This window comes from Scyliorhinus torazame, chromosome 1 (genome assembly GCF_047496885.1).
Source record: "Scyliorhinus torazame isolate Kashiwa2021f chromosome 1, sScyTor2.1, whole genome shotgun sequence".
NCBI lineage: Eukaryota > Metazoa > Chordata > Chondrichthyes > Carcharhiniformes > Scyliorhinidae > Scyliorhinus > Scyliorhinus torazame.
This window is the reverse complement of record NC_092707.1, coordinates 114,755,945-114,828,033: the sequence shown is the minus strand read 5'-3', so window position 1 is coordinate 114,828,033 and position 72,089 is coordinate 114,755,945.

Genomic DNA, 72,089 nt, shown 5'->3' with positions numbered 1-72,089 from the left:
CACATTTGCTGTTTTCCAAACTGATGGAACTGCCCCAGAGTCCTGTGAATTTTGGTAAATTTGCTATTTCCTCCACCATCTCTTTTAGTACCCTGGGATGCATTCCATCAGGACCAGGAGATTTGTCTACCTTTAGTCGCATTAGCTTTCCCAATACCTCCTTGGTGATAATGATCATTTCTAGGTCCTGACCTGCCACAGCCTCCTGGCCAACAATTATTGGCATGTTATTTGTATCTTGCACTGTGAAGACAGACACAAGGGCCAGGATTCTCCCCCAACCGGCGGGCAGGCCAAAGAGCGGCGCGAACCACTTCAGCGTCGGGCCGCCCGGATGTTGCGGAATCCTCCACACTTCCAGGGGCTAGGCCGACGCTGGAAGGGTTGACGCTACACCAACCGGCGCCGAAGGGCCTCCGCTGCCCGGCATGAGTTGGTGCATGCACGGGTGCGCCAGTGTATTCTGGCGCATGCGCAGAACCACTGGTGTGATCCCTGCGCATGCGCAGGGGGTTTCTTCTCCATGCCGGCCATGGCGGAGCTTTACAGAGGCCGGCGCGGAGGGAAAGAGTGCCCCCACGACACAGGCCCGCCTGCAGTTTGGTGGGCCCCAATCGCGGGCCAGGCTACCGTGGGCCCACCCCCGGGGCCAGATCCCCCCACACCTCCCCGAGGACTCCGCAGGCCGCCCTCAGAGCCAGGTCCCGCCGGTATGGGCCTTGTGTATTTCACACTGGTGGGACCGGCTGAAAACGGGCGAACACTCATCCCATTGGGACCCAGAGAATCGCCGGGGGGGGGGGGGGGGGGCGTTTCAACGGCCCTCGACCGGCGTGACGGGATCCCCGCCCCCACCAAAAAAACGGCGCCGGAGAATTTGGCAGTCGGCGCTGGAGTGGCGGGGCGGGATTCACGCCCAAGATATCTGTTCAATGCTTCGCCCATTCCTCATTTCCCATTATTAAATCCCCTTCTCATCCCGCAAAGGACCAAAGTTTACCTGAGCCACTCTTTTTCGTTTTATGTATTTGTATAAAATTTTGCTATCTGTTTTTATATTCTGAGCTAGCTTACTCTCATAATCTATCTTACTTTTCTTTATAGCTTTTTTCGTGGCTTTCTGTTGACCTTTAAAGATTCCCCAATCCTCTAGTTTACACTAATCTTTACCACTTCTTATGAATTTTCTTTCAATTTGATACACTCCTTTATTTCCTTCGATATCCATGGTTGATTATCCCTTTTGCTACAGTCCTTCCTTTTCACAAGTATATACTTTTGTTGAGCCCTGTGAAAAATCGCTTTAAAAGTCCTCCACTGTTCTTCAATTGTCCCACCATAAAGTCTTTGTTTCCAATCTATCTTAGCCAACTCCTCCCTTATCCCATTGTAGTCTCCTTTATTTAAGCACAAGGCACTGGCATTGGATTTTACCTTCTTACCATCCATCTGTATTTTAAATTCAGCCATATTGCAATCGCTCCTTCCGAGCGGATTTTTAACTACGAGATCATTAATTATTCCTGTTTCATTACACTTAAAGCGTCTGAAAATGAGGTGGCACAGTGGCACAGTGGTTAGCACTGCTACCTCACAGCATCAGGGACTCGGGTTCAATTTCGGCCTCGGGTGACTGTCTGTATGGAGTTTGCACTTTCTCCCGTGTCTGTCTGTGTTTCCTCAGGGTGATCCAGTTTCCTCCCACAGTCCAAAGATGTGCAGATTATGTGGATTGGCCATGCTAAATTGCCCCTTAGTGTCCCAAAGATTAGGTGGGGTTACTGGGTTACAGGCATAGGGTGGAGGCATGGGCTTAAGTAGGGTGCTCTATCAGTGGGTTGGTGCAGACTCGATGGGCTGAATGGCCTCCTTTTGCACTGTAAATTATAAATTCCAAAAGATTCTACACTGGACCAGATCTAGGACAGCTTGCTCCCTCGTAGGTTCTATTGCATACCGTTCGAGGAAAATGTGGCGGGTACATTCTATGAACCCCTCCTCAATACTGCCTTGACTGACCTGATTGGATCAATCGACATGAAGATTAAAATCCCCCATGACTATTGCCGAACCATTCTTACATGTCCGCCCAACTGTGATGTTATTATTGGCGGCCTATAGACTATGCCTATCAGCGACATTTTCTCCTTACTATTTCTAATTTCCACCCAAATGGATTCAATGTTTTTCTCCATAGAACCCATATCAACTCTCACTACCACTCTAAAGTCATCCTTAAATGTCAGAGCTGCACCACCTCCCTTGCCTTCTTGTCTGTCCTTCCAAATAGTCTGATACCCCTGGATATTTAACTCCCAGTCGTGACCACATTGCAACCATGTCTCTGTAAAGGTCATTGAATCATACTCACTTGTGATGATTTGTGCCGTCAACTCATTTACCTTGTTTCACATGCTACGAGCATTCACGTAATTTATGCTAGTTTTTTACACTTCTATTGATAACATCTCCTGAGTTCTTCTTTCCTTTAATTTTTTCATAATTTTCTCTGTAGTTGATGTCATGTTCTGTAGACTGGCTAAAATGAATGATGAACTACAGAACATCTAGTTTAAATGATTTAGTATGGAACAACTGCGTGATAACTAGGATAAATTAAATAATAAACTACTAACACTAATTAACTATTGTAGAGCTACTGCAAAATACATCTATCCTCCACCACGACCTACTCCCAACTCTCCAGCCACAGGATCATGTGGTGGGTTTACCCTGTCAACTAGTGGTCAGAGGTTGTGCATAACATTATGTACAAACTTGCTTTATGTATATCATCACAGTTGAACCCCCCTCCCCACAAGCTAACCTGCTACTTTGTTTCTCATTAACTATTATTCTTCCCGTAGTTTAACCCATCACTCCCCCTACTTGCTAGTTTAAAGTCCTTGTAACCACCCTATTTATCCTTTCCGCTAGAACTGGTCCCAGATCGGTACAGGTGAAGACCGTCGCAAAGGTATAGATCCCTCCTGTTCCAATACTGATGCCAATGCCACATGAAAAGGAACCCTTTACCCGCACCACTCCTTTAGCCCCATATTTACTTCTCTAATTTTCTCATCCCTATGCCAATTTGCCTTTAGATCAGGTAATAACCCAGAGATTATGATCCTTGAGGACCTGTTCTTTAATTTAGTTCCTAGTTCCTGATAATACCCCAACAGGTACTCTTTCCCAGCCTTATCTATGTTGTTTGTCCCAACATGGACCACAACAACTGGATCCTCCCCTCCCAATCCAATATCCTTTCAAGCCTGTCAGAGATATACCCCACCCTGGCACCGGACAGGCAATACACCATGCGGGACTCTCGGCCCTGCTTACAAAGGATGCTATCTATCCCCCTAATTACAGAATCCCCTACAACTACCACTTGTCCTTTTGCTCCCCTGCTTGAATGGCCTCTTGTACCACGGTGCAGTGGTCAGTTGGCTCATTCTCCCTACAGCCCTTTTCCTCATCCACACAGGGAGCAAGTACCTCATACCTCTTCGACAAGAGCTGAGGCTCCTCCGTTCCTGAATTCAGGATCCTTCTACCTGCCTAATTGCAGTCATCACACCCTACTGTGCCTCTGTCCCAGGGCTACTAAGACTAATGGGAAGGTCAGAGCCAATGCTTCTCATGTGAGACCAGCGGGAATGCATGGAGATGGCTGAAAGACAAAGGATTGACTGAGGTTGGGAGCTGTGGGGGTATGGGGGGGGGGCGGGGGGGGGGGTGTCATAGGGTGGGGGGAGCTAGTCTCATAAATAAACCCTCAGCACCACTGTTTTGCAAACTGATCTAATAATGCAATTATTTCAAAGGAATGAAAAGAACAGCCAGGGTTGGACTCCCAGGGCTTGTGGGCGGAGTTGACTGCACTCAGGTATTGTGGGAGGAGTTGACTGCACTCAGGGCTTGTGGGAGGAGTTGACTGCACTCAGGTATTGTGGGAGGAGTTGACTGTACTTTTGGGCTGATAATTTCTACTTCAGCAAGTGGAGAGGAAGGCGCAGCTGAGACATGTTAGGAACAGACAAGTACCAATTGAGGAATTATGGTGCTTTAACTCATGTTGCCTGTTCTTGTGAGAGTCTATTCCCGATTCAGACCAATTTCTGCATTGGTTTCCAAAGACCCTTTGACCCTCTCTTAGGAAATCGCGAGGGTCAGAAGGAATAAACTTTAAAGGAGCAATGACCAAAATGCAGATGCCAAATAGCCCCAAGACCTCTAGACCTTGCAGCTGGAAGCTTCTGACTTTGTACACCCCCCCCCCCCACCCCCCACCCCGCAATAGAAAAGCTACCACTATCTCAACATTCAGCTGATCTGTAACCACCAGAAGCAGATTATGTAGATCTGTGCGCAATACCCCAGAAGCTCCCATGATTCAAAAGTCTTGAGTCACTTGCAGATCCCACAGACCTTCAATGGCCCTCAGTACATCCAGCGTTGGCTCCACTATTCAGGGTGACAAAGTGTTTCAGAGTAAAGGTATGATGCTGCTCATGCTACAAAATGACCATTGATTGAGCAAGCCATTGGCATTTTGAAGATTCCTGGACAGGTCAGGTGGCGTACTCTCGTACTCTTCCCAGAATATCTCACGCAACATTGTGGCTTGCTGCAGTCCAAAGTAGGGAATGTCTTGGCAGAAGGAGAGATGGAGGAGCTGCACATCTACTCCTCCAATACGGTTGTTGAGAAGGCTGAGCTCAATGACGGCGAAGAAGCTGAGGTTCCAGAGGAAGAGGCCATTGCACGGGCCAGGCGTCCATGTAAAATGCTTACAGCCAGCATGTTCCAGGGGGGTGATGATAACTTGCTCAAATGAGCCTCTTTCACCAGCTCCCTCCATGTTGGGTCCACCTTAATACCGTATTTCAATCCTCATCATTTCAGCACAGCACATCAGTCTCTGAAGCAAATGTGACGTGAACATTTATTTCACACAGAGAGTGATTGGGGTCAGGAATGCACGGCCCGGAAGTGTGGTGGAGGCAGGTTCGAGGCATTCACCAGGGCATTAGACGATTATTTGAATAGAAACAATGTGCAGGGGTACGGGGTAAAGGCAGGAGAATGGCACTAAGTCATGATGCTCATTTGGAGAGCTTGAGCAGACATGATAGGCCAAATGGCCTCCTTCTGCACCGTAACAATTCTGTAATTCTGGGGATACACGGCCAAAACCTGATTTATGCATGCGTCTACATTGTGGTTGGTTTTATGGCCAGTTGGAGAATTGCATTGATCTGAAAGCACATGACACAAAATGGTACAAACAAAACTGGAGCAAGAGAAAATAAAACCAACTAATTTAAGGAGAGGTTAACTTATAAACCAACAATATGAGGCATCGTTAACGCTCATTGTAACTCAGGAAAGATAAAACATGAGTTCTTAAAATGTTGGTTATTGGCTTGTGGTAGTATGTATTGGGGGTCATGTGGGACTGGAAGCCCTAATGTCATTGGCTGACAGATCCTGGGTCCTGGTTGGCCGTTGACCTCAAGCTCCGCCCTGAAGGCGAAGTATAAGAAGCCGGTGCCTTCCCCCGCAGGCCAGTTTACTATCGGGCTGCTGGGGAACAGACACGCTTAATAAAGCCTCATCGACTTCACTCTATTCGTCTCATGGCGGCTTTGTGCGCGACAATTTATTAAGCGTGCCTAAAAAGGACTATGGAGCTCAGGATCATTCCAGAATGCCTGAGGATCAGCCCCCACGCAGTGAATGCGGCAGCAGCCTTCAAACACTGGCAGACTTGCTTCGAGGCCTACATCAGATCGACCACAGGCCGAGTCTCAGACGAACAAAAACTGCAGGTCCTGCACTCGAGGGTGAGCACGGAGATTTTCACCCTCATTGAAGACACCGACGATTTCCAGACGGCGTTCACAGCACTGAGAAATCTCTACGTTCGCCCAGTTAACCAAATCTACGCTCGCTACCAGCTCGCGACAAGACGGCAAGCTCCCGGAGAATCGATGGACGAGTTCTACGCCGCGCTGCTGATTTTGGGACGAGCCTGCAGCTGCCCGTCGGTAAATGCAAACGAACATACGGACATGTTAATGCGCGACGCTTTTGTGGCAGGTATGCAATCCTCCAAAATCTGCCAAGGACTTCTAGAAAAAGAGTCGCTAGGACTCTCAGAGGCACGGGCCCTAGCAGCCTCCCTAGACGTCGCCGCGCGTAATACCCGCGCCTACGGCCCCGACCGCGCGGCAGGCCATTGGGCCCCGTACGTACCCGTCGCGGCAAACCCCCTACACCCCCCCCCGGACACCCCACAGGCTTGCGCAGTCCAAACGCCGAGTCGCACCGGGGGCGCCCGCTGTTATTTCTGCGGCCAGGCGAAGCACCCCCGACAACGCTGTCCGGCCCGCGCAGCCATCTGCAAAAGCTGCGGGAAAAAGGGCCATTATGCGGTGGTGTGCCGATCCCGCGAGGTCGCCGCCGTCCCGGGGCCACAGGGAGCCCTACAAGCAGTCTATGCCTCCCAACCCCCCCAGCACGCCATGTGCGACCCGCAGGCGCAGCCGCTCTGGGTCCCGACCACCGCGGCCCCGGGAGAACTGGGAGCCCTGCACGCCGCCTACGCTCCCCAACCCCCCTCCCCACAGTCCATGTAGATGGAGCGCACCTGATTAAGACTTCCCGCCCCTTTGAACGCCTCAGTCTCGATTTCAAAGGGCCCCTCCCCTCCACCGACCGCAACGCGTATTTCCTTAATGTAGTGGACGAATACTCCCGCTTCCCTTTTGCCATTCCCTGCTCCGACATGACCGCGGCCACAGTTATTAAAGCCCTGAACAGCATCTTCACGCTGTTCGGTTAACCCGCATACGTCCACAGCGACAGGGGGTCCTCTTTCATGAGTGACGAGCTGCGCCAGTTCCTGCTCAGCAAGGGCATAGCCTCAAGCAGGACGACCAGCTACAACCCCCGGGGGAACGGGAAGTAGAAAGGGAGAACGGCACGGTCTGGAAGGCCGTCCTACTGGCCCTACGGTCCAGGGATCTCCCAGTTTCACGGTGGCAGGAGGTCCTCCCGGACGCTCTCCATTCCATCCGGTCGTTATTATGTACAAGCACTAATCAAACGCCTCACGAGCGTCTCCTTGTCTTCCCTAGGAGGTCCTCCTCTGGAACGTCGCTGCCGACCTGGCTGGCGGCCCCAGGACCCATCCTGCTCCGAAAGCACGTGCTGGCACATAAGGCGGACCCGTTGGTCGAAAGGGTTCACCTCCTCCATGCAAACCCCCAGTACGCCTACGTGGAGTACCCCGACGGCCGACAGGACATGGTCTCCCTGCGGGATCTGGCGCCCGCCGGCACCACGCACACCCCCCCGACACCATCAACCCAACCGCCCCCCTTCCTGCCACCGCCGCACCCCGCGACCGCCCCCTTCCCAGGAGGATCAGTCCCCCTCCCCTTTGCACCTACAGCTGAAACCGTGCGGCTCCCGGAGGCGACAACACTGGTACAAGCACCACCACCACCGCCGGGGCCGAGGCGATCGACACGGACGACCAGACCGCCCGACCGACTCGTGGCGTCGATGTAAAACAAAGATGGACTGTCCAATGAACATTTTGTTTTTCCTATACCCTCTGTAAATAGTTGTAACAGGACGATACTGTCCAATACTGTACTACCATGTAACTGTTCTATCCTCCCAGGTCCAGCCCTGTAAACCCTTACCACCATACGAAGCATCACCCCGCCGGGTTCATTTTTGACAAGGGGTGAATGTGGTAGTATGTATTGGGGGTCATGTGGGGCTGGAAGCCCTAATGTCATTGGCTGACAGATCCCGGGTCCTGGTTGGCCGTTGACCTCAAGCTCCGCCCTGAAGGCGAAGTATAAGAAGCCGGTGCCTTCCCCCGCAGGCCAGTTTACTATCGGGCTGCTGGGGAACAGACACGCTTAATAAAGCCTCATCGACTTCACTCTATTCGTCTCACGGAGTCTTTGTGCGCTACATGGCTGAACGAGGCCTAGTTTGCATTGTGTAAAGAAGCAGCAACAATAGTGGCATAGGTTTGCAACCTGTGGTTCTCCTGCAGCTGGTGGAACCCCAGATTAAAACTTGTCAACTTTGCTGACGTTGATGACAGGAGGAGCAGCTGTACTAACTGATCGCAGCTCTTAGCATCAGTGCACCCAGCAAGTTTACTTTGAGGTTGGTGGCTATGAGGGAGGGTCTGCAGTGAACCCAGAGGTCATTAGTGAGTGTTCCTGACACCCTCCATATCTTTTTATTAAAACAGTAAAAAATACAAGGCCAAACGGTACAAACACTAATTTTGTGTTGGAGAAACAGGGTACCCTCCCCTCAATACCAATGTACGGGGAGGGGATGGTAGGATATTCTGATTATTAAAACAGTTCGCAACACAGTTGCACAAAAAACAAACGATACAAGCGCTAAACCTTGCGCTGGAGAGACCAGGGGTAGGATTCTGTGATCCTGAGGCTAAGTTTTGTCGCCGTCTGAAACACATCGCGTTTCACAACGGTGTCAACACGGCCTCAGGATCAGCAATTCTGGCCCCTACAGGGGGCCAGCACGTCACTGGAGCTGTTCACGCCACTCCAGCTGCTGATCCCGGTGTCAACTGGGCGCCACGGGATCCGCGCATGCGCAGTGGCACCGGCGCCAACGCGCGCATGCACAGTGGCTTCCTTCAACGCCCCGGCCCCGACGCAACATGGTGCAGGGCTACAAGGGCCAATGCGGAAGAAAGGAGGCCCCCAGCTAGAGAGTCCAGCCCGCCGATCAGTGGGCCCCGATCGCGGGCCAGGCCACTTCGGAGGCCCCCCCCGGAGTCGGCCCCCCATCCCCCCCCCACAGGCCACTCCCCCGACCCTTCCACGCCGCGTTCCCGCCGGCTGAGAGCAGGGGTGGACGGCACTAGCAGGACTCGCCGTTTTCCGACGGCCTCTCAGCCCATCCCGGGCCGGGAATCAGCGGGCCGGCCACGTAGTACAGCCCCCGACCGGTGCTGCGCCAACCACACCCTCCAATATAAAAGAAGCTTAACAGAGCAATGAGGAAGTAATCTGGGGATGATTATTGAATGCGGAGTTTATTCACCTGCTGTTTATCGAAACACAATCAGATGAATGTGTCATTTAGTAATGAAAACAGAAAATGCTGGCAGTCTCTTTGCAGGTCAGTCAGCACCTGTGGAGAGGGAATGAAGATGTTTAGGGGGGTTTAACTGGCAGGATCAGCTGTAGCTCTGCTTTCACTTCAACTCTTTGTGTGTTCAGGGCAAAGCTGGCAATGTGGTCAATCGCCTGAGCGAGTTAGAGTCAAATTTCCGCCAACTATTCAGGTCGATGACCTTTATCAGTTTATCCTCCACTGCCACTGCCTGACCCGCTGAACCTATTTCAGCATTTTCTTTTTTTATTTCCAATTTTCAGTATCTGAGTTACATTGCTCTTGTGTCATTTAGTGACCTCACTTTCTTGAACGGCGAAGGACTACTCTAAATGTTTTGTTATGATTGAGGGGACTGGAAGGCGATGAAACAGGTCAAAATTGGAGGTGAAATACAGCATCCTATTGGAGACGCATCTCCAGGATCTACCTGATGTCACTTATTTTCTCGTGCTGTTTTTGCCAGATTACCATCTATTATTGCATCAGGCACTGAGCAGCCGGATGGTGTCATTTTGCATGATGTAATACCACAAACAAAAAGCCAGGCTGGGGAGGTTACACAGTTCATTGTTAGTGGCGCAGAATAGCTAGATTCTGCAAATGAGAACCCCATGTTATTCTGCCGTTACACCGATGAACAACTGCTACTGTGTGTGTGCTGGCAAAGTGCCACAGGAGCGAAGTTTGCATAGCAACCCTTGTTGCCTTGGTGAGGCAAGGAAAAGGCCTTTAAATGCGTATTTGCATAAAATTTGCAACACTCATGAGCTGACACTTCCCTTCGCACCATATTAAAGGTGGAACCATCTTGTGTGCTGCTTCCTGGCTTATAGAAAATGCATGTACACCTTAATTAGGTGTAAGCTTCAAAAAAACATTGGAACAGCCATACTTAGACAACGCATAATTCTTTTCAATGTTCATTTTCTCAACACTCAATCAGAATTCCAACCATTTTATACTTGAATCATCTCACATTTGGTAAATTAATATTTGAGAGAACTATAATCCTTGGTATTAAAATGGCAAAAATAAAGAGTAATGTTCTCTGAATACCGACTACCAATAGAAATATCCCAGCCCTATAAGAGCTGCACCGGATCCCTGTCAGCATGGTTCACTGAGTGACAGTTAGGCAACATGAACGTGGCATTTGGTCATTGTGACATTTGAGGACCTGAAGAGCAGGTGCTTGGACACAGCGAAGGTTTGCTGCTCAAGTTCCTATTTAAATATAATATAAAAGAGCTAAGTGCTTGTTTTTACCCGTTCCCAGGTGTTTATTGCACACAAGTTAGGTTCAAAATTAAGGCTTAAAGCTCCTTCAGCTAAATGCAGATCAGTACTGCTTTGCATAGAAAGATGTCCAACTGGAAAAATGGATGCTGTGTGATGGGTGGGCCTGCTGCAAGATCCGAGCAGCCTCTTGTCGGCTGTGTATGCGAACACTTCACATCATGAACTCTGTGCTGCTGTGAACCATTTTGAGAAATGGTTTCCTCGTCCTGTGTTACCCAGCATTGAGACTCTGTTGCTATGGTAACAGCTTGGCTGTGAACGCTCTCGTGCTAATGTTCAAGAATAACAGAGTTCACTTAATACATGATCTGAATGCTAATTGTGGTTCAATCATTTTCTTCTTTCCCACTATTTCCTAATGCCTGTATTCATTTAATCTGGCATTTTGGACGAGGGTTTCCTTGATCTGGCGTGTTCCCACCCTGAGCACCCTGAGCACCCTGAGAGTCTCCTGGGTAGTCGCCAGAAGGCAAAACATGGGCATAATCCAAACAGAAACTGAGGTAAGCAGATGGGCTCAAGGAAATTGTGGAGCATAAACATTCTTCCTTCTGTCGTCCCTCATTTCCTCACTGATGTTATGAATATCAAAGATGAAGCCGTCAAACAATCATTGTGTAACTACACTTCAAAAGTACTTCAGTCGCTGTAAACCACTTGAGACATCCAGTCGTGGTGGAAGGCACTATATAAATGCAAGTTTTATAAAATGCTGTTGTAGACTCATTTTATGCAACGGATTCTGATGTCATTGTGGGCGAGATTCGGCAAAAGAATTTTGAAGTGTCATTTTGGGCCCGTTTGGCGGGGTGTTTCTCGACGGCCAGGTTGGCGAGATCCAGGCCCGTGTTCAACAGCACTTAGTACCAAAAATGAGCCCCCACGAGATTCTCGCCATTATTCGCTCCCTTGCCGTCTGATTCACCGGACCCGTGTGCCTCAGCTTCTCGCTAGGAACAAACCGGAGCTGCTTTCAAACGCTCCCTCAACACTCATTCCCAGTCAACACACAAGCATGGCAGCGTGCAGATCTGCTCCTCGCTTTGGGGATGCCAACCTCACAAGGCTGTTGATGCGAGACAGGGCATGCTGTTCCTCTGAGGGGGTCGAAGGGCCAGCAGCAGAGTCAGCAATGCCACCTGGGAGGCAGTGGCAGCAGCTGTTAGTTTGGGCAACATGGCCAGAAAGACAGCCATCCAATATTGGAAGAAGATCGACGATCTCCACCGAGCTGCAAGGGTAAGTTACCACCTCTCTCCCGGCATCAGTTCCGCCGGTCCGCACCCTCCCTCTTCCCACCTTCCCTGGGAACGCTGAGCCTTTTCCAGTGCGGCGTTTCACACTACCTGCCCGTTAATTGGCCAGTCAGCGTGGAATCTAGTTCCGGGACCGACCGCGGCAGAAGAACGGTTTGCAACCACATCCAGGCCTGCCTTCAGCGTGTGCCTGAGGGACTTAAAATTCAGAACAGTGAGTTTGCGTCCTCTCATGCCATAAATTTACATCCGTTCAGAACTTAGGTTCATGCGGGAAACTCTCATTCTCTCCTTTGCAGGGACATCGGGTCATCAGCGACGTAACTCAGGAACAATGAAATGATCAAGGAAATTCACAACGAGTGAGGTTCTCTCTGTTGTAACTCCAGCACATCACTAACCCTGTGAATTATCTCAGAAAAGCAAAGTAGCTCCTCTGCCATTATTGTACTGAAACACCTGAGGAAATTCCAGCTCCTTATGGTTGTTGATGTTGATCACAAACTCCTTTGAAATAACTGCCAACAAAATGTGGGGTCGAAATGATGACCTGACATGTTATATTCATAATTATACAGAATTCCATGTGCAACAAATAGTGCAAGTGTTTTCTTACAGCTGTTACGTGTATCATTGGTTCCTCCATTGTCAATGTAGCAGTTTCGCAGAACAGAAGCTTTGCTTTTGCTTCTTGCCCATATCTGTACCTCGCTCAATTATTCCAATCGGTGAGTTGCTCAGAATGAAATTCAGGTTGGGTTAAAATGGCCAGTGGTGTGCACACCCTGCTTACTCTGAGAGAGTATTGGCCAATCCGTTTTCCATTTCATTCTTTGGCATGGGTTTAAAAAATGCAACTGAATTAAGGGGCGCAACAGGCGGGGTGGCCCCACGCCAGCGCCAAGAACGCCGTGTACCACTCCAGCGTCCGGCCACCCAGGAGTTGCGGAATCTGCTGCACTTCCGGGGGCTAGGCCGGCGCTGGAGGGCCGCCGTGGTCCCGTGCATGCGCAGAACCGCAAGCATGTTCTGGCAATGCGCAGATCCGCCGGCGTGTTCTTGTGCACATGCAGAGGGTTTCTTCTCCGCGCACGCCATGGCGGAGCCCTACAGAGGCCGGCACGGAAGGAAGGAGTGCCCCCACGGCACAGGCCCGCCTGCAGACCGTTGGGCCCCGATTGCGGGCCAGGCCACCGAGGGGACACCTCCCCGGGGCCGGATCCTCCCGCGCCCCCTCCCGAAGACTCCAGTAGACGGCCTACCAGCCAAGTTCCACCATGTGGGACCATGTCCATTTCACGCCGGCGGGACTGCCTGGAAAGGGCAGGCCGCTCTGCCCATCAGGGCCCGGAGAATTGCCGGGGGGGGGGCCACTGCCAACTGCCCACAAACGGCGCGGCGTGATCCCCGTCCCCGCCCGAAAACCGGCGCCGGAGAATTCGGCAGCCGGCGTCAGAGCGGCGGGGCGGGATTCACGCTGCCCCCCGGCGATTCTCCGACTGAAGCAGAAAGAGGAACTGTGAGTGCCTCCACTCGATCTCTCTCCAGGAATGTAGTGAGCTGCTGTCCTCCTGCACCTACAGAGAACCTGAATGAATTAATCTATAGTGAAACCATTACAGACTGCAAACAGAAACTCGACCTGAAAGCTTGGTTTGAGGGAAGGTGTGTTTAAAGACAACCACCTGAAACAAAGCGCGCGATTCTCCGGAAAGATTTCTCAGTGCTGTAGCGAGCAGAAATTGCAGCGAGCTTACCGGTGCGAGGCCCAGCGAGGCCAGCGCCGCTATTCAATGTTAATTGGTCCACTTAACAAGGCCTCACGGGCCTATCACCACAAATGAAGGCTTGCCAGCCAATTTTTCAGCACCGTCTCGCCAGTCCCCCGCAAACAAGGTCGAGCAGCACTTAGGCTGCACTTGCTCAGCCAACCCCAGCCATCTCGCAATAATGACGCCGAGGAGACCAGCCCCAAAATTTGGGGACCCTGACCCGGGGAGGCTGCTAGACGCAGTGGAGGCCAGGGGGATGTTCTCTTCCCCCGAGGTCCCAGAAGGTCAGCTATAGGGCAGTCAGTACTATCTGAGACAAAGTGGCGGCAGCTGTGAGCTCGGGGAGTGTGACCAGGATACCGGCCTCCAGCATCAAAAAAAGGTCAACGGTCTACACCGGGCAGCACGAGTGAGCAAACACCAACGGCACCCCCCCACCCCCACCCCCCAAGGGAGCATCCACCCCCCAACTCCCTATGTGACCTCCAACTCTCCCTCCACCCCCTCCCCCTTCAATCCCTCTAACCCTCCCTCCTCTGCACCCTCCCCACACTGTGAACCTCACGTGTACGGCTAATGATGCCCCCTCCTCAGGAAAAGCTCTCGAATATTCATCAGGAGAGGGCCCAGACTGGTGGTGGGGTGCCAGACCGAAGAATCCTCACCTCCTTCGAGGACTGGGCCCTGGAGGTGACTGGGGTGGCCGAGGACAGGGCGGTCACCCACCCGGAGGCTGGCGGACGCCGCAGATGTGAAGACCACCGGGCTCCACCCGGAGGATCTGTCCAATGTGAGTTGTTATTTTCTTACTGACTGACCCCTCCCTCCACTGACCACCTGTCCATTTTCCCACACGTCCTCCAGCTGATGGGGCCAGCCCATCCCAGGCGGCACCCAATCAGCCTCCAGGAGGTCACCTCGGAGCCGAGCTCTGAGGATGCCACTGTTATAGTCGCGGCACAGCTGTCATCCCCATCCTCCACCAGCGCAGATACAGACACCTCGGTGGGACATGTTAGTGCTCAGGCTCCGGAGGCACAATCTGGTGAGCACCACACTGCTGATGGTGCACGGCAGGTGGAGGCAGGAACCCCCAGGCGAGACAGCAGTCAGGGGTCTGCTGGATCCCAGGACCCAGATGGGTCCCAACCTGATGCTTAGCCTCTGGAAGTGGGTTACCCGGAGCTGACGGAGACGATAGGGAGCAGCCGGGACATGCCAGCATCACTTCAGCAGATCCACAGCCGATTGGAGGAGTCGCAGAGGCTACGGGCGCAGGAGCTGGCGGCAGCAGTGAGTGGCACCGAAGCCAACACTGCAATGGTGGCGACCGCAATGGAGAGCCTGGTGCACGACATCGACATGAGTAATGAAGGTGTGAAAGGCGCTGTGCACTTGGTGACGGCCATGGCTGAGGGTCTCGGCAGCATGTCTGCCTCGCTGGGGGGATGTGACCCAGTACCAGGCTGACCTTGATAGGTTCTGCAGGACATGTCCCGCTCTCAGATGGGAATGGCTGAGGCGCTACAGAGCATGTCCCAGTCATTGAGGAGCATCGCCGAGGGCATCGACATGATGGTGCAGACATTGGGAAATCACCAGGGCTGGCAGAGTCAGATGATGCAGGGGCAGCTGGGGCTCGAACCAGCTGCCCCTCTGTTCCAAGGCGAACCACAGAACACCGAGCGGGAGGAGGGGGCGCTGAGTGCCAATCCGGACCCTTCCCATGGAGTGGGGATGGTGGCCACCAGCTCCCCCTAGTTCCAACCCTCTGATGAGGCCGCGTCTCAAAGTCAGCCCACGGGACAGGGTGGCCCGGCTGAGTATGTGCCACCGACAAGTGAGCCAGGGTCCTCTGGCCCCAGAGGACGCCCACCAGGGGCATCGAAGGCCACGGGACGAGGTAAGCAGCTGGCTGCCTCCACCTCTGATGTGCATCTAGGGAGACATCTAGGCATAGTGGTAGAGCTAGAAGGGTAAAGCACATCGAGATTCACCGATGGCAATGGAGGAGGGGGTGGGTGGAGGCTAAGTAGGCGGTGACTGGGGGTGGAGGAGGTGGCACCATCGGGAGAGTGGAGGCTTGTATTATGCATTAAACACTCTTGTGCACAACCATTATGATGCCTCTGTCACCTTCTTCCGCAATGCGACCTGACCTCCGATCCCTTGGCCCATCTCTCCAGACATCTCTCGCTCCTCATGGCACCCATTCACCTTCTAGCCGTGGACATGTCCCCAGAGCTGTGTTCCACCCCCTGGGTTTCGGATGTTGGCTGCTGCGTGTGTGGTGTTGCCTCCCGCAGTGTTCAGGCAGCGTGTCCATGCAGCAAGGTCTGATTGGGATGTTAGGCAATGACTCCCACATTCTACATTGCCCACCCACCCACGGGAGTCCACTTGTGGTGGGGGAACGTGTTCACGTAACCACGATTGACAATTTCCTATCAGCAATAGCCTTCTGCCGCATTGCCAAAGGCCTCGGCAGTTGGCGGGGTTTATGGGTGGTCATTGGTGTAGATGGGCAGGGACAAGGGTTGCCCCCGAAACGGGTGCACATGATCTAGGGGTTAGCATGGTGGTGCTGCGAATGGTTTCCCCCTGATTACCCCCCCCCCCCAGTTCCTCCGCCCCACCCTCCTATGGCAGCCCACCCCTGCAGAGGGTCCCCCAGCCGAAGGACCTCACCCTTCACCGAGAACTGGGGTGGCAACCCCAGCACCCCCGGACTCTTTGCTTGTTAGCAAAGATGGCTACTCACTTCTTTGGCTCCCCTCATAAGTCGTTCCATCAGGTTCGCGTTTTTCAAAAGGAATACTAATCGGCATCAGTGTGAGCACTTGCTGTGGAGGCCACTGAATGACAGGAGGCCATTGGGTATGGGTGGCTCCCGCTCATTGTGTGGAAATAGGGTTGAAGTGGTGATAATTGTTTTTTCGCCACGCTACAGCGAGACCCCAATTTTGTCTATGAGATCGGGCCGGTTGCATCGCAAACTGTTTGGCACCTGGCGTGGTTCACTTTTTGGCCTCTCCCCCTATTCACCGGCCTCTTTTCATTTAAGCAAGACCATAATGAAGCCGGAAAATCACGCTCAAAGCCTCCTTTTTCTTTTACTTATTTTTTTTAACCCCTCTCTTCCACTCTGTTTGTTTGTCATGTGTGTGTGTGCGATGTATGTGTGTGTGTGTGTGTAGAGGGTGGGGGGCAAGTTAGAGTGGGGGAATAAGAATTAGATTATCACTCACCAGTTGTATTTGCTGCATATGTCATTATAGTTCTTGTTATAAATAAAAAGTAATTGGGCGGGATTCTCTGATCCTGAGGCTAAGTGTTGATGCTGTCGTAAACGCCGTCGCGTTTTACGATGGCGTCAACAGGCCCCCAGCATCAGCGATCCTGTGTCTCACAGGAGGCCAGCACGGCACTGGAGTGACTCACGCAGCTCCAGCTGCTGATACCGGCGTCAAACGGGCGCCGCGGGTCTGTGCATGCGTGCTGCGGCCGCCACGAATTCACGCATGCGCTCTGCGACCAACGCGAACTTGCGCATGCGCGCTAGTTTCCTTCTCCACGCCAGCCCCGACGTAACATGGCGTAGAGCTACAGGAGCCCAGCGCGGACTAAAAGAGGCCCCCACCAGGAGAAGCCGGACCACCGATCGGTAGGCCCCGATCGCGGGCCAGGCCACGGTGGAGGCCCCCCCCCGGGTCGGACCCCTCCTCCCCCCCACCAGGCCCCCCTCCCCCCCCCGCAGAATGGACGCTGAGGTCCCGCCGGGTAGGGCCACATGTGAACGGCGCCGGTGGGACTCCATCTATCTTGGCGGCCACTCGGCCCATCCCGCGCGGAGAATCGCCGTGCCAACCACGCCGTCGCGAATGGCGCCAATTCTCCGGTGACCGGAGAATCGGCGGACCAGCAGCGGGGCGTCGTCGTGTGAATCACGCCGCCGCCCCCCCCCCCCCCCCCCCCCCCAGCGATTCTCCGACCCGGCCCGGGGTTAGAGAATCCCGCCCATTGTGTTTAAATTTACAAACCTGGTGACTATAATTATTGGGCAGCTAGGGACCAAAAACTTTGAGTACTTTTCTAAGAATTATTTGTTAATTCAATTGTGTTGTGACTCCGACTGGAATTGACCGCGCACTAGCTCAGTGTGCTGTAACAATATGAAGTGATAGAGCATTCGGAAGCTTTCTAAATGTGGAGAGCTTGTAGATGATTAACTCTGATAAGATGATAAGTTAATTTACTCAAGGATCATTACAGAGTGACTCACTATTAGGTTAAACATTAAACCAAGTCGTTCAGCGATTGGTGGGTTATCAAAGTTTATCCACCTTTGTTTCCACAGAAGTTGCCTAATTACTTTTAATCAGAGTCATAAGGAATACTAATTGGCAAAAATACAACCAGTTTATGTAAAATGTTCAATTCTGAGCAAGATGTATGACAAATGAAAAAAATCAAGAATCCAAATTTTTTTGTCAACCTCCTACAGCGTGAGGAGTGAGATGAGCTGTGGGGGGATAATCGACAATTCAGATCTCGTTTCAAAGCCTTTATCAGTGAGGCTATTATGGTGTGTGCCAGTGTGTGCCAGCCTGACGCCTGAATCAAATTCAGCTTCATTCTCATTTAAATGCCACTGCCAAGCTCTGGGTGTCAAACAGGACCCCTATTGCTAGCTTGCCACTTGAAGAGGGTGAGGAATAGGCTAGTTCCTATGTCAAGCTTACTGCCAGGTCTGGTCAGTGGTGGAGTGGGAGATGGGGGTGAAGGAGAGTTCTAACCTGCAAAGGGCTTTGAATGTGATGACAAGAGAGTAAGTGGCCTGAGTCAACACAGACTTTGTGCGTTTTGTTTTGAGGAACCTCAAGTGCTACCTTTAAGGATCTCTAGTTAAAAGCCTTGTACGACTGGCAGGAGAGTGCACGACATTCAACACATTTGTGAACTTAGTCCAAGAACCAAAAAGCAGATTTGCTCAACTGTCTCTGCTTTCTAAAGAGGTCATAATCTTATAATTAGAAGTAGCAAATTTAAACAGGTTTGATGAGAAACTACTTCTTCCAAAGAGTTGTGAATCTGTGAAATTCGCTACCCCGGAGCGCGGTGGATGCTGGGACAGTGAGTAAATTTAAGGAGGAGTTCGACAGGGCTAAATTAGGGATAACCTACTAGCAGAGATCTTCCCAATCCTGTAGGTATAAGATGAGGAAAATGCAGTCCATGATCTCATCATTTTTCACCAGTCTACTTTGGCAAAACAAAACGGGCAACTGGTTACCAAGAAACCACCATCGATATCCAGGGTGGTCTTTCCCCAGGAAACTTCAGAACAGCAACCGGATGGAAAGACATGCATGGAAAATTTTTTAAAATACATCAGATGCTGGAAACCTGAAACAAAAATAAAGAACACTCAACAGGTCAGTCCGCACCTGGACAAATTAATGTTGTGGAACTCGTCTTCTCCTCAAAACTAAAAAATAAGAGGTTGGCAGACATACTAATTGAATCCGAAAAAAAGCGAAGAAAAATGAACGGGAGAGGGATTAAGGTAGGGATGCTATAATAGATCACCTCCTCCGCAGGTTGTTACATGAAGATATGGGTTCAACGACAAGGAAAATTAGGAGAAAGGTTAAGAGGAAGTATAACTTAGGAGAGGTTACTGATCGAGGTGTTAAAATTCAGAACAGAGGTAAAAAAGCCAACATAAGTGTACTTTACCTGAATGCTCGTAGTATTCGGAATAAGGTAAATGAGTAGATGGCGCAAATCATCGTGAATGACTGTGATTTAGTGGCCATTACTGAAACATGGTTAAAGGATGGTCACGACTGGGAGTTAAATATCCGAGGGTATCAAACTATTCGGAAGGACAGAGTGGATGGTAAGGGAGGTGGTGCAGCTCTGTTATTTAAGGATGACATCCGGGCAACAGTAAGGGATGACATCGGTGCTATGGAGGATAAGGTTGAACCCATTTGGAAATCAGGAATAGTAAGGCGAAAAAGTCACTGATAGGAGTAGTCCATAGGCCACCAAATAGTAACATTATGGTGGGGCAGGCAATAAACAAAGAAATAACAGATGCATGTAGAAATGGTATAGCAGTTATCATGGGGGATTTTAGTCTACATGTTGATTGGTTTAACCAGGTCAGTCAAGGCAGCCTTGAGGAGGAGATTATAGAATGTATCCACGATAGTTTCCTCGAACAGTATATAATGGAACCTATGAGGGAACAAGCGGTCCTAGATCTGGTCCTGTGTAATGAGACAGGATTGATTCAGGGTCTCATAGTTAGGGATCTTCTCGGAAGGAGCGCTCACAATATGGTGGAATTTAAAATACAGATGGAGGGTGAGAAGGTAAAATCAAGCACTAGTGTTTTGTGCTTAAACAAAGGAGATTACAATGGGATGAGAGAAGAACTAGCTAAGGTAGACTGGGAGCAAAGACTTTATGGTGAAACAGTTGAGGAACAGTGGAGAACCTTCCAAGCGATTTTTCACAGCGCTCAGCAAAGGTTTATACCAACAAAAAGGAAGGACGGTAGAAAGAGGGAAAATCGACCGTGGATATCTAAGGAAATAAGGGAGAGTATCAAATTGAAGGAAAAAACATACAAAGTAGCAAAGATTAGTGGGAGACTAGAGGACTGGGAAATCTTTAGGGGGCAACAGAAAGCTACTAAAAAAGCTATAAAGAAGAGTAAGATAGATTATGAGAGTAAACTTGCTCAGAATATAAAAACAGCTAGTAAAAGTTTCTACAAATATATAAAACAAAAAAGAGTGGCTAAGGAAAACATTGGTCCTTTAGAGGATGAGAAGGGAGAATTAATAATGGGAGATGAGGAAATGGCTGAGGAACTGAACAGGTTTTTTGGGTCGGTCTTCACAGTGGAAGACACAAATAACATGCCAGTGACTGATGGAAATGAGGCTATGACAGGTGAGGACCTTGAGAGTATTGTTATCACCAAGGAGGTAGTGATGGGCAAGCTAATGGGGCTAAAGGTAGACACGTCTCCTGGCCCTGATGGAATGCATCCCAGAGTGCTAAAAGAGATGGCTAGGGAAAGTGCAAATGCACTAGTGATAATTGTGGTAGTATGCATTAGGGGTCATGTGGGACTGTGAAGCCGTGATGTCATTGGCTGACAGATCCCGGGTCCTGGTTGGCTGTTGACCTCTAGCTCCACCCTGAAGGCGGAGTATAAGAACCAGGAGTTCTCCCCCGCAGGCCAGTCTGTTACTGAACTGCGGGGAACAAGTCACGCTTAATAAAGCCTCATCAACTTCATCTCTATTCGTCTCTCGTGAGTCTTTGTGCGCTACAATTTATTAAGCGTGCTTAAAGGACTATGGAGCTCAGGATCATCCCGGAATGCCTGAGGATCAGCCCCCACGCAGTGAACTCAGCAGCAGTTTTTAAACACTGGCACACTTGTTTCGAAGCATACCTCCGAACAGCCCCCGGCCGGGTCACAGAAGACCAGAAACTACAGGTCCTGCACTCGAGGGTAAGCCCGGAAATTTTCCCTCTCATCGAAGACGCAGAGGATTTCCAGACGGCGTTCTCAGCACTAAAGAGCATCTATGTTCGCCCAGTGAACCAGATCTACGCACGCTACCAACTCGCAATGAGACGGCAAAGTCCCGGAGAATCGCTTGACGAATTCTACGCCGCGCTGCTAATTTTGGGACGGGCCTGCAGCTGCCCGCCGGTAAACGCGATTGAACACACGGACATGTTAATTCGCGATGCTTTTGTGGCAGGTATGAACTCTCCCCAAATCCGCCAAAGACTTTTAGAAAAAGAGTTGCTAGGACTCTCAGAGGCACGGGCCCTTGCAGCCTCCGTAGATGTGGCCGCGTGAAACGCCCGCGCGTACGGCCCCGACCGCGCGGCAGCCCCTTGGGCTCCGTGGACCCCCGTCGCGACAAACCCCCACCCCACAGGCTTGCGCGGTTCAGACGCCAAGTCGTCCCGGGGGGGCCCGCTGCTATTTCTGCGGCCAGGCGAAACACCCCTGGCAGCGCTGCCCGGCCCGCGCAGCGATTTGCAAGAGCTGCGGGAAAAAGGGCCATTTCGCGGCTGTGTGCCGGTCCCGGGAGGTCGCCGCTGTCCCAGGAGAAGAAGGAGTCCTGCGCGTTTCTAACGCTCCCCAACCCCCCCCAGCGCCCCATGTACGACCCGCAGGCGCAGCCATTTTGGGTCCCGGCCACCGCTGTCCCGGAGAACAAGGCGTCCTGCGCGTTTCAAACGCTCCCCAACCCCCCCAGCGCCCCATGTGCGACCCGCAGGCGCCGCCATTTTGGGTCCTGGCCACCACGAGGGGAGGAGGGGCGCCGCCATCTTGGGACCCCCCAGCCCTGTGCGACGCATGGGGGTGGCCATTTTGTCCAACCCCGCCGCCATCTTGTTACCCCCCCAGCCATGTGCGATGCATGGGGGCGGCCATTTTGTTCACCCCCGCCGCCATCTTGGACGGCAACAATGGACCCCAGCATCGACGGCTCAACGGGGTTCGAGGAAGACGCTGAAGCACTACGACCACGACTGGCCTCAATGGCGCTGGACCAAGCACGGCCCCGGACGCTCCAGACGATGACAACAACGGTGCTGATCAACGGGCATGAGACACCATGCCTGGTCGACTCCGGGAGCACAGAAAGCTTCATCCACCCCGACACGGTAAGACGCTGTTTTTTGACCATCCGTCCCAGTGTGCAAAAGATTTCCCTAGCTGCAGGATCCCACTCCGTACAGATCAAAGGCTTCTGCATAGTGACCCTAACGGTGCAAGGGAGGGAGTTTAAAAACTACAGGCTCTACGTCCTTCCCCAACTCTGCGCGCCCACATTACTGGGATTAGACTTCCAGTGCAACCTGCAGAGCCTAACTTTCAAATTCGGCGGCCCAATACCCCCACTCACTATCTGCGGCCTCGCAACCCTCAAGGTTGAGCCCCCATCCTTGTTTGCAAACCTCACCCCGGATTGCAAACCCGTCGCCACTAGGAGCAGAAGGTACAGCGCCCAGGACCGGACATTCATTCGGTCCGAAGTCCAGCGGCTACTGAAGGAAGGCATAATTCAGGCCAGCAATAGCCCCTGGAGAGCACAGGTGGTAGTAGTGAAGACAGGGGAGAAGCAAAGGATGGTAGCCAGACCATCAACAGGTACACACAGCTAGATGCGTACCCTCTCCCCCGCATATCCGACATGGTCAATCGGATTGCCCAATATAAGGTCTTCTCCACCGTGGACCTCAAGTCCGCCTACCATCAGCTCCCCATCCGCCCAAGTGACCGCAAGTACACAGCCTTCGAGGCAGACGGGCGATTATACCACTTCCTAAGGGTCCCATTTGGCGTCACAAACGGGGTCTCGGTCTTCCAACGAGAGATGGACCGAATGGTTGATCAACACGGGTTGCAGGCCACGTTCCCGTATCTCGACAATGTAACCATCTGCGGCCATGATCAGCAGGACCATGACGCCAACCTCCAAAAATTCCTCCAGACCCATAAAGCCTTGAACCTCACATACAACGAGGACAAGTGCGTTTTTAGCACAAACCGGCTAGCCATCTTGGGATATGTAGTGCGCAATGGGATAATAGGCCCCGACCCCGAACGTATGCGCCCCCTCATGGAATTTCCCCTCCCTCACTGCTCAAAAGCCCTAAAACGCTGCCTGGGGTTCTTTTCATATTACGCCCAGTGGGTCCCCCAGTACGCAGACAAGGCCCGCCCTCTAATACAGACCACGACCTTCCCTCTGTCGACAGAGGCTTGCCAGGCCTTCAGCCGCATCAAAGCGGATATCGCAAAGGCCACGATGCGCGCCATCGACGAGTCCCTCCCCTTCCAGGTCGAGAGCGACGCCTCCGATGTAGCTCTAGCGGCCACCCTTAACCAAGCGGGCAGACCCGTGGCCTTTTTCTCCCGAACCCTCCACGCCTCAGAAATCCGCCACTCCTCAGTGGAAAAGGAAGCCCAAGCCATAGTGGAAGCTGTGCGACATTGGAGGCATTACCTGGCCGGCAGGAGATTCACTCTCCTCACTGACCAACGGTCAGTAGCTTTCAGGTTCGATAATGCACAGCGGGGCAAAATTAAAAATGACAAGATCTTAAGGTGGAGGATCGAACTCTCCACCTTCAACTATGAGATCTTGTACCGTCCCGGAAAGCTGAACGAGTCGTCCGATGCGCTATCCCGCGGCACATGTGCCAACGCACAAATTAACCGTCTCCAAACCCTCCACGAGGACCTCTGCCAACCGGGGGTCACTCGGTTCTACCATTTTATAAAGTCTCGCAACCTCCCCTATTCTGTGGAGGAGGTCCGTACAGTCACAAGGAACTGCCACATCTGCGCAGAGTGCAAACCGCATTTTTTCAGGCCGGATAGTGCGCACCTGATCAAGGCCTCCCGTCCCTTTGAACGCCTCAGTCTGGATTTCAAAGGGCCCCTCCCCTCCACCGACCGCAACACGTACTTCCTGAACGTGGTGGACGAGTACTCCCGTTTCCCCTTCGCCATCCCCTGCCCTGACATGACAGCGGCCACAGTCATTAAAGCCCTTAACACCATATTCACACTGTTCGGTTGCCCCGCATACGTCCATAGCGACAGGGGGTCCTCCTTCATGAGTGACGAGCTGCGCCAGTTCCTGCTCAGAAAGGGTATAGCCTCGAGCAGGACGACCAGCTACAACCCCCGGGGGAACGGGCAAGTAGAGAAGGAGAATGGCACGGTCTGGAAGACCGTCCTACTGGCCCTACGGTCCAGGGATCTCCCAGTTTCACGGTGGCAGGAGGTCCTCCCGGACGCCCTCCACTCCATCCGGTCGCTACTGTGTACCACTACTAACCAAACGCCTCATGAGCGCCTCCTTGTCTTCCCCAGGAAGTCCTCCTCTGGAACGTCGCTGTCGACCTGGCTGGCGGCCCCAGGACCCATCTTGCTCCGGAAACATGTGCGGGCGCACAAGTCGGACCCGTTGGTCGAGAGGGTTCACCTCCTCCACGCGAACCCGCAGTACGCCTACGTGGAGTACCCCGACGGCTGACAGGACATGGTCTCCCTGCGAGATCTGGCGCCCGCCGGCAACACGCACCCCCCCCCGACACCAATCACCCCCTCCCTGCCACCGGCGCACCCCGCGTCAGCCCCCTTCCCGGGAGGATCGGTCCTCCTCCCAGGTCCGACCAGAAGTGAAGCTGAAGCAGAAACCGTAAAGCTCCCGGAGGCGACAACACTGGAACAAGCACCACCACCACCAGGGCTGAGGCGATCGACAAGGACAACCAGACCGCCCGACCGACTTGTGGCATTGGTGTAACACTAGAATGTTATGGACTTTAACGAGAATTTTTTTACCCTTTTCCCTCTTACGAATACTGTAAATAGTTCAAAACAAAAAAAACCCTGTACATACTGTAATGACATGCAAAAGTTTTCCTCCCAGGACCAGCCTTGTAAACCTCTACCACCATGCAAAGCACCACCCCGCCGGGTTCATTTTTAACAAGGGGTGAATGTGGTAGTATGCATTAGGGGTCATGTGGGACTGTGATGCCGTGATGTCATTGGCTGACAGATCCCGGGTCCTGGTTGGCTGTTGACCTCTAGCTCCGCCCGGAATGTTTAAAAAAGGAGGTAGGCAGAAAGCGGGTAATTATAGGCCAGTGAGCTTAACTTCTGTAGGAGGGAACATGCTGGAATCTATCTTCAAGGAAGACATAGCGAGGCATCTGGATGGAAATTGTCCCATTGGGCAGACGCAGCATGGGTTCATAAAGGGCAGGTCGTGCCTAACTAATTTAGTGGAATTCTTTGAGGACATTACCAGTGCGGTAGATAATGGGTGTTTCTCTGGTTGGCAATCAGTAGCTAGTGGTGTCCCTCAGGGATCAGTGTTGGGCCCACAACTGTTCACAATTTACATAGATGATTTGGAGTTGGGGACCAAGGGCAATGTGTCCAAGTTTGCAGACGACACTAAGATAAGTGGTAAAGCAAAAAGTGCAGCGGATACGGGAAGTATGCAGAGGGATTTGGATAGGCTAAGTGAATGGGCTAGGGTCTGGCAGATGGAATACAATGTTGACAAATGTGAGGTCATCCATTTTGGTAGGAACAACAGCAAAAGGGATTATTATTTAAATGATAAAATATTAAAACATGCTGCTGTGCAGAGAGACCTGGGTGTGCTAGTGCATGAGTCGCAAAAAGTTGGGTTACAGGTGCAACAGGTGATTAAGAAGGCAAATGGAATTGTGTCCTTCATTGCTAGAGGGATGGAGTTTAAGACTAGGGAGGTTATGCTGCAATTGTATAAGGTGTTAGTGAGGCCACACCTGGAGTATTGTGTTCAGTTTTGGTCTCCTTACTTGAGAAAGGACGTACTGGCACTGGAGGGTGTGCAGAGGAGATTCACTAGGTTAATCCCAGAGCTGAAGGGGTTGGATTACGAGGAGAGGTTAAGTAGACTGGGACTGTACTCGTTGGAATTTAGAAGGATGAGGGCGGATCTTATAGAAACATATAAGATTATGAAGGGAATAGATAGGATAGATGCAGGCAGGTTGTTTCCACTGGCGGGTGAAAGCAGAACTAGGGGGCATAGCCTCAAAATAAGGGGAAGTAGATTTAGGACTGAGTTTAGGAGGAACTTCTTCACCCAAAGGGTTGTGAATCTATGGAATTCCTTGCCCAGTGAAGCAGTAGAGGCTCCTTCATTAAATGTTTTTAAGATAAAGATAGATAGTTTTTTGAAGAATAAAGGGATTAAGGGTTATGGTGTTCGGGCCGGAAAGTGGAGCTGAGTCCACAAAAGATCAGCCATGATCTCATTGAATGGTGGAGCAGGCTCGAGGGGCCAGATGGCCTACTCCTGCTTCTAGTTCTTATGTTCTTATGTTCAACCAGGATTAGTGCAGAGGTATCTTGAAGTAAAGATTTTGTTGCTTGGATGGGGCATGCCCGCCTTAGAAAGATGCCAAGAATGATCACATCAGGTACCATCAGGCATACTGTGCAACTCTACAATATCAAGAGAGTAATCATGGATTAGGACATAGGAGAATGAGGTTGAACCATTTCCAGGGGACAACGATGAGGAAAAGAAAGAGGAATTGGGAATTGGAAATGTGGACCGGTTATTGTTTCAATGAAGTCCCTGACCCAATTGCTGTACAACTTGTCCTGGCCTGTAAACTGCATGAAATCCAATCTCATCCACTCCAGCTAAGTGCCATGTTTGCCAATCCTCTCACCTGCTGCCCTCTTCAGAGACTGGCATGAAATTAAGTGACAAAGGCCCATAAAGAGCAACGCCAAATTTAATCTTCTACAGAGACAACATCTCAGATTTATTTTACTTTATTTTGGACTCAGATTAAATAATCCATTAAATTGATGCGATCAGTGTTATGGTGTTAGCTCAGTACTAATCCAGCCATTAATACATCAATGTGACAATCGCCCTTTTACTAAAATATCATAACTATGCGATAATCAAATATTTTTCTTTTCTTCACATGAAAAGATGAATGTGGAGCCAGGAATAGCAGACCTATTGATACTCTTGGCTTTGCTTCCTTGTCAACCTATATATTTTCATAGCAACATCCATGTTTATGTCCAGGGTGGAGTCAAACTCGTGATTTTCACAGATATAACCTTTCAAACATTTACCAGGTGAGCATGCCTTGAAGTGTCCCATTTCAGTGTTTATGTCTCCAGTCATTCCCAGATCTGTACTTTCCAAAAAAAGTATTTAGAATCAAAATGATTCAAAGCAAATACCACAGAATCTCCTTTTTTAAAATAAATTTTGCAAATTCCTGAGAAATAAAAATACAAGGACATAAAATCCAAATCCTTGATATGCAGTTTAAAGAATTCCAATAGCCCCTGTAGAACAAGGATCTGGCAGATATAAGGTTAATGTGGGACTGAACATAATACCACCCACATAGTGGTGTGACCCACACCCAAGACTAGTTGAGTGTTGGACAGAGCTATGTGTACCAGAAGGTATGCACAGCCTCTAGCTTGAATTCTTTACAGTTTATCTGTGTAACCTTTAGGGCGGGATTCTCCATCCCAGGACACCTGGATCACGTTCCCCGATGGGACAGAGAGTTGAGCGTCGGGGCAAAATTGGGATCGATGCTGGGCACCAACCCAATCATGATTCTCCGACCCCCATCTGGCAGCGGATCGAAGTCCACGGCCGCGCTTTAGTGGGAGGTATTTGCATCCACTTAGCGGGCTCCGGCCCAATGTGGTTCTCCGGCCCCCGTGGCTAGGAATCACGTGGGCACAGATTACTTTTTTTAAAAAAAAGTATTTTATTACAAACATGTATCAAAACAGGTTATAAACACATAAACACCCCGGGGAACATACTTCTCAGCAATCAACTATACAGTCTGTACAAATATTTCCCCCTTTTTCACCCCCCGTCCCCCTCCTGCCCCCCCCCCCCCCCCCCCGCTGGCGACGAACGGCTCCTCAAACACGGTCACAAACATCCCCACCTTTTCTCAAACTCCCCTGCTGAGCCCCTTAACTCATTTTAACTTCTCCAACCACAGGAAGTCCTACAGGTCACCCAACCAAGCCACTACCCACGGTGGCAATGTCGACCGCCACTCTAGTAAAATTCACCGCCGTGCAATCAGAGAGGCGAAGGCCATGACATTGGCCTCCCTCCTCTCCATGAGCTCCGGCTTCTCTGAGACCCCAAATATCGCCACTAAAGGGTCTGGATCCACCTCCTCCTCCACTAACCTGGCTGGGACCACGAACACTCCCGCCCAGAATCTTCCCAATTTTTTGCAACCCAAAAACATGCGCACGTGATTTGCTGGCCCCCGCCCACACCTCTCACACTTATCTGCTACCCCCTGAAAGAACCCACTCATTCTCACCCGAGTCATATACACTCTGTGCACCACCTTAAACTGTATCAGGCTCATCCTTGCACAGGAGGAGGTCCTGGTTACCTTACGCAATGCCTCACTCTATACTCCCCAATTGATCGTCGCCACCCACTCGTCTCCCTGCCCCCCAGCCACTTGTATATATCCCCAATTCTTCCCCCCACTTCCACATCCGGAGGCAGCAGTCGCTCCGCATGGTGTATCCCGGCAACCTAGGGAACCCCCTCCAGACCTTTCGCGCAAAGTCCCTAGCCTGCAGATACCTGAACTCACTCCCCCTCGGCAGCTCTACCCTCTCGCTTAGCTCCTCCAGACTGGCGAACCCTTCCTCCAAATACCGATCCCTCACCTTGACAAGCCCCACACCCCTCCACCTGCTGTATACCTTATCCATCCCCTCCAGCTCAAACTCATGATTCTCGCACAGCGGCGTTAACATCGACATCCCTTCCACCCTAAAATGCCTCCTCAATTGGTTCCACAACTTCACCATGGACTGCACCTCCGGACTCCCTGAATACCTGTTCGGAGCCATTGCAAATGCTGCTGTCACCATAGCCCTCAAACTAGACCCCTTACACGATTCCTCCTCCATCCTAACCCACTCTACCCCTTCTCCTTCCCATCACCAACGCACCTTGTGCACATTCGCTGCCCAATAATAATGAAGCAAGTTACCCCCCCCCCCCGCTGCCTCTGCCTCTGCTTCTGCAGCAGGGTCCTTCCCACCCTCAGCACCTTCCCTGTCCATACAAAGTCCGAAATTATCGTGTCCAATTTCTGAAGTCCTTTGTTATAAAGATCGGAGAGCCTAAAAAATAAGCAAGAACCTCGGCAGAATATTCATTTTCACCACTTGGGCCCACCCCGCTAACGTCAACTGCAGTGTATCCCACCTCTTAAGATATGGGCGCAGATCACTCGTGGTCTCTACCAACATGGCCCTGGCGTAGTGGGCCTAGCGGGTCACTCCTGGCCCACCTGCAAGGTCCCCATGCCTGTAGAGACCATCCAAGCCCAACCAAGGGCCACTCCCCCCCACAATGCATTGCTTGCTCAGCTTGCATGCACTCCTCCAACAGACCCCCCCCCCCCCCACCCCCCCACCCCCCAGATCGCTGTATTAGGGCCCCCCAGGACACCTGTAATAGGGAGATCTCCACAGGGAGATCTGTAATTGGAAGATACGCCCTCAGGGACCCCTGTAACAGGGAGACCTCCCACAGACCCCTTGTAATAGGGAGCCCCCTCCTCTCCAGTCTAAAACCCAATCCCTGAATCAGCACCAGGACAAGTGGTATTGATGCTCAGTCTGAAATGGAAAATAGTTAATTAAATAACCTGGGAATATCGTGACTTCTACACTCAGCAGAGACAAAGCAAAGGCCGGGATTCAACAAATATGCAGCCTGAAAGTAAAACACTGCGCAAGAGTCGACCCTGGCAGCCATTGTTGAAAATTTGTTTTCAAGCTGAATGCGATCGCCATTGGAGTATGAACAATGTAAATGTATGATGGTAATATCAGTGATATAATATTTGAAGACATAAAATAAACTATAATCACTTAAAATGCAATCGAGAGGTGTAGTATAAGGGTGTGGTGCATATAGTGTTAATGTGGGACTTCCCCAGCGAGGCCCGGACTGGGCGTCATTTATTACTGGTCCAGATAAACATGGACCAGGCGTAACGGCACCTGGGGGACATCCCAGGCCAATGGAAACCCTTGGGTGGCCGGGGGCAGGGCAGGGGGCACCCTGACTCTCCCTCTGGCACCTAGGCACTTTGGCACTACCAGCCTGGCACCTTGGCACTGCCACCCAGGCACCCTGGCAACGCCACCCTGCTCAATGTGCCCAAAACTAGACATGAAATGTTTCAGTTGAATCACACCCTGTATATTTCAACAAAGTTCTTGTAGTTAATAGAGATTTTCTGTTATAATTGGGTGAGGAGAAGTGAACTGGCTTCCCTTTATTCAGCCCTCCTCGGTTGCCTTTCTTAATCCAAATGTATTTGTTTTATCCCAAGGAACCAATCAAACCCAGTTTTCTTGAGTCGAGGAAAGAGTGAATTTATTTGTTATTAAGCTTAAGAAAAAAATTATAAAAGATGCAATGACACAGACACACAGATTACAAAACTGAGGAATGTTAGAGTCCAAATAAAAGTTAAAGGAGTTATGATTCTGCGCTTGTTCTTGAAGTGCAGATTGTTGAGTGTTGCGGCCATTAAAGCTAACTGGTTTCCTTCAAAATCCTGGAGTTGAATTGAAGTCTAGTTAATGGAACTTTGCTGGAGACATATTAACTTCCGAGGAAGAGACAGAGAAAGAGAGAACTTTACTACCTCTTTCAACAGTTTTTCCAGATAACTTTGATGCGTTCTCAGTCTGTGTTGGATTTGGCAAAACCAGTTCTAAAGTCTCCTCTCTGTATATTCCCAGAAAGCCAATTTGATTAACATGTTTTGCAGTCACTGTTGTGAAATACATAATCACATTTTTGAGCTTTAACACAGAAAAATGTGATACATTTCAAGATAATAGAAATCAATAGGAGATGGGTTATTTTATCTTCCACCGGAAAGGGGTGTGTGTGGGGGGGGGGGAGGGGGGTGCGACTGGTTGTTTAGCAGTTCCCATTGTCTTGACAGAATCACAGCTAATTAAAGTCCAGCACTTTGCATTTTTAATGCCTTCAGTTCAAGAGTCCCTTTTTGAAGTGGACCTTGATGTGGAACCTTGACACACAACACCGGCTAACACACCCACTCCCAGGTACGAAATTCCATGCAAAATGTCAAGGCAGATCTGCAGTGCAATCCATGTAGGACGTTTTCTGGAAAGTTCAATATGTTTTTGGTTAGCTGATGAATGTATCGGTAGATGTCACTCAGTCACAATTTCCTGTCATTGTGACGTTACATATGACTACGAACACTTCTTCAGATCTACCGAACTTACCAACGACCTCCAACGGCCCCAAAGTTCTTCATTAACTGATATATTTGAAGCAATGGATCAGGTTCTAATCTGATTGCAATTTTGGAACCAAATGAAGCAATATCCAAACAGTCAATAAAATCTGAAATAGTTCACTGATTGTCGTCATCTCAAACTACATTGATCATGGCTGATTGACTTACTGTCTAATCCCCTGCAGTTTTTGATATAATAAATTCAGCTTTATTGACCAATATCAATGTTATGGGGCGGGATTCTCTGCAATCGGCACGATGTCCGCCGACCGGCGCCAAAAACGGCGCAAATCAGTCCGGCATCGCGCCGCCCCAAAGGTGCGGAATCCTCCGCATCTTGAGGGGCCGAGCCCTCACCTTGAGGGGCTAGACCGCACCGGACTGATTTCTGCCCCGCCAGCTGGTGGGAAAGGCCTTTGGTGCCCCGCCAGCTGGCACGGAAATGACTTTGCCGTGCGGCGCATGCGCGGGAGCGTCAGCGGGCGCTCACGGCATCCCCGCGCATGCGCAGTGGAGGGGGTCTCTTCCGCCTCCGCCATAGTGGAGACCATGGTGAAGGCGGAAGGAAAAGAGTGCCCCCACGGCACAGGCCCGCCCGCGGATCGGTGAGCCCCGATCGCTGGCCAGGCCACCGTGGGGGCACCCCCCGGTGCCAGATCGCCCCGCGACCCCCCCAGGACCCCGGAGCACGCCCGCGCTGCCTTGTCCCGCCCGTAAGAGAGGTGGTTTGATTCTCGCCGGCGGGACAGGCATTCCAGCGGGACTTCGGCCCATCGCGGGCTGGAGAATCGCCGGGGGGGGGGCCCGCCAACCGGCGCGGCGCGATTCTCACCCCCGCCGAATATCCGGTGCCGGAGAATTCGGCAACCGCCGGGGGCGGGATTCACGCCAGCCCCCGCCGTTTATCCGACCCGGCGGGGGGTCGGAGAATCCCGCCCATGAATCTGATTCACTTGTGTGACAATATTAACCAAAATTCTATGCACTTCCACCAGTCCTCTCTCTCTCTTCCGCTCCCACCTTCACACTTGGGCCAGAACTTTCCGGCTATCCACTCCGAATTGATCTTACGGTTCTGCCGTCGGTGCACCCCTGCCATGGGTCTCACAGCAGCCAGCAGTGCATTCAGTGGGAAATCCCATTGACAATAGCGGGACCAGAAGATCCCGGTGTGGTCATCGGTGGACCTCCTCCCGCCATCGCGAAACACGCAGTGAGTTGTTCTGTAAATCCCTCCCTTTCTTTCTCTCTCTCTGTTCTAACTCTTTGGAATTTCCTCTGGCCATTCATTTGCTTTGCAGGAAATACGTTCTAGGTCTATTTCTGATCTCATGTGGAATGTGTCAGCCTGTTGTAAACACTGCTCTTGTGTTCTTGAAAAATGCAACAAGGAAATCCTGACACTCAGAAATAAATAACCACATGGTGATCAAATCCAGTCAACTCTATTCACTTTGGTCAACCTCAATGCAGTCTGGAGACAATTCTGATTATTTAGCTGTAGAATACAGCAATGAGGAAAGTTTTAAAGAAAGGGAAATGGTGAACTTCTACAACACAACACCTTCCTTTATGTGAATTGAAAACAGATTAGCAGCATTTATTCAGATAGGCACGTTTACTCGCCCCAGTGTGAATAGATTGTCTGCCCGTAGCTTCTGACAGCCCTACATATTTATTCAAGCATATGTTCCCATCCAGAATTGTCCTTGAGTGATTTGCTAGACCACTTCAGAAGGCAGCTAGAGTCAACCATACTAGGTCTGGAGTCACATGTAAGACAGATCTTAATGATCTGTTTGAGCTGCTCACGGAAAAATACTTTTCACTGTACCTCAGTACACGTTAGAATAAACAAATTCAAAGATCAGGTAAGGACGACAGATTTTCTTCACAGGTTTTTTACAACAATAACTGATAGCTAATTTTCAATTCCAGAACTATTAATTGAATTTAAACTCCACAAGCTGCCTTGGGAGGAATTTTTAGTCGGTCATGAAAGAATCCACACCGAGTTGTTGAAAGAAATAAAGTTTTATTACAATACCTATTATTTACACGGCACGAAAGATCCCAGCTGGGTTTCTCCCCTGTCGGTGCCCAAACTGGCCGACTTTACACAGAAGTTTAGATATACATCGTTTAGGGTTCCCCAACCCTTTAACCGGGGAGCGCGTATTCAGCGAGGCTCACAGGGAGTTTAATCATTGAAACCTCCTAAGACCCGTGCAGGTTATGACACCAGCCCTCCCCATAAAGTGCAAAGGAACCTCCGATGACTGTGGAGATGGAGGGCACCAGGCGCGCTTCATCTCCGGCTGTGCGTTGTGTACCCATGGCACAGGATCGGGCGGGGTGTCCAGGGAAGGCGAACAATGCTTTTGTCTGGAACACCGAATTGGGATCTCTGCTGGAGGCTGCTGCACTGTGGACTTCCCGTCAGAGACACCAAAGGCTGGTCTCCGTCCTTGTTGCCGACCTCTGTTATGTCGGTGTCTTGACCCCTTGGGTTCAGTTCTAGCCAGTTTGGGCATCAGATTCAGCTGTACAAGAACATTTGCTCACGGGGAATTTTACGAAGAATTGGTCGCCTGGACCTAATCTGATCCATGAACTTATGCATTACTTGGAAACCGGCCGGATATCCATTGGGTGCCATCTGCAAATTTTCAGACATACATTACGTCACCTGGTACAAAGAGCCTGGGTAGCTGGCTCAACACATGGGTGTGCGCAATTTGAGTGCTCGGCCAATGTTCAAACAAGTATTCATAGGCGGCCAACGAAAGAACACACAGCTGGATCCTCATGGAAGTGATAGGTAGGATGGCCCTCTCCACCTTGAATAAACCATGCAATGGTTTGTGGTTGGCGATGATGGTGAAATGGCAGCTGCATACGTATTGGTGAAATTCCTTTACTGAGAAAACCACCACCAGGCCCTCCTTTTCTATTGGTGTGTATTTCCGTTCGGCCATAGCCAGCGTCTGGGAGGCGAATGCCATCGGCCACACCTTGCCATCTGCCACCCTGTGGGAGAGAACAGCCTCAATGCCATACGACGACACGTCACACATGGCAATGAGAGGTTTGGCAGGATCATAGTGGGTCAACAACACAGAGACAAAAGCTGTTTCTTCACACGTTTCAATGCCGCTTCCTGCGGCATGCGCCACGCCCACTATTGTTTTTTTATTCAAAAGTAGATTCAGGGAGGCCAGCATCATTGGGAAATTTGAGATGAACTTGCTATAATGGTTCACTAACCCTAAAAGCTCCATGGCACTCATCGGGGCAGGGGCCTGCTGAATGGCGCGCACCTTCTCTGCGATCGAGTGTAGGCCTTCACGGCCCATCCGATAGCTCCAGTACACCACTTATTTTGCGTGAAAAAATACTTGGCCCTTTGCAGGTGGACACTAGACTCAGAAAAATGTTGGACAAACTTGCACCATGTTGTCCAGATGCTTCTGCTCGGTCGCTCCAATGATCAGCACGTCACCTAAATATACCGCTACATGCGGTCAGCCGCGCAGGATGTTCTCCAGCACCGACAATACACTTAAGCGCTGTATATTGATCGTGACGTAATGGCAGGAGGCCAAGTCCAATTCGAGTTGCAAATATGCATGACTCACATCAAGTTCAGTAAGTGAAAGTTAACTGCTAATTTAGCATAATAGTCTTCAATACGGTGCATCGGGTTGCGATCCAAACACAGTCGTATTCACTGTTAGCTTATAATCCCTGCATAACTGGACCATCTTGTCCGGCTACAATACCGAAACCACTGATGCCACCAAATTTGCAAAGTACGCAATTAGGATGATCTCTAATTCTTCAGGTCAGCTGAGCACAGTCTCCACTTTTGTCAGTAACACAGAAGGGACGAGACGGGCCCTGAAATACCTCGGTTGCACACCTGAGTCGACATGAGCTTTGGCAACAGACCTCTTTATTTTCCCCAATACGGGGTGAAAGACATCAGGGTATTTATTTCCCCAGTACTTTGCTCAGGCCCCCAGACTCCATTTAGAAGATTTGTTACCAATCAATGTGCAGGCGGCTCAACCATTCACAGCCTAATAAGCTGGTCCCATATCCCTTCACCATAATTAGCGGGAGGCGGACACTAGACTCAGAATCCATAAACAACCAGGGCCATGGTGGTCCCTGCAATGTCCAGCAGCTCTCTGGCATCAGTGGCAAGTCGGGCCTCAGTGCCCCTCAAAGACAAGTATTGCACTCCTTTCTTAATGCAGTTGAAAGTTTGCCTCCCTACAACGGAAATTGCAGTGCCAGTATCCAGCTCCATATCTAATAGGTGTCCGTTCACTTGCACAGAAATTTTGATGGACGCAACCCGAGATCCCGCCACACAATTGAGCTGCATGCAATCTTCCTCCTCTGGTTTGTCCAGATGGAAAGTACAGGCCCTAGGCAGGTGTCTACCTCTACCAGAGCACCGCTGACTTGTGGCTTGCACTCACGTCGGGGCCTACGACCACTTGTCCCTCAACGGTCTGGTTGTCCCTCTGCAGATTCTGGAGAGTCATCCCCAGTTCAAAGACGTGGAAGTTATGTGGATTGGTCATGCTAAATTGCCCTTAAGTGTCCAAAAGGTTAGGTGGGGTTACAGGAATAGGACGGGGATTGGGCTGAGGTAGGGTGCTCTTTCAGAGAGGGTAGGTGCAGATTCAACAGGCCGAATGGCCGCCTTCTGCAGTATAGTGATTCTATGATTCTATACTCCGGTCGGGACGACTCGGTCTTTGACTAACGGACCAGGCCTGCATAGTGCTCGGCCCAGGGCTGGGTACCACTCTTGGGGGAGTTGATTGCCAGAGGGGGCTTTCCCTAAGGCGTTTATTTCCATTCCCTGGACTTCTTGCACCCCTCGTTCAGCACTTTTGCATGATAGGGAAATTTGCCCAGCTTACTGCAGGTTTAAGGATGGTTTGGCCAATAATTTATTTTGAGTAGCCACATTATTGATGATGCAAACCAAGCGGTCGAGCAGCATTTCCAATAGGGATGTACTATATTCATAGAATTTGGCTATCTTTCGCAATCTCGACAAAAACACGGCGACAGACTCATCCGGGGTTCTTTCCGCTGTATTGAAGCGATATTTCTGCACAATTACAGATGGTGTCGGGTTAAAATGTTGCCCCACTAGTGTTCAAAAGTATGAACGTCAGGTGCCGCAGGATAGGTGAGGCTCCGTATCACACCATAGGTATGTGCGCCGTAGGCAGTTAACAAAATGACTGTCTAGCGATCATTCTCAGTGATACTACTGGCCCTGAAAAAGTAGGCATTACTTCCGCATACTGTGTCCAATCCTCCAAATTGATGTCAAACACATCCAATCTTCCGAAAAGCGGCATCGGAAATGAAAAGATTCCGACTTGTATCCAGCAGGGTTAGTGGGGTGGCTTAACTGACAGAGTTGCATCGTCGACAGAAAACCAGTCAAACCCTCGTTGCCAGTTTAGTAGACCACGAAGGAGTTCACACTGAGTTGTAGAAAGAAATAAAGTTTTATTGCAATAGCTATTATTTATGCAGCACGTAAGATCCCAGCTGGGTCTCTCCCATCAGTGTCCAAACTGGCCGACTTTATAAAGAAGTTTAGCTGCAGATAGTTTGGGGTTCCCCGCCCCCTTTAACAGGGGAGCTCTTATTCGGCGAGGCTCATGGGGAATTTAATCAGTGCCACTTTGTAAGCATGTTAAGACAGATTTCAAACTGTGTCCTCAGACCATTAGCTTGAGCCGCTCGATTACTACTCTAGTGACATTACCAGTATGCCAACAACTCCCTAGTGTGCACTTATTCTGGCTAGTTTCATCGCAGCAGAGCGAGTTCACATCATTATCAGTCCTGCCAAACAATCCATTAGTGACCTGCCTTTTGTGTTTATGTGTAGTCGACTGGAGGTTCCCAGATACGGAGCCCCGGGTAAAATAGTTGAGGGCGGTGGTCACTTCTGCAACTATTGGAAGAACGCAGTCACCTGCAGGAATCTAGGAGGGAAGAGGGTTTCCTGTAGGAGCCTGCAGAAGTCTTCAATCATCTCACATAACAATCTCAGCCTTGCGTAGGCACTCTAAAAGGTCAAGAAAGTTGTATGTTAACCCTGGAAGGTGGGTAGAGCCTTCAGCAACCTTGGCCTCTTTCCTGTACATTTCCCCTATGGGCCTGCCCTGGATAGTGATCATTTTCTGCATTGTATGTGCTGTCCTGCACATTCAAAGTATTTCCCATCTTGATTAATTCAGTTCGAATCCTTAAAAGTATATCCACATAGAATCATAGAATTTACGGTGTAAAAGGTGGCCATTCAGCCCATTGAGTCTGCACCGGCCCTTAGAAAGAGCACCCCACCGAAGCCCATGCCTCAACCCTATCCCCATAACCCAGTAACCCCATCTAATCTTTTGGAAATTAAGGGACAATTTAGCATGGCCAACCCACCTAACCTGCATATCTTTGGACTGTGGGAAGAAATCAGAGCACCCGGAGGAAACCCACGCAGACACGGGGAGAAACTGTAAACTCCACACAGGCAGTGAACCGAGGCTGGAATTGAACCCGGGTCCCTGGAGCTGTCACACCCATTTGCGGGGGTTAAAATTCCCCCAGTAACCTAGAAAGTTGGAGCCGTTAAAAAATGAATGTTTTTAGACTGCTCTAATGGAAAAGAAAAAGAAAAGATTTAAGATTTTTACAATTCCATACAGGACATTAAGAAATTCCTCATGGGATATTGTTATCCAGGAAGGTTTAGTGTTTTCCAAAGACATTTTTGCCATTGGAATAGATTAAAGTCAAATGAAGGCTGCACAATGGAACTGATATAAAAATTACCCCTGGGAACTCACGAAAGGCAGTTCAAACTTCTCCGTTCCCAAGAGTATTATAGAAATTTTAAAACTTGTAATTCTTTTGTTGGAACAGAGCTCATTTTATTATTTGGAATGTGTTTAATCAAAACTTATATATATATATACTGAGTTTAATGGAAGTATATTGTGTTGATAAGTCAAGATTAGAGGAGAAATGGTGGCGCGGTAATAATGTCAGTGGGCTAGTAAATTAGACACTTTGGGGGCAGTGGTTTAAATCCCACCAGCGCTGCTTGTGGAATCTAAATTCAATTAATGAATTTGGAATCGGTAATGATGGCCATGAAACAATCATTGATTATCGTAAAAACCCAATGGTTCACTCATACCCCCTGAGGGAGGGAAATCTGCCATCCATACCCGGTCTGGCCTACATGTGACTCCATCCACACCAACAGCAATATGGTTGACTCTGAAATGCGCTCACTCAGTTCAAGGATGATGTGGAGATGCCGGCGTTGGACTGGGGTGAGCACAGTAAGAAGTCTTACAACACCAGGTTAAAGTCCAACAGGTTTGTTTCAAACACTAGCTTTCGGAGCACTGCTCCTTCCTCAGGTGAAGTTCACCTGAGGAAGGAGCAGTGCTCCGAAAGCTAGTGTTTGAAACAAACCTGTTGGACTTTAACCTGGTGTTGTAAGACTTGTTACTGAGTTCAAGGATGATTAGGAATGGGTAACAAATGCTGACCTTGCTGGTGATTCCATGAGAGGATGAATTAAAAAAGAAATATCTCCTTCCAGTAGGTGAGTGGGTATCTATTGTCCAAGTGGACAATGAAGTGTTAGAGCATCACGGAAGACAGTAAGGATGATCTGGGACTGGCAAGAATTTCCACAGCCCCGCAGTGACATTCTGGGAGGCAGGGTTGCCAGGGAACAGCTTTGGGATGGTAGGGCAGATTCTGGGAAGGTTTCTCAGTGGCAAGACAGATTCAGAATGGCTGTGTGCCATACAGAGGTCAGCAGCAATTCAAACCCCATTAGTGTTGACTCTGACATCAGGCTGTCCTGCGAGTGATGAAATCTCAGAAACAAGGCTGAAGTTTGCCGATTGGTTGGACAATTCGAAATCAGCTGGAAAGGTGCGTCACCAGCATACACGAGTAGTGGTGGGACATCTACCTCAATTTTACAGGCAACAGCTGATTAAATAGCTTTAGCTGGTGCCACCCTCTTCAGGATGATAGCTCCCCCCCCCCCCCCCCCCGCCCCCCCCCCGCCCAAAAAAGCTTCCAGTTCAATCCCATGATCAGCAGGCAGGCTGAAGTCCTGCAGCAATATTTTTTAAAAAGCAAGTGATGGAGAAGAAGACCATCGTTGTAAATTTCTGGGGTAACAGGAACTGCCCTTCCCAGCCCCGGGCTAACAGAAAATGCCTTTCCAGGCCCCAGGGTAACAGAAACTGCCCTTCCTGGCCCACAACCCCATCCTGTAGTTTTAAAAACAATTCTCACCACCCCACCCAACCCTGGCCTGTCCTTCAGCTCCATTTATAGTTGCTAACCTTCCCATGTGATGGTGTGGGGTGGGGAGGGGGGGGGGGGGGGGGGGGGGAGGGGGGTAGCTTTCCACCCCAAGGAGTGGATAGCCTGGCCAATCCCAATCTCCAACCTACTGTTGGTAAAATTCCATATTGGGGAGCCAATCCAATGCAGCTCTTTTCAGTTCTTCTGCCCTGTCCTTGCCATCCCCTGGTGGCTGGTAAAGTTCACTACATAGAATCTGGTCAGCTCAGATCCTGATCTCAGAAATACTGGGAATCAGATCGCCTGAGAATATCGGACACTGGGCAAGGTGGCAAAGATTGGGCAAGTGATTGGGCAATGAACTCTGATGTCAGCTGGAGTTATTGACATCAGTGCTGGGTAAGAAGGAATGACAAATGAATAAGCTCGGGGGATGAGGGTTGACAGCAAGAATTAGGGTGATATGAAGAGCTGACATTTAAAGTTGGGTGGGGCTGTGCCTTTGGGGAACATTCTTTCAGGTTTCTCCATTGAATTTTGTTCCGTCTTTGGCAGCAACTCAGACTCTCTAAAAGCCATGACGGCTCCCACCAGGACTAATGCACAGCAGGACAGTGCGATCACCAAGGTCTGGATGACTCCATAGAATGTTGAAAATGGCAGGTGGAGCCTCGCCCCCATTCTTGGTGTTCTTGAAATTGACAGTGAAAGAGAGCGGAGTCACACACGTGGCAGTTGCAAATCAGCTCGGTCATTTAAAGGGAGAGTTGAACAGGAAGTGGTGAACCTCACTGTCAGTACTTCCAGAACTCAGAGTGCGTGACACAAATTGGTGCTGGAGATGTGAACAGATTTGAAGGACAGAGGTAAAGGATTTCACGTTTTATATACAGCCGTGTGAAGGAACAGCTGCAAAGCAGAACTTCCCACTGAGATAGAGGCTGATATCTGCCCTTAGAGAAGGATGGTGGTAAAAGACCAATGGCTCATCCATGTGGGCTCTGCCCATCGCTTCTTCTTGCATCAGCCAAGTGGACGACGTTACAGACTGCCAGGCTCATTGGGTTAAGAGTGTGTAGACCACGAAGGAAGGGCGTTTGCCAAAATAGGTGCAGCACCTTCACACAGGTGGCATATAAAGGAATGGCAGGAATGGCAGTGTGTCAGCAGCATATGAGTAGAGTCAAGGTACCTGGGCAAGAGGTGGCAGAGACTCCAGACAAAATAACAAGAAAGAGGAGGGTGCAATATCACCCTGAACAGAGAGTCCATGTGGACTAGATCAGCTTTCTGGACATAAATAAGAAGTAGCATCGGAGAATGTTTAGGGTGTCTTGGAAATCTGCATTATGTTTAGACAGACTTCGTGCCTCAAACAACTGGTGCACATGCTCTTCCAATTGCAGTCAAAGTCACCATGGCCCTTAGTCTTTATCCCAGGCTCCACTGCAAACCTATGCAGCATCTGGCAATCAGCTGGTCACAGCTGCATAGCAACAGTCATCATGCCTTCTTTGCCAGTATGTTCCCTCCAGATGTGGAGCCTCAGACCCAAAGAGCAATTGGGTTCACAACAATGGCAGGCTTTCCACAAGTGTAAGGCAAAATAGATGCACACACGTCATCATCAAAGCGCCTTGGCAGGAGGCACACAGATTGATAAATAAAAAGTATTTTTACTCCATCAACGTCCAGCTTGTGTGCGACCACATCACTGCAGGATTCCCTGGAAGCCTCAGCTTTTTGAGCCTATACCATAGGTCTATGGCTGCTGGCTGGGCGACAAAGGCTAACCATTGTTCTGAAGAAGAATCATACCGACTCGAAACGTTAACTCTCTCTCTCCACGGATACTGCCAGACCTGCTGAGCTATTCCAGCATTTTCTGTTTTTATTTCCGATTTCCAGCATCTGCAGTATTTTGCTTGTATCCATTGGGCAGGTGGTTGCTTTTTCCATTGTGCCATCCACAGACAGTGCCAGAGCAGCATTATAACACCAGGGCAACCATTTAGCAGCCTACTGGCATTTTAGAAACACATTTCCAATGTCTAATCTGCTCTTTCGGAGCACTCCAATATTCATTTGAAAGGATTTAAAGAATAATGATGATCTGCTGTCTGCTGCATCATGTTACACAGCAGAGGGGGATCCAGAATCCAGTGAGGTCGAATCAGACAAAAAGGAGAAGGAGGGGGTCATTACTGTCTGGTGTAGATGGAACCAAGAAAGAGGATGAGGAGGTGGACAATGATGGAAGTATTGGGAGGTGTGCATGGGTACCCAGCGTTGGCTCCGCACCTGATTCCATTGTCAACATGGAGGACCTAATACAGAGACAATTCTTGGACCAACAATGGGGATATTGATGCACCAACGGAAGCAAAAGGCTGTCAAGCCACTGATACAGAAAGACCTTTGTGAGCATAGGCACTTCACCGCGTCCTGGAGAAACCTATTCCCGCCAAGAGACTCTCTGACAACACAATAACTGAAATCTTCACCACCAAAAATCTGTATTTAAACACATTAAGTGATTAACCTTTGTTTTGTTATGCTCTTGACGTAGCATAAGCTGCTTCCTTGACAAAGGAAGGTTCCGACTTGGAGATAGCTTCAACACATTTATTACTGTTAACGATTCTCCTGCTTGGATTTGACTCTACTGTTAATCCTGCTATAGCTACTCAGACTGACGAACCAGTCTGCTACAATCCACGTGGTGGGTGTGATGTTCAATCAACCCTGTGTCTGTACTCACCGAGTGTCTCCACTGGAAAGAGACTGAGCATGTGTGCTGTGTCCTTATATATGGGTTGGCGTAATGCCCCCCTGTGGTAGTGTTACCTCTGTGTGTATCGTGACTGCCCATTGGTCGTGTCCTATCTTACTAACCTATTGGTTGAATGTCTGCGTGTCATGTCTCTGGTGCTCCCTCTAGTGTCTAGCTAGGTGTAGTGTATGTACATTAACCCTTTGTGTACTTACAACGATGTATATCACCACAGCCTTGAGATGTCATATGACAGAGGGACCTACACGTGTACTTTTGTTGCTGCGAAATACAGGGTCAAGAATCACTGAGTGACTATGAAAAGCCTGGCCCATGTGTCAGGAGTGCGCCTGTGTAGTGGGTGAGACTCAGTGCACATTGATATGATTGATGAACCAATAGAAACACGGCAAACCGAGACTGTGCAGCTCATATGTGCCAGATAGTGAAAATCTCCAACCAGCTTCCTTTGACATTACCATCACTGAATCCTCCACTATCAATATCCTGGGGAATGCGAGGGAATATTCTCCACTTGCCTGGATGAGTGCAGCTCCAACAGCACTCAAGGAGCATGACAACATCCAGTTCAAAGCAATCCCACTTGATTGAGACCCCATCCACCACCTTCAACATTCACTCCTTTTGCCACCAACACACAGTGCCGAGCAGCATTGTGAATAACTCACCAAGGCTCCTTCGATAGCACTATCCAAACAATAGCATTGTTTGCTATTCCAATTATTTATCAACTAATTGGAAGGAGAAAGTTAGCCTGTGCATGAGGATACCGTCACCTGTATGTTCTCCTCCAGGTCGCACTTGGATTGTAACAGCTCACAAAGGTGTCTCACAGCTGCCTTCTCAAGGGGAATTAAGAATGGGCATCAAATACTATGGGCAGCAATGTACATATCCCCATTCTTGACTATTACCTGCAGTATTACTGAGCCCCAAACTTGATGGACTTGCAAGGCCACACCCTTCACATCTGGCAAGTGACTAAGGGAGGGGCATCTGACTTCAATCTTCATTGACACTGGTAAGAATATGGAGGTTTATGTTTAACTTTTATTGTATGTGCTATTCAACGAGTATAGAGAAATACATTGATCTTTTTATTTCTTTGGTGTACATACAATTCTGGGAAAGGGATATGAAAGAGCTATAACACCACATGTGAACCCATTAGTGATCGAGTTGCCATGGTGTTCTCCACTTGTGGACATTCCTACGTTGTGTCTCCACTGCCAGTGTTGTCTTGGAGGAGGTAGATTTAGGCTGTTCACCCATCTGGGCAGAATTCTTCCATGCCTCCACCGGTGGGTTAAATGAGGGGATTAGTGGGGGGAGAGGGGTGACATTTAGAATTTGGCAGGAGTTAAAAATCGGTTTCACACCTCCATGAATTTTCCGTGGGATCCTCTGCTGGAGCTCACCATGGTGGATTAGGAACCCTGCTGGAGGATGGCATGAATTGATTTGCATCTCACAAATGGGATCTGGATGAAGGCCCAACCGGAATCTCCCACCCACTCCCGATTCTCCGTTACGCCAGCGGGAAAACACCCCGGTATAAAATATATATGAAATAAAATGGGGTGCAGTTTTGGGACTTAACTTAAAACCTTTGTTCACATCATAGGCATCCAATAAGAAAATGATGCTGCAGTTCTGCAGCTACCTGACCCCAGAGGAACACAGAGCACTGAACGGTGGGTGGGTGCTCAGGTTAAGCAATTCACGGAATGTCGGAGGTCTCCGTGTAGCAGCTTCCACTTCGCTGATGTCGAATCTGCCTCAGAATTTCAGGTGGGCGGGATTCTCCGGTTGCCGATCAGCCGGAGAATCCCCGTTCACGACCAAATCGTGGGTGGTGCCATTTTCGCGATGCTCCGCCCCCTCCAAAGCGGCGTACTGACAGCTTCAGGGCATTGCCAGACCGCCCCCGACCGGCTGAGTTCCCGACGGCATCATTTGCTTTGTTTGGCCCCTTGTTCCGCACTGTAACCAATCACTGTTTTGTTGATGTACCATTTGTCAATGTTCCCTGTTGATTATTCTTGTGTTTACTACATATGCACTGTGTACATCCCTCGCCCGCAGAAAAATACTTTTCACTGTACTTCGGTACATGTGACAACAAATCAAATCAAATAAAAATCAAATCAAATCAAATCAAGTCCTTCGTTTGTTGTCTCATCCTTCGGGAACTCTGCATGTCGGCTGTGGACTCAGTCGGGAGAGAGCCGATCATCGGGCAGGGGGGACTTTATCAGTGGCTGGGGGCTATATCGGCATCTAGAGCCGGGTCCTCGACGCTGCCGGCATGCTAGCCCCCAGCTACACGGAGGATCGGTGGCCGTTTTGCGCCAAATTTTCAGGTGTAAAATGCCACTGTTCCCACACTGGAATGAGGACATAGCCTCACAATCGGAGAATCCAGCCCAGGGTCTTAGTCATGTGTTGTGAGATGTGGTGAGGGTCGTGGGGAGGAAGGTCTTGGTGCGGGCAGGGAGGGAAATGGTGATGATGCTGGGAGGGAGTAAATGAAGGTGTCATGGGGGAGCTGGAGGTGTGGGAGGGAGCTCGTCAGGTGAAAGCGTTAGGGGAGGACGGAGTATTTGGGGAGAAGGATGCAAGTTGAGTGGGTGTTACAGAGGAGGAAGGAGTAAAGAAGGGAATTTGCAGGGTGGAAGGAGTAAAGGAGGAGGAAGCAGTCTAGGTGACCATTCAAAGGAAGGGTTTGTGGAATCAATGACTGCCTCCAGGGGAGTGACCTGAGGGTGGGTGTGGAAAGGAGGAATGGTGAGTGTAAGAGGGGGCAGAGGGAGCCAATAGCTGGGGATGGAGAGGGTGCACCTGTACCGATAAAAAAGGGGGTGGTGGGAGTGGTTGATGGGGTCTCGGAAGCAGACTCTTGGAAGTGGGAAGGAAGATGTCAGGGAGAAATGTGAGTGGTGTGTTCAGGGAGGTAAGGAACATGTTGGACATTGTTGATGGAGAAGGATTGGAGCTGAAGAGTAAGGAAGCAGAGGTCAAAGGTGATCGAGAAAGGATGTGGGTGATGAGGGAAGGAAAAGTAGGTGGAAGAAATGGGTGGGGGGTTGCACATGCAAAGGAAGATGGAGTCAATGACTGTTGCAAATCAAACGTGAGCAAACTCTTGAGCTGGACAGCTCTGAAAGTCTCGGGACAATCAGGTGAGTGTGAGAACCAGTGTGCGTGTGCGGGGAAGTGCTTGCACGAGGCTGTGAAAGGCCCAAAGTCAACCATATTGATGCGGATATGGAGTTGCATGTAGGCCAGACCAGCGGATGGCAGATTCCCTTCCAGATCGGTTTCATCGTTAGATTTTCCATTCCCATATTTTTATTGAATTCAAATTTCACCATGTGCTGTGGTGCGATTCGAACCCAAAGTCCTGAGGGCATTTCCCTGGGTCTCTGCATTATTAGTCTAGCTCATTATTAGAATCATGATGCTGAAAGACATATTATTTTGTGACATTATTATTAGTCTATCATTATTATCATTATATCATACATATATATATAATATATACTTTTCATTATAGTGACATTATTATTAGTCCAGATCATTATTAGAATAATGATGATGAAAGACAACACTCAACATATTATTTAGTTACAGTGAATATATTTACATATTATACAGTGGCAGTGTTCACCTGTGCACCCACTGGTGATCAAACATTCTTTACTTTTCTTGGATTATCTCGGTGCATCCTTTTTCTTATGGTCTTCCAGGACTTCCACAGCAGGGCAGGAGGCAGCCTGTGGAGTTGTCGACCCTGCTGCCTTTGATGAGTCTGGCGGATGTCCTTTGGAGCGCGGAGGCCTGGAGGGGCCCGGCCAGCTTTGGCGTCCCCCTGATAGACCAGCTGCTTCCTCTGCGGTTACAGAGGATGAGGCTGAAGGGGCCATAGGTAGAAGGGATTCAGAGGGAGTGGGCAACCTCTGAGAGTCCTGAGTGGATGACCCAGGGTGTCCCAGGTTCCTGGCCTGACTCCTTCAGTGGAAGGGGCACCCAGAGGGAGGTCCACTCTGTGTGACAGTGCATCCCTGGAGGTTGTAGGCCAGCTCCCTCCAGAGCACAGAGTACATCCAGATGCAAGGGGAAGGCTCAGCCATACATGTGATTTGTGGAGGTTTCTGATTCCCTCTGTGGCTAGGCCAGATCCCCCACTCCACGCTCCCCCACCAGCCCACCCCTGTAAAATGCAGTGTCCCAGGCCTGCGGAAGGGTGGAGGAAGCAGAATGGTCACCCCACTACTACCTCCATCCTTCTGCACTTTGGATAGCTGTGTCAAATCTAAAACGGTGGACAATTATCGATGGCTTGTGGTTAAAATGTTTCCAAACTAAGGCCACTAATGTGGTGAAAGACTGGATTTTGAGACTAGTTGCGGAGGAACTGTGGCATTATACGACAAACGATTCGGCGCCGACCCCTCGTCGATCCTGCGACCGGTGAGAGGCTAGCAGCCGCGCCCAGTAAAACTCCTGGTTCCCACGATGTAAACGCCTGGAGAATGGCCGGGTCCATGGCTGCGCATGTGCACGATGATGACTGCAGCAGTCGCACCGTAAAACATGGCGGCAATTGTGCGCGGACCTGACCTGCCAGATAGTGCCCCCCATGGCCACACCCTGGCCATCCCCACCAGTTCCCCCAGCCCTCGCAGAAGCACTCCCCCCGGCGAGCAGCACAGCTCCCGCCCGACTGTGGCGGCGTTGGACACAGACCGCAGCCACTACGCCGGCTTCCCAACCGCGCGGCCGGGAACTCGCCCCATTGGGGGCAGAGCATCGGGGGAGGGCCTTCAGGTGATATACTAACGCCGTTCCAATGGCGTGCGGCACGCAACGCGATGACTGCCATTTCGGAAGGAAGGAAGATACAAAACATGCGTCAAGCATGCGCCGCCCCTGATTTCGGCGTCAGAAGTGATTCTCCTCCCGATCGCGATTACGAAATCGACATCGGGGAACGGTGAATCCCGCCCACGTATCTGGTGCATCAGGTAGGTCAGACCTTTAATGATACTGTAAGTGGCCTCTGCAAGCCATGGGCAGGATTACCGTTTGCCATTCATCGCCGATTATAGCGCTAGTTCTAAAGAAGTATTGCATCCACTCAATGCACTGCCCCCAATCATCAGTATCTGCATCGAATTGCTCCAATTTTCCAATGTGAGGCATCTTTGAAGAGCGGCCTCCTGAGGCTTATGAAAAGTGGTCCGGATTCTTGGCACTTGGCGTCGACGTCAGCTCCACTTGACCCTCATCGTCTGTGTAGAATCCGCACAGAGTGATCACATGGAACGAAGGGTAAGATGTAATAATAAAGGTTTCTTGATGCATAACAATAGCTAGTCCACTCCCCGAAGGGTCTCCCGCCACAACCTACACTCAGGCTCATTAAAGGGGAAGCCCCGGCCCATTAACGGGGAAGTTTGTATTTCATAGAAGTCAGAGGGAACCGTATGGTCCACACCCCATGACCTCCGTGGAAGTTGTAGCAGGGCCCAAAGTGACTAGTGTGGAAACTATAAATTGTATGCGCTGCCCTGATTTAATAGTTGGAGGGTGAGGTTAGGTAGGGAGCATTGTTGTGTACTGTCAAGAGCTTTAATGACTATTAACCTGGGCTCTACCTGCCCTGGGAGTGATTGTTATTGATAACAAACACAAACCGAAAAATAATTAAATCACAATGTCAAATTCATTTATTTAAAGAGTGTAGCGCACAATGACTTACGAGAGAGGCGAGTAGAGATGAAGTCGATGAGGCTTTATTAAGCGAGACTTGTCCCCAGTAGTTCAGCAACAGAATGGAGCGGCGGGGAGAAGCTCGGGTTCTTATACTCCGCCTTCAGGGCGGAGCCAGGTGTCAACAGCCAACCAGGACCCGGGATCTGTCAGCCAATAGCATCACGGCTTCACAGTCCCACATGACCCCTAATACAAACTACCACAAAGAGAAGCTGTGATTTTGAATACTTTCACAATGTGTAATATAACCCAAACAACATAGATGTTTCTGTCAGAAGCTGCAAACTAAAGTAAAAGTTCTGCCTCTATTTTATTCTATTTTCCAAATAATCTCTTTTCCCACTCTTCAGTCCCCCTGTAATCTGTGGGGGGTTTCTGTTAACATGTGAATTATTCGGAATCATCCTCCCCAATTCCAAACCCTTTTCATTGATTTTTCCTACTTTCTATCTGTGATCACGCTTCAAAATGATTTAATTCACTGTAAAGCATTATGGAAGGTCCTGCGCTTGTGGAAAGTGCTATATAAATATCCCGGCATTAGTACTGAAGACTTGTGCTCCAGAACTTGCCACACCCCTAGCCAAGCTGTTCCGGTACAGCTACAACACTGGCATCTACCCGGCAATGTGGAAAATTGCCCAGGTGAGTCCTATACACAAGAAACAGGACAAGTCCAACGCAGTCAATTACCAACCTATCAGTCTACTCTCCATCATCAGCAAAGTGTTGGAAGGAGTCATCAACAGTGCGATCAAGCGGCACTTACTCAGCAATAACCTGCTCATGGATGTTCAATTTGGGTTCCGCCAGGGTCACTCAGCTCCTGACCTCATTACAGCCTTGGTTCAAAATGGACAAAAGAGCTGAATGCCAAAGGTGAGGGGAAAGTGACTGCCCTTTACACCAAGGTAGCATTTGACCGAGTATGGCATCAAGGAATCCTAGCAAAACTGGAGTCAATGGAAATCAGGGGGAAAACTCTCCACCGGTTGTAGTCATATCTGGCACAAAGAGAGATGGTTGTGGTTGTTGGAGGTCAATTACCTCAGCTCCAGGACATCGCTGCAGGTGTTCCTCAGGGTAGTCTCCGAGGCCAACCATCTTCAGCTGGTTCAGCACTGACCTCCCCTCCATCATAAGGTCAGAAGTGGGGATATTCGCAGGTGACTGCACAATGTTCACCATTCACAACTCCTTCGATAATGAAGCAGTCTATGTCAAAATGGAGAAAGATCTGGAGAATATCCAGGCTTGGGATGACAAGTGGCAAGTTACATTTGCGCCATACAAGTGCCAGACAATGACCACCTCTTACTAAAGAGCATATAACCAACACCCCTTGACATTCAATGACATTACCATCGCTGAATCCCCCACAATCTACATCCTGGGGGTTACCATTGATCAGAAACTGAACTGGACTAGCCAAATTAATACTGTGGCTACCAGGGCAGGCCAAAGGCTAGGAATCCTATGGCAAGTATCTCACCTCCTGACCCCCCCCCCCCCGCCACACACACACACAAAGCCTGTCCACTATCTACAAGGCACGTCAGGAGTGTTATGGAATACTTTCCACTTGCCTGGATGAGTGCAGCTCCAACACTAAAGAAACTTGCCACCATCCAGGCCAAAGAAGCCCGCTTGATTGCTATCCCTTCCACAAACATTGAATCCCTCTACCACTGACGAACAGTGGCAGCCATGTGTACTATCTATAAGTTGCACTGCAGGCACTCCTCAGGGTTCCTTAGGCAGTACTTTTGAAACCCACAACCACTACCATCCAGAAGGACAAGGGCAACCTTACAGAGGCCAACCAGGAAGGACCTGGGAACCACACCACCTGGAGATTTCCCTGCAAGTCACTCACCACCCTGACTTGGAAATATATCACCGTTCCTTCCCTGTCGCTGGGTTAAAATCCTTTAACTCCCTCCCTAAGGGACTGCAACGGTTCAAGAAGGTAGCTCACTACCGCTTTATGTAGGGCAACTAGGGATGGGCAATAAATATTGGCCTAACCAACAATGCCCACATCCCATAAATTAACTTGTTTAATAAGATTAACCTATCTCCCTTTCTCTCTTTTGCAAATTGAAGGTTTGCAAAAATTGCCTGCCTTTATTCCTCTTTAACCTATTATGCATTTATTTTAAAAAGCATATCACTAGACATTGGAATAGTAGCATAATGGTCTGGCCCAGCTTTGTGTTGGCAGTTCAAACTAATTCCTACACTCTCTGGCTTGAGGCTCCAGTAGATGGTATTTTTATCCCTGTTTTTACTTGCATTGGGGGGAATATACTAACACTGGTCAGTTTGGATCTGAAACCAGCCAATCTTTGTTGAAATTGTAAATTCCTTTCATTCTTGCTCTTGTTCCTGTAGAGAGCATTTGAAGGGGAAACAGTATTTGATTAAAGGTACATTTTATCTTGCATTTTGCCAACTTTGAGATAATAAAGAGAGGTGTATTACCTGGTTAATGCTCATGTTCTTTAGTTTACTATCTTGCGTTGCTGTTCAAGTCAGGAGCTGATAGAACACTTAGTGGATCCATTCCTCAAATAACATGTTTAATTGCAGACTCATGTTCAAATGCCATTGTTCAGATTTTGGAAGTTCTATTGCTTTGGAACAGACAACATAAATTTAACTTTCATACTGTTTTCTGTTAATTTATTCTGGCTTCAACATAATTTGACTTCTTAAGGATATTAAATAGTGGCTTCTACCCTGAGCTTCATGGCTTCAGGTGGCTTCATTTTGTTGTCTTTGACTAATTTGGGTAGAAATTGAGCACCAGTGTACTATTTCCAGTTCATCCCTAATGATAGAATTATTTTTGGTGGTGATACTATTCCACATGTATTCATAGTATCAATGTTTCAGTTCATAGGAGAATACGGCATGTCGATAGAAACTGACACAAGCAAAAAACATGTATAAAGTATATTGGGGTGTCAGCCAAATTGCAAAAGCTGTCGGTACCTTCAAATGAGTATAGGCTAAGCATTGCAGTGCTGTGTTCTAAAGGACATCCATACAAAAAGGAAAACATTTCTGATGTGGTTACTTCAGTTTTAAACCCGCTGTAGACACAATAGTACATGCCAGTTAAATTCAAAAGCAGGTCCAGGAAAAAACTCGGTAATCGTGAATTACCTCAAATAATACTCATTTTATAAATAAATGGATATTTAACTGGGAAAACTTCTGGAAATGTCTTAACCCAATTTTTTGATGAATTCCTCCATGGGATGTGGGTGCCATTGGCAATTATTAGCCCAGATGTTGACATGCCGTTGGAAAGTTTGAATGAAAATCAAACATTTCTAAGCAGAGCGTTAAACTCAAATATGACCAGCTCCAACAGCTCATAACCAAGAGGTCCAACTGTATTAACCCCAAATGGCTTCCTTTGCTAACTCTCCCTTCATCAACCCCCAGACACCCAGAACAATTAAAGACTGAAACATTCTTCCACTAACCTTAAACTCCATTAAGGATTCATTTCAGGAGCTTTTTAAATTAATGTGACCGCGACTACACTTATTCACCTCCTGTGAAAGTAGCTTGGTGGAGGTGTTGCTAACTTTTGGTTGGTTCAATTGGCTCTGTTTTATAACCTTTGCTCTCGAGCCGCCAGGTATCTTTATGATACCGCCACGAGGTTCAAGTTCAAGTAATGATCAATAACTCAACACACCAGTTAGTAAGATTCAAATCAAAGGACATTTATTATACACAGTAAATCGCTACTCATGCATAAATTCTACGTCTATAGCTACTTCTACAACTAACAGGCCTATACTTAGCTTCGGACTGGCCCACCAGGTCAGGGGAACAGATGACCTTTTGTTCGGAATCTGAAACTGCGGGATTCAAAGCCGGTATGGACTGGTAGCTAGGAGTGCCTATCTCGTAGCGAGCGTTGACTTGAGACTTACTTCAGGGATGCGGCAGCTTGGACCGTTCACTCTCAGGGGTTGCTTCGCATTGCTGAGTGACCCGGTCAAGGAGAACGATTTGAACTTGGGGCTTAACTTTTATAGTCCCCAGGGGTTTCCCGCCTTTCGGGGCGGACCTGTACCTGCGTCTAGGTGATTGGACTTCATTCCAATCGCTTGGTTCGATTTCTCCAATACTGGAGCGGATCCCTGATCGATGGGCGGTCTTAAGGTGTTCGTTAAACTCTTTTGTGTTGGCTCCTGCTGGCGCCGGGGAGTCTGGCTTAGCTTTGTTTGTCTTAAATGTTGTGATTGTTCCCGGGGATTGCTCATTTGTATGTAGATGGCTGCTACATTGTTATGCTGATGGTCACTGGTATCAATGCTGTCTGGGCTTTTGCAGAGTTAAATACACAGCAAACCTGTACCTGCTGGTTTCTGCCTGTGTTGGCTGACTTTCCCAGAAGCCTTTGATGTTCTCCATTTTAAATCGGGAGTTGGCCAACTTGGGTGGCTACACACCCTCCTTGTGATCCTAACGCGAAGTGTGAAGGATCACACAACTGCGTTGTTTTTCATTCCCTGACCCGGCGAGCACTCTTCTATGACCTCTACACTGACCATAACTATGCAAAAAATGTTTTAACTGACAATTCCAAGGGGCGCTATGTCAAACAGGGACATGCATTACAAAACAAGAAAATCGGAACCTCTAACTATCCGTAATAAACTATCCGTAATAAACTACACTCACTTAAACATTTAATCACTCTAGCTTCCTCAACCATACAAACAAAATCATAGCAGTATTATACACATTTTCTGGCTTGGCAGTCAAGCTTAGGATTGTACAATTGCTCATGAACATTTCTTTATTTACAACAAAAAACGTAAACTAATGCCCTTTATTATAGATCGCGGGGGTCGGGGGTCTGGTCATATCCGAAAATAGGGGATCTGATCCTATATACCGGGGCGCGAGTGCGGTAGGCTCTCCTTCTCCATTTTCTCAGATGGATAGCCTGCAGGATGCAGCAGAGTATCGCCAATACCAATAAGGATTCTATCAAGTAGGACAGGGAGTACCAGGTTATAAACCTGTCACACCAAGATGGTGTGTTGTCGCTTGTGACTGGGCTCTGGGTACTGTGGGGAAGTGAATCATTAACGGCTGGGGGGGGGGGGGGTTGAGGTCAGGGGGTTCGCGTTCGCGCGCAACCAAATGTCCATTATAACGATGAGCCACGCGGAGGATATCCTCATGGTTCTTCTTCTCTCTTTTCTCTTCTCTTCTCTTCTCTGGAGCTTCTGGTGTTCTGTGGGATCAAGCATAGTGTCTGTTACTATCTTGGTTTAACATCTCGTATGATAGCCTGTCTGTCCTTTAGTGCCAATTACTCCCTTTATAATTGGTCACTATGTGTGACTCCCTCATTTTTTTTTTCCCAAAACCAAATTTCAGGACAAGACACACTTACAAATACTGAACCAATGCGAGCCGTCTCGCAGACTGTGCGATTTACCATCCAAATGTATGAGGATGTAAATAGCAGAGGGTTGGCAACCTAAGGGTTACCTGAAACAAAATAAAACTTTTTGAACCAAACTTTTCCGAAATGAGGTGCGTATGGGCTGCGACGGGTAAGAGTTGGATGGAATCCCCGGGTAGGACGGGGACCAATGCGGTGTGTGCTCTACCCGAGCGTAGCTGACCAGAGGGGGGTTCCCAGGCAGGGTGGGTCCCAAGCCGTTTCTCCACTGCCTGAGCAACCGACAAGAACGGGCAAGAAATGTAGTCATCGTGGGGGGTTGCTGTATTGGTTCTTCCCTCAAACCAGAAGGGCAGTTATGAATGGGGGTCTGTCGACAGATGGGTTCCTCCGAACTGGCGTCTGGGACATTAGCAAGTCTCTGCGGGCAAGTTCTCAGAGGTTTCGGCTGAAAGGGCGTGGGGCTGTGGAAAAAAAAATTCCGGTCTGACATACAACATTTAACAGTACAAGTACAAACAACATCAAACATGCTGCAGGTTCCATCAGAAAGGACACCGTTTTCTCCCAAGCGGTTTCTTTTAAAACATCATCTGGACACCTCAGTTATCGGTTGCAAACAGGGTCGCAAAAGGGTTCTCGTTTTGGGAGTCAGGCTCAAAGTCGTCATCTTCTCCCAGATGCCAAACTCTCGAGTGCATCAGGGCTGATAGGGCTGCTTGCGTTGATTTTGGATCGCTCTCGTCATTCTGGACGGGTCTGTACGAATTATCTCTGTGCCAATAGGTGGTGTCTAGTTCTGTGGGGATGGAATCGGGGTCGTCATTATGGGTCGGTGGTCGGTGGTGGAGTTGTTTAGGAAAGTGATCATGAAGGGATCACTTGAATCATGGTCAGATTCGCTGGGTGTGGGTCCTGTTGCATGGGGATAGTAGGGAGGCGTGCTGTGGCGATTGTCCGAGTCACAGTCGCTGTCTCTGCTGCTGCAGTCTGTGGGCATTCCGGGGCGGAGTGTATATTTAGGGGGTGGAGTCGAGGTTGAGTCCGTGGCTGGGCTGGACGTGTTGGGGGATGGTAGGGTTATGTTGGCTGTGGGCGGGGTGTGGTGTGCTGCGTCGAGCATGACGTGGTTAGACTGTGTTCCATATGCCTTCATCTGGTTGATATGGAACCACGCAGTCTTTCCATTGGGGTACTTTATCTTGTAGATGGAAGGGCTTACTTTGCCCGCAATGGAGTACGGACCCGAGTACTTTGGTGACAGAAATGTGCTGGGGTTGTATACGGAGAGCATGACTTGCTGTCCTACACTGAACTCAGTCGCATGCACTGTCTTCTCGAAACAAGCCTTGCTCTGGTTCTTCTTTGTGCCCAAATTCACTGCGGCTGCTAGCTGAGACGTTTTAATATTATCCACTAATTGTTCTACTGCTTTCTCGTGTGTGAGGGCCGTCACTTCGGGGCTGGTCAAGTCTAAACCTAATAAAAATTCTATGCCTTTCATGGGGCGTCCGGTCATGAGGGTGTGTGGGGTGTAGCCTGTGGAGGTGGAAACCGTGTTTCGCATAAATATCAGCGCAAAGGGGAGGACTGACTCCCAAGTGGTGTTGTTTTGCTGGACCATTTTTCTGAGGGTTGATTTTAAGGTCCGATTCATGCGCTCCACAATACCACTCGACTGTGGGTGATATGCAATGTGGAATTTTTGGGTAATGCCAAATATCATGAGGACGTTCTTCATGACACGTCCTGTAAAATGGGAACCTTGGTCGGATTCAATGCTGCGGGGGAGTCCCCATCTTGTAAAGATGTGGTGGGTCAAAATCTTGGCTGTGGTCTTTGCCGTGTTTGTTCTGGATGGGAATGCTTCCACCCATTTTGTAAATGTGTCTATCACCACAAGTACATATTTATAACCATTCCTGCAAGGGGCCAATGGTCCGATATAATCAATCTGGAGGTTAGTCCAGGGGCCATTAACGGGTCGGTGTGACTAAGCTCAGCCTTTTTGGCGTATCTGTCCTGATTATTCTGGGCACAGATAAGACAATTCTCAATGTAGTGATTTACATCGTCCTTTAAATTCGGCCACCAACAAAGCTGCCTGAGGTGGGCTGTAGTGGGATCGATTCCCTGATGTCCATGACCGTCATGGAATAAACAAATCAGTTGATTCCTGTCCTGTTCAGGAACCACATAAAGGGTGTCTTTTAACACCACACCGTCATGTGTGGTCAGTGTATTCTTCAACCTCTCGTAGGGTGCTGGATAGTTTCCTTTTAAAATCTCCCTGAGATTGCTGTCCTGCTTCTGGGCCTGCACTAAATCCTCGATCTTAGTCTGCGAGACCTGAACTGCATTCACTTGTGCGCTTTTGGGGGGTGTCCAAAAATATCCATGCCTGGAACCTGCTTTAGCCAGTGCGTCGGCCTTTACATTTCCAGGGGGGGAGGAACGATGGTGACTTCGAACTTTAACTACACCAAAAGTCCTGTTCTGTGCTCTCTCTAAGATGTGACGGAGCAATGGGGCTCACGGGAGGGGATTTCCCTCTGCAGAAACAAATCCTCTTGCTTTCCACAGGGGGAGGAATTCCGTAAGGCTGTTGCAGACATAGAGGCTGTCCGAGTATAAATCTGCTGGGCTGGGGAAGGAATCTGGGTGTTCCACTATATATGCGATGGCCACAAGCTCAGCTGCCTGCGTGCCTAAGTGTCCTTGCAGTTTGATTGTTATTTCTTCTAGGACGTGTCCCTGCGCGTCCTCGACATAAATACCGCAACCTGTTATGCGCTTCCCATCCAATTTTGTGGAAGATCCCTCCACATATATCTTCTTGGGCTCGCACGTGTCTGTGTGCTGGGGGGTCTGGGTTGAATTACCTATCTTTCTGGGGGGGGGTGTTTTCGCAATAAAGGGGCCTGTGTTGTGGTGTGGAGAGATAATTTCACATTCATGGGGGGTTCCGGGTACTGTCAGTTGTTGGCTAAATGTGGGTCTTTGTCCGTTTAACAGTGATGTCCCGTCCCTGCAAGAGAAGGGTCCACCTGGCTGCTCTTATTTGACTGACTGTACCGTCCTTGAGTCGTCCATCCAATAAAAGTTGGGTGGGGGTGTGTTCTGTGAGGATTGTGATGGGGTTCAGTCCGTTAATGTACGAAAAATACTGAACTGCCCAAAATACTGCGAGCAGGTGCCTCTCACAGGCTGAAAATCTCTGCTCCACAGCATCTAAAATTCTGGAGGCGTAAGCTATGGGCCTTAACTGTTCGTGCCGGTCCGGGAGGAGCATGGCCAAAAGGGTGCGGTCTGTGGTTGCTACCTCTATAGCGTAAGGGGAAAGCGGGCCTGGAACTTGTAGTGCGGGGGCTGCTATGAGTGCCTGTTTTAAAGAGTCCACAGCATCCGTATGCTGCGGAAGCCATTCTCAGGGGGCTCCTTTCTTTAGGAGGTATGAGAGGGGTGCTGCCTTGCTGGCGAAACTGTCAATGTGGTTTCGGCAGTAGCCAACCAGTCCTAAAAACGACCGGAGGGCTGAAACGTTCTGGGGAAGGGGCAATTTAGCAATCGAGTCAATCCTTTTATGCTCGATCTCGCGTTTACCGTCCGTGATAATTGTTCCCAAATATATCACCTTGTCTTCCAAAATCTGGGCCTTTTTGGAGTTAACTTTACAACCAATTGAGTGTAAGAGTTCCAGGAGTTCGGACAGAAGCTCGATGTGCTCTTCCTTGGTGTCTGGCTGCAGTAGTAGGTCGTCTACATGCTGTACCAGACATTCGGGGCGAGAGAATTTGGCTAAACCATTTACCAGCTGTCGGTGGAAAATGGAGGGGGAGTTGTGGAATCCTTGTGGCAGGCATGTCCAAGTTCTGCTGATTTTTAAAGGTGAAGGCAAATTTGTACTGGCACACCTTTGCCAATGGAATGGACCAGAATCCATTACTGACACCCAAAGCCGTAAAGAATCGGGAATTGAGTCCCTGCTTGAGCATGGTCTCGGGACTTGTTGCTACTGTGGGGGCTGCTGCGGGGGTGATTTTGTTGAGTTCCCGGTAATTGATGGTCAGTCGCCATGATCCATCGGGCTTTCTCACTGGCCAAATTAGGGCATTATTAGTGGAGGCTACTGATCTAAGTACGCCCTGCTCTAATCAGCTTTCTATTACCTTGGAGATTTCTCCCTCTGCCTCTTGGGGAAATCCATACCGCTTTTGGGGTCTAGGGTCAGGTCCTATGATTTGTACGGAACCAGCCATCCGTCCACAGTCGTGCTTGTGGGTCGCGAATGCTGCCCTGTTCTTTTGCAGAACTGCCCTAACCTGCTTGTCCGTGCTAAGCGTGGTCGGGTTGAACCAAAATTTGCCTACTGCGCTAATTTTCTTCGCGTATTCACCTATGTTGAGCGTTGCGGGGCCTCTTGCGGACTTTGCCATTTTCCAGACACACTGGTTGACTGGATCAAATGAAAGATTGTGGGAATTCATAAAATCGATTCCCATAATGTGTTCTGCTGTGTGGGGCAGATCGACTAAGACTACGGGGTGCTTGGTGGTGATGTTACCGATTTGAATGGGTACAGGGGCTGTGATGTGTCCTTGCTGTGAGTTGCCTGTAAAGCCGCTGAGGGTGATAGTGGCTGTAGTGGGCCACGTGTCCTTTTGGAACATGGTGGAGGAATTTATCGTGGTGCGGGACCCTCCTGCGTCCCAGAGAGACTCGATGGTCTGTCCCCGAATTTTCGCTGCAACTACCGGTCGTCTGGACCTATCCCAAAGGGTGTCACAGACCCAACTGGGGGAGACCGTACACCGTCAGTTCGTTCCGGTCAGGTCCGTCAGATCCGAACGGGTGCTAACACTATGAATCGGCTCTGTCTTCTTCTTACTCAGAGTGCCCGTCTGCTGGGCTCTCTGTGTCGTTCGTGGGGCATTGCACTCTCTTGCAAAGTGTCCTAACAGTCCACAGTTGTAACACTTCTGTGACTTTTGTGGGGGGCTGTTCTTTCCTTCATTTACCCATGCGGGGTTCTGGTGTGATTTAACTGCTTGTATGTCTGCTCCTGCCTGCTTTTCTTCGGGATTTAGAACTGCGGGTTTGTTTTGTACAGACTGCTCCCAGGTGCGGGACAATCTTTTTACAACCCACTTCTTGTTATGAGCCTCCTCTGAGGGATCATAATTGGCGCAAGCTTTTTGTCCTGTTTCTGTGGCATGGGAGATAAGGTGCGGGTCCATTTGGCCATGTTGTCTGGGGACAAAAGGGCGCGGTCTAAGTCTCCACAAACTGCTGCAAAGTGGATCCACAGGCGTCCAGCGAACGCTGTGGGGTGCTCAGTTTTCTTTTGCCTGCACTTATTGAGGCCATCTACGGGGTCACCCCGGTTATACCCGATCGCGTCTAGGATCGTGGTATGCATTTCTGCAAGGGTGCCTCCTCCTACATTCTGTGGGTCGGGAAGGGCTGCTACGACTGAAGGGTCTAAACTTAAAACTGTGAGCTTCACGTGCTCTCGCTCATCCAGGCCGTACATGGTCGCCTGCTGCTTTACTCTGGCAAAGAAATGGTGGGGGTCTGAGTTGGGGAGGAACGGTGTGAGTTTCTCGCACGCGTCCCGTAATTGGGTCACTGTTAAGGGGGTGGTATACAAAAATTCCGTATCGTCTGCTGTGGCTGTGCGGCGGGTGGTTACTGGGTTCATTGGAGCCTGAACTATCTGCTCTGTGGTGGGTTGGGGCGCTTTCCTCTTTTGTGGCTTTCCCTGCGCACATGTTCCCTGAACATATCTCTGCGCTGTCTCGTTTAATTCTTCCCAATCAGGGCCGTCTTCCTCTTCTAACTTTGCTCCAAAGGTTTCCTGGAATCCTTTCTGAACTGAAATCAGAGATTGCAGCTCTACAATCTGCTTCCGGCACTTTGCGTGGTCTAGTGAGCTTTGTCTTTGCTCCGTGGTGGCAGCATGGAGTGCTCTTAACGCTACCTTCAGGTCACCACACTGCCTCTGCAATGCTTCTACCTGCTTCTCTGTTTCTTCACGTACCAGGACTGCACGTTGCGTGTGCTGATAGGCCTTTAGACAAGACTGGTGTGCTCACTTGGCATCATCCACCTTTCCGTCTTTTGCTGCCAACTTCCTCCTCAATTCTAAGTTCTCTCTTTCTACCTCGCTTACATCGACCTTACTCATTCGATGTATGTATTCTACTTCTTTCCGGAGCGTCCTGACGACCACCTCTGTGCCTCGAAACTGTGCCAAGCAGGACACGATTGCCATCGGCTTGCGAGCTTTTCCTAAGCTCTTCTTGTGGATCTCGCTCAGGTTCTCCCACCAAGTCTGTCCTATACTCCCGGGGCCTGATTCCTCATTGTCACAGAATTTGCTCCAAAGGGGCCATCCTTTCCCTTTGAGGTAGTTCCTGATTTCTTCTTCCCATACGGGACATTGTCCTACTCTACTGCTGCTGGTCGCTGCGACCGCAAATTCCTCTGGGTTCATGAGGCGTTGCATTGCCTGCATTGCCATCTTTCCTATCCGAATGCTGCTCTTCAAATTTGAGACAGGGGAACTAAGGCGGTGTTGTAATTACGGATACGGCTTTCGTTATTTTCCGTAAATGCAAACTTCCGACAGTTTTGTCGCAACAAAAATCTATCAGTATTACCTTTTAGCCCTGTTAGTTACGCATGCATACACACACTTCCGAATTATGAGGATTGATCAGAACTGCTTGAACACTTGTGGTTTTCTGTTCCCAATTGGTTCTCAAATTCAAATTTTGGGTTCTCCCGGAGTGGTGAAGCCACTTCTAGTTCGGATCCTGTCAGAATGTCACCAGTAATATGTTGCTAACTTTCGAGTTGGTTCAATTGCTCTGTTTTATTACCTTTGCTCTCGAGTCGCCAGGTATCTTTATGATACCCCACGAGGTTCAAGTCCAAGTACTGATCAGTAACTCAACACATCGATTAGTAAGATTCAAATCAAAGCACATTTCTTATACACAGTAATCGCTACTCATGCACAAATTCTACGTCTAAGCTACTTCTACAACTAACAAGCCTGTACTTAGCTTCGGACTGGCCCAGCAGGTCAGAGGAACAAATGGCCTTTCGTTCGGGTTCTGAGTCTGCGGGATTCGAAGTTGGTACGGATTGGTAGCTAGGAGCGCCTATCTCGTAGCGAGCGTTGACTTGAGACTTACTTCAGGGATGCGGCAGCTTGGACCATCCACTCTCAGGGGTTGCTTCGCATTGCTGAGTGACCCAGTCAAGGAGAACGATTTGAACTTGGGGCTTAACTTTTGTAGTCCCCAGGGGCTTCCCGCCTTTCGAGGCGGACCCTGTACCTGGTTCGAGGTGATTGGACTTCATTCCAATCGCGTGGTTCGATTTCTCCAATACTGGAGCGGTTCCCTGATCGATGGGCGGTCTTGAGGTGTTCGTTAACCTCTTTTGTGTTGGCTCCTGCTGGCGCCGGGGAGTCTGGCTTAACTTTGTTTGTCCTAAATGTTGCGATTGTTCCCGGGGATTGCTCATTAGATGTCGATGGCTGCTCCATAATTATGCTGATGGTCGCTGGTATCGATGCTGTCTGGGCTTTTGCAGAGTTTAATACACAGCAAACCTGCACCTGCTGGTTTCTGCCTGTGTTGGCTGAATTTCCCTTCAGCCTTTGTTGTTCTCCATTTTAAATCGGGAGTTGGCCAACTTAGGTGGCTACAGAGGACAGAGACTGGAATTCGCCCATCTGAGAGTAAGGGCGCGATCTGTCCAAAAGGGAACAATAATAATAATAACCTTTTTATTGTCACAAGTATGGAGTTACTGTGAAAAGCCCCTAGTTGCCATATTCCGGCACCTGTTCGGGTAAGCTGGTATGGGAATTGAACCCGCGCTGCTAGCCTTGTTCTGCATCACAAACCAGCTGTCTAGCCCTGAGCTAAACCAGCTTCAATCAAAGCCACCTAGCGAGCGCATTTAGCCTCCTGTTTCCCGGCACTCACAGTGCGGAGAAACACACGACTATTCAACATGATTCGCTTTGAATAGGGGGTGAGCGGGGAATGCACGGCCTAGGCCGCACTTAGCCCCGTTTTTTACAATGCGGAGCTCCGCTTGCCGGGACTCCCCATTGTAGCGAGAGATCGGGATGTCATTTTTAAACATCCGAGGCCCCAAAACAATCCCCGACAACCCCCCCCCCCCACCCCCCCCCCCCCCCCCAGCCCAAATGCAATATGGGAGGGACACCCCGCCAACACCCATACCGGGAAATCCCGGCCCAATTGCACGCTTGCAAAAATACCACCTTGGCAGTGTCAACCTGGCACCCTGCCGATTGGTGATGATCAATACGCACTGGGGCTGTACAAATATCCCGGTTTGCCCTTTGGAGTCTTCCAGCGGGTTATGGAGATTATCCTATGGGGGGTTGCCCCGCGTGGCAGTCTACCTAGATGATATACCGATTACGGGGTCCTCCGACCAGGTTCATCTGCAGAACCTGGCTGAATTTCTCCGATGTTTCGATGAGGCCAGTGTTCGCCAATGCTGAGAGAAATATGTGTTCCAAGTGGCAGAGGTCACTTATTTAGGATACCGCATGGACTGCCATGGCCTGCACCGTTTAAGGCAAGATACGTGCCATCCAGCAGGCCCTCATATCAAAAGGGCCAACGGAGCTTGTTCTTTTCTGGGGCTCGTAAACTACTCTGGGAAACTCAGTCCCAACCTGGCAACCCTGTGCCCCCCCCCCCCCATCGATTGTTGAAAGAGGGTCATCCGTGGGAATGGGCTCAGCCACAGTGAGCGGCTTTCTCCGAGGTTAAAAAAAATCAGCTCTCATCATCTGGTTGTTCACCCATTTCAATCCAGCCAAGCCAACTGACGTACAACGCATCTCCTTAGAGGGCTAGGGCTATCCTTTCCCATGGCATGGACGGTGACTCGGTGCACCCTATTGTGTTTGCCTTGTCATGTGAGAGTACCTTTAAGAAATGGATGTTTGAGCAATGTACCTTTAAGAAATGGAGCTGATCATATTACTGAAGTGATGTCAGAGGATGGGGGGGGGGGGGGGGGAACTGAGCTCACTTCTGCTCTTGGTTTCAGTTTGACAGAGCAGCTGGGAGTGTCTATGTGTTTTGCTGAGAGCTGCAGGAAGAAAACACAGAGCTGGTCTGTTGATGTCTGCAATCCAAAGACTATAAATATATTGAATGTAACCTCATGTCTGTTTTTGAAGGTTTGAAGTCTTTTGGATGTTTAAAGGAACAGTTTGAAGGATTATTTAGTGTTGTAGTCTTTTGGGGTTATCTTTGAAGTAATGGGTGTTAAGATATTCAATGTTTGTTTTCAAAAGGTTAAATTGAGTTCATAGAATAAACATTGTTTTGTTTTAAAAAACATTTGTCTATTCCTGCTGTATCACACCTGGAGAGCACGCCGTGTGCTTCCCACACCACAATCTATTAAAAGTTGGGGGTCGGTTGAACTCCATGAAACACTTTGGGGTTCTGTAAACCCGGACCCAGAACAGCCTCCAGGAGACTCGCCGCGCAGAACAGAATTATGAGCAGATCAAGGCAATAGATCTGGCCGTTGTTTTCTGGGTGTTGGGTCTGTTTAAGGACAGCCGGGCAATCTCCCCCATAGCGTCCGCACAAATCCAACGCTGGACCCTGCTGCTGGCCGCGTATGTGTACATACTGGAACATCATTCGGGGACAAAGACTCCCCTCACAAATGCGTTCAGCTGTTTTCCTCTCCCCACCAGGTCGCTGACACCAATAGGATTTTGCATTCGGGTTTGGACCCAGATAGACCCGCAGCTGTCCCTTGTCAGGCACATTATCTTATATGGGAGCCAACACCTCACTTTGCCAGATGACCTGAAGGCCAATGTGACAAAAGTCCTGGAGTTGAGCGTCAAGGAAGGCGTTATCCTTTGGGGGACAGGAGTTGTGGTTCTGGAAAGTGGGCGTGGCTCACTCTTATCTCCACAATGGGCACCCAGGAGTTTCTAAAATTAAGATGTTGGTCCGCAGTTACGCCTGGCGGCCCGGAATAGACGCTGACATTGAGAAGTTGGCCCTGCGCTGTGTGCTGTGCCAGGAACACCAGACATTGCCACCGGTGGTGGGCCTCCACTCATGAGAACAGCCAGATCGATCCTGGTCCCGCCTCCACACTGAGTTGGTGGGACCTTTCCAGGGCTCCATGTTCCACATCATAGTTGACGCCAACTCCAAGTGGATGGAGGTACACCGGATGGATGCAACGGCCGCGAAAGTCAGGTGCTAGTTTTGGATTACAGGACAGCTTTCACAAGTGTTGAGTTCGGCACATTTATTCGGCTCAAAGATTCGCCACGTGAGCACCCAGCCTCTAATGGGTTAAGTGAGTGGGCAGTCCAAACATTCAAACTGGAAGGAGGAAGCAGTCCTCAGGATCTTTAGAGACGTGGTTCGCCCGGTTCCTTTTCTGCTATCGGACCACATCAAATGTCACGACAGGGGGTGCGCCATCCCAATTGCTAATGGGACGCCGCCTCCGCACTCAGTTGAGCATGGTACTCCCGGACATTGGCGGGAAGGTCCTCTGAGTTCAGGACAGGCCTGGGCAACTGAGTACATGTCCAGAATTTTGGCAACGGCCCCGCATGGACCTTGGGTGTGGTATTGTCCAAACATTCAAACGTACGAGCACAAGGCCGCAAATCCAATAGGCACGTGGACCACCTCTGCAGCCACATCCCTTATCTGCCGGACACGCTCCCAGATGCCGCGGTTCCGCATATTCCACCTCCCCCACTGCCACCACTGCTCCCAGCCCCATTGACTGTCGAGCCTCATGCCGCTGATATGGCAGACGCGGACCCGTCTGACTCCGACTCTGACGTGGATATTCAGCCAATGGCAGAGACCGCTGAGCCGCTTCCCAACACCATGATGGCCGCACTGGCTCCATTCAGGTGCTTCACGCGGAAACCTCAACTCCCTTTCCGGGACATGCCTCTGGACCCTGCGCAGGCGATGCCCGGGTGCCATCCTCGGGCAAAGAGGACGAGGGACCACTCACACCAGTCCGCAGATATTGACGTCACTCGGGACTTGGAGTGAAGGGGGGAGGAGTGTTACAATCCCCTCGGAGGTTACGGGGTGTAGACCATCTGGTACCATAACCTATACAGTGTATGAACTTCCCCGTTAACGGGACGGGGCTTCCCTGTTACTGAGGGTAGCCCACAGAGAACAAAAACCCCAACCTGAATGTAGGATGGGACGGGAGACACTTCAGGGAGTGGAGTAATTGATGCATGTATCAATAAACCTTTATTTTTGCATCCTATCCTTCGTTCCATGTGATCTGTGCAGATTCTACAGAACAGATTCTACAGTGAAACCGGCAACTTAATACCAAAAACAGACACATTTATTGCTGAAACTCACTTCATTCCTATTTTCTATTCTCAACAATTGATTGGATTGAAGCCAGTCGCAGGGAAGGTGGGTAACATTCTAACCTGATGTAGTATTCCCGGCCCTTAATTGGTTGCAAATCTAGTGAGAAGTAGAGAATAGGTTGAACTTCACACCTAATTGTTTTCCAAATTCTTCTTCTGTTTTCTTTCCCTTGCCCAGATTTAGATGCAATGTGGCAGCCATCCGTTCTCTGTAAGTAACTGCATTTGTGTGGCTGGGTTTCATTGGTATGGTACTCCAACATCTCCCAATCTTTTCCAAGATTACAAGTCGGCTTCATCAAGAGAGTGCCCGGGATGCGTCGCACATCTTGCTGCTATCTGCCTTCAGAGGCATTATCCTCTTGCAGGAGAATTTGCCTCTTCCATTGTTCATGAGCTAAGAGGGGTGACATCCCCCATCGACAACAGATGAAGCTAAATTATATTCTCGTAGTTTAACTTGTCAGCTGAAGCCTGGTACCAGGCCACTGGTATGAATTCCAGCTGTTTGGACACCAATGAGCTTTCCCTACATTCAAACTGGAGTGTGCGGCTGGCAATGATTCCGAGGTAATATTCCTGTTACAGAAACCCCATTGTCTGAATCACCTGAATGATGTCAATTATATTTGACACAATTTGAGTTTTGACATCACACTGAGGCCAGTGTCAGAACAGTCAGCACCTCAAGCTGCCAACTGATTGAATTGTTAAGATGTCAGATCCAATTCTGAACTTTCTCATTCAGATTCCAGTGATATCTTCAAACCTAGTGGGAGCTTGTCACACGTGGCCCAGTGTGACAGCTCTTAGAAAGTGAAGTATTAGCTGAGTATAAGGATGAGGCTTAAGTATTCTGCAAATAATGCTTATATTTTGACCAACTCAGATGGAATATTTAGTATAATGTTTCACCGAAAAGACCAGTCGAGGAATTCATGGTGGAGACTGTGATACCAATCAATCCAGTCGAAATGGTAGTTAACAAGAACTGCGGTTTTAATCAGCTAGAATGTGCCCACCAGTAGCTCCTCCCGCACTGAGAGGCTGTCCCGGATCGATGGGTTATATACCTTCTCAGAGGGGCGGAGCCACAGGCGGAGCCAACAACAACATCAACACAACAGCAACAGTGAGTAAATACAATAATATATACAACAGCCATACGTGGCTCACCACAGACTGACTCTTGTACATCCGTACGACCATTTTCTCCATCCTTACATGTGTACCTCACAACTCTTCCCATTTCTGACCTGGGCTGGATTCTCCGGTCCCCCAGTCACGTGTTTCTCGGCAGCGGAAGGGGGAGCGCCATTCGCAGGCGGCGGAGGGTTTCTCTACTCCGGCCGCTGTCAATGGGAATTCCCACTGAAGCCACCCCATGCTGCCGGGAAACCCACGGGCGGGGTTGGCCTGCTGAGGAGACTAGAGAATCCCGCCACCAGCGAACGGCTGGAGAATTCGGGTCCACATTTCTCAAATGTTGCACTGGTGCAAGACATTATTGGGGAAATATAGGGCCGCAACCACAACTGTCGAGCTCATTGGGATGGGGGGCATTCCCCGAAGCTGCACTGTGGAATCCTTCTCGGAACTTGGCAGGTAAGAGTTTACACAGCAGTTACCCGGAAGTGCAAACTTCCACTGGGAAATTGTCCTGCACAGGCAAACATCCAAAAATGTGATTTAAATCGCAAACTTTGGCTGGTTCCAAAAGGGCTACACTAATAGAATCAGGCAATCTAGAAGAGGCCCTTTGGCACATCGAGTATGCACCAACAAAATGACAAGAAATCTACACTAATCGCACTTTCCAGCACTTGGCCATAGTTTTGGATGCTATGACACTACCCGGTACAGCAGGTGGAGGTAAGAACACCCGAGGGGGCGGACAGTGAGAGGGCAGGCCGATCTGAGGACCTAACCGCTGAGGGTCTCGGGCTTCTGGAACGGACAGTCCCATCGAGACTACATGAGGGATTGTCGGCGAGCATCCAGCACCTGCAGGTGCAGTTGGAGGAGTCCAACCGCATGCAGGAGCAGGAGGTGGTGCCTATAATGTGTGTCAACCCGACAACCACTGCATGGGTGGCGTCCGCGCTGGAGGCATTAGGGGCGACAGTTTCGGCTATGGATCAGCATGTCCAAAGCCTGGGACATTCTGTGCTGGTGCTAGCACTGGCCAAGGCCCAGGACAAGGTTGCCTCCTCACAGGTGACCATGTGCTAGAGTCACCTGGAAGTTGTAGCGGCACTCCTGAACATGGCCCAGTCACATCCAGCCCTGGCTGGAAATGTCGGCGGCATTACCCAGGTGCTGGCCGACGTGGCGCAGACATAGAGGGAGGTGACCCAATCTCAGAGGAAGGTGGCGCAGTCACTGGCTGATGTGAAACAGACCCAGAAGGTGGCAGTACAGTCAATGGGTAATGTTGCGCAGTTCCAGATGGAGATGGTCCACTCCCTGTGCTCCATGGCCGCGGTCGCGATCATGCAGACCCTGTTCGAGACCAGAGTGGGCCTCCAGGACTGGCAGTGCCAGGTGGCGAGGGAGCATCAGGGAATGGCTCCCCTCGCAACCCTGTGCCGTGGAGTAGCCTGGGGGTCATGGGGCACCCCGAGGGAGGAGGAGCTGAATGGCCCCGTGCCGGTGACTCCTGCAGGGGAGATGCCAGAACGCCGCAGCACCTCGCTCCCCCCCCTCCTGACCCTGGTGCATCTGGTGCGCAGCGGGCAGAACGGGATGGCTTCATGCCACCCAGGAAAACCGAGCAGCAACCGGGCACATCCAGATCAACAGGGACCCAGGTCGCAGGGCAGGAATCTCAGCAGGCCACCTCCATTTCTGCTGTACCTTCTGGGGAACCACCTAGACATAACGTTCGGGCCCGATCACAAGCTGCGTCGGTGCTCTGTCCGATGTATGTGCGGGATGGGGTGGTCTGGTCTGGGCTGACTGGAGGGGGAGGGGATGGACGGAGGTTGGGGTGGCCTGGGCTCCACACGCCCCCTGACCGTCACCATCAACGGCACCTCAGGGATTCAATGGGTCCGTGTGATGAAATGGCCAGCTCGCATGCAGGGATCTCCAAGGTGGACGGTGGAAAGTGCGACCGTAGGCAGGAGTCATACAATGCCAAACGATGTGGAGCACCAGAAGTCATCGCAGAGCGGGTTGTCATCACCCTCCATCCCATGGACCAGACCCGCTGGAACTGACAACCCAGGGCCCCCACCCTGGAGTGCGACAGGTATGTATCGCGGAGGGGGTTGCAGGGGGTGTGGGGGTGGGCTGTGATGTCCGTGCCCCTGGCCAGTCCACCCCATCCATACCTCCCCCAGTCGGTGAACCTGGAGGCAATCAGAGCGCTCTGGTGCACATGTCGTGCGGCCTTCCATGCCTGCCTGGGCTCCATGTCCTACCCATCCTCCCCCTCCCCCGCATCCTCCTCGTCGTACGAGGCCTGCCGTTCCTCCTCCTCCTCTGCACATCGCCCTCCAGCTGCGCGATGTTGTGGAGAATGCAGCAGGCCTCCACGATGCAGGCGACCCTCTCAGCCTCAAACTGGAGGGCCTCTCCAGAGTGGTCCAGGCACCTGAACCGCATCTTCAGGAGCCCAACGCACCGCTCGATCACACCCCTGGTCACTGTATGGACGTCATTGACGTGGGTCCCAGAATCAGTTTGTGGCCTCCGGATAGGTGTCATCAGTCACGACCGCAGTGGTAACCCCTGTCACTCAGGAGCTAACCCCCTAGCCGGTGGATGGGTGTCTCGAGCATGTCAGGAATCGTCGAGTGTGTCAGAATGAAGGCGTCGTGCACACTGCCCAGGTATCGGGCACAAATGTGTATGATGCACAACTGATGGTCACATATCAGCTTCATGTTCATCGAGTGGAACCCCTTTCGGTTTGTGTACAAAAAAATGCATTCCGTCAATTACCCCTGGACCCGGGGCATGTCGGAGATGGTGGTGAACCCCGCTGTCCGGGCATCCTGGTGGTCTCGGTCCACATCGAAATGGATGTATTGGGCCACCTGGACATATAGGGCCTCCGTGAAGGCACGGATGGACCTGTGCACCGAGATCGATGAGATCCCAGACAGGTCCGCACTTGGCACCTGGAAGGACCCGGTGGCGACCCTCACCTTGACGGCCATTGGGAGCGGGTGTCCTTCCCCATACCTCCACGGTGCCAGGTGTGCTAAGATCTGGAAGATATGGTGCACAGTCTCTCTGCTCAGCTGGAGTCTTAGACTGCATTGCCCGGTCCAGCAGCTCCTCGAATGACATGCGGTGCCGGTACACATGAGGCCTCATGCGGCGCCTCTTTTAGCACTCTTCCTCGCCCTGTTGGGCAGCTGGCTCTCCACCCTAGGTGGCTGCCTCCTGTTCCTCTGCGGCGCGCTCCGCTGCTGCACGCTCCGCTGCTGAAGCTTCCTCCTCCTCGAGTAGCGTCCGGGTCTACAGCGTACCCTCGTGCCCAACCAGGTCCACCGGCCTACATGGTGGCCCCAGTTGGCAATGTGGGCTCTGCCACCGCATATCCCTCCCCCGACCCCCCATCCCCGCACCGCTGACCCCATCGGTGGCCAGCACCATTGGGGCCTCTGGCCCTGGCCTTCATCCCAGATGCCAGGGGTGCTGTCAGCTGGCACAGCCCTTGCCAGGTGGTATGCACCATGCCCCCATAGGGGCTACTGTGTGTGTTGCCCTGGGTGGGCTGCTGGTACTTGGCGGCTGGGATGGTTGGCGGAGGGGTGGGGGCTCCCATATGACCGGTATCAGTCTGCCGAACCAGGGGCCAAGCTGGGTGGTCAGTGGGGTATGCAGCAAGATGGCTGCAGTAATGATGGTCCGTGCCTGGGCAATGCCCCAGACCAATGAGGCGCCACCCTGGCCACTCAGCCCGTTCCACCGCCACCCCCCATCACACTGGCCCTGGCACGGCCCCCCCCACTCCAGCCAGCCCAGCTAGTGTCTGGCCTGGCAGTCTGTAGTCGTTCTCTCTGTGTCCTACCTCCTCTCTATCCTTCATCAGCCACAATGCCAGTTTCACGATTTATAAAAGCACAAGTGAACCACGCCATCAGGAACTCGGCCCATTGGAGGAGGAGAATCATGGAGGCCCCGGAGAATACCGGGTCGGGCCCGCTAACGATATGCAAAGGGTATCTACTGTAAGTGCGTTCTGGTACGCATTGACACCGTTGTTGGGGTGACGGAGAATCGCGATTTGGTGTCAAATCGGCGCCCGACGCGATTTTGGCGTTGGAACCTACTCTCCGCCCAATCACGTTTCGCGATTTTGTCGTCGGCAAACGGAGAATCCCGCCCAATGTCTCGAATGATCTATTCCCCAGGAATCTTCTCTATATAAATAAGATTGCATTAGCCAAACTTCAGGTAAACGATATACATGGTTAGGATGGATTATGATTTCATTTTTGCGATGCTTTAATTATCCCTTTTGTAATTACAAAGACTGGGCTCTCATGTTCAGATTCGGCACAGTCCATTTGGGAACTGTCACTCTCGTCGTTGTCCTGCGCAGATTGGATACTACTTGTTATCAGCTCGTTACTGAGGCCAAATAAACTAAATAAACTTAGAGAGTGGTCTTCTTCTATTTCTGGCTCATCATCTGGCTGAATACTGAGAGCCAATTTCATACCTGTATCCACTTTGCTGTGAATGCTGGTTCCATTAATTCAATGGAATTGCCCACTTATCTTGTCTGTGAACAATCAAGATTGGTTTTATGTTTTCAGCTTAGAAAATTAACTGGAATTTTATGTACTTTTTCTACTGTGTCAATAACGAAAGAATCGTCTAACTCGACTACATCCTCCAAGTCTAATTCATCTTCCCCAATGCTGCGTTTACTCATTTTATTATCATGCTTCATGCTGCACACTTCTTGTACAGCTCTTCATTGCGATTTCATTCCTGTTCTGCAATGAGAAACAAAATGGTGAAGTCTGCTGCACTTCGGGCAGGCTTTGCCGAAGGCTGGGCATTCTTTCATTGGGTGGGTGTGGCCACGATGCTTGCATGTCAGGACGTTCTTGACATCATGTACAAAATGGTCGCCGTCTGGGGTGTGCTGTTTTTTCAAGTGCGCCACAGCATCAATGGCATCAGCCACATTGTGCACTTTTGTGCCACTTTCTCGGATTAACATCTTGGCATATTGATTCTTAGCAATTCCGCTTACACAGCAGATATTAATAGCATCTTCTAGCGTTAGCTTTGGTTGTCTGAGCAATGTTTCATGGTGCTTCTCATTTTTTACACCGAATACAATCTGATCACGCAGAAGGGAGTCTGATAATACGGATAAATTACAGGTCTGCACTTTGAGCCTGAGATCAGTCACAAAACAGTCAATAGTTTCACCTGCTTCTTGAACTCTTTTTCAAAAAATATATCATTAGAAAATTTCATTAATCTGCAGCTCACAGTGTCTGTCAAACATTTCTATAACTTTGTTATTTTTAAAAATCAATCTCATTTTCAAAATGGAACGAGTTATGTATTTCTAAAGCCTGCATTCCAGCCATTGTAAGGAACTATCTTTCACTGATCACTGGTCTCTTTGAGGTCTAAGGCTGAGATATAAAGCTCAAACTGTTGTTTGAAATTTTTCCAGTTGACATCTACTTTACCCGATGCCCTGAATATCTTTGGAGTCTACAGACCCTCCATGAAGCTTCGACTGGGCAGTTTCTTTCGATGC